The sequence below is a fragment of the Myotis nattereri genome (genome assembly GCF_964212035.1).
Source record: "Myotis nattereri genome assembly, chromosome: X".
NCBI classification, from domain to species: domain Eukaryota; kingdom Metazoa; phylum Chordata; class Mammalia; order Chiroptera; family Vespertilionidae; genus Myotis; species Myotis nattereri.
In genome coordinates this window covers 1,575,178-1,646,024 of record NC_138078.1, presented here as the reverse complement: position 1 = coordinate 1,646,024, position 70,847 = coordinate 1,575,178, and the positions used below count along the sequence as shown (strand labels likewise).

At 45.9% G+C, this 70,847-nt stretch overlaps 10 protein-coding genes across 10 annotated transcripts; all 10 read right to left on the bottom strand.

Moving 5' to 3' along the window:
* Positions 1–1,172: 1,172 nt before the first annotated feature.
* LOC308511074 (protein p13 MTCP-1-like) lies at positions 1,173–1,511 on the bottom strand (the record flags this gene model as incomplete). The annotated part of the gene is made up of 1 exon (XM_081081085.1): positions 1,173–1,511. The coding sequence occupies one exon, from the start codon at positions 1,509–1,511 to the stop codon at positions 1,173–1,175; it is 339 nt and encodes a 112-aa protein (XP_080937211.1).
* Positions 1,512–9,640: 8,129 nt separating this feature from the next.
* On the bottom strand, positions 9,641–9,979 carry LOC308511073 (protein p13 MTCP-1-like; the record flags this gene model as incomplete). Its single annotated transcript, XM_081081084.1, has 1 exon — positions 9,641–9,979. One exon carries the CDS (start codon positions 9,977–9,979, stop codon positions 9,641–9,643), a length of 339 nt encoding a protein of 112 aa, XP_080937210.1.
* Positions 9,980–18,656: 8,677 nt separating this feature from the next.
* LOC308511072 (T-cell leukemia/lymphoma protein 1A-like) lies at positions 18,657–18,995 on the bottom strand (the record flags this gene model as incomplete). Its single annotated transcript, XM_081081083.1, has 1 exon — positions 18,657–18,995. One exon carries the CDS (start codon positions 18,993–18,995, stop codon positions 18,657–18,659), a length of 339 nt encoding a protein of 112 aa, XP_080937209.1.
* Positions 18,996–23,169: 4,174 nt separating this feature from the next.
* Positions 23,170–23,508, bottom strand: LOC308511071 (protein p13 MTCP-1-like; the record flags this gene model as incomplete). Its single annotated transcript, XM_081081082.1, has 1 exon — positions 23,170–23,508. The coding sequence occupies one exon, from the start codon at positions 23,506–23,508 to the stop codon at positions 23,170–23,172; it is 339 nt and encodes a 112-aa protein (XP_080937208.1).
* A 5,242-nt stretch (positions 23,509–28,750) lies between these two features.
* Positions 28,751–29,089, bottom strand: LOC308511070 (protein p13 MTCP-1-like; the record flags this gene model as incomplete). The annotated part of the gene is made up of 1 exon (XM_081081081.1): positions 28,751–29,089. The coding sequence occupies one exon, from the start codon at positions 29,087–29,089 to the stop codon at positions 28,751–28,753; it is 339 nt and encodes a 112-aa protein (XP_080937207.1).
* Positions 29,090–37,209: 8,120 nt separating this feature from the next.
* Positions 37,210–37,548, bottom strand: LOC308511069 (protein p13 MTCP-1-like; the record flags this gene model as incomplete). Its single annotated transcript, XM_081081080.1, has 1 exon — positions 37,210–37,548. One exon carries the CDS (start codon positions 37,546–37,548, stop codon positions 37,210–37,212), a length of 339 nt encoding a protein of 112 aa, XP_080937206.1.
* An 8,673-nt stretch (positions 37,549–46,221) lies between these two features.
* LOC308511068 (T-cell leukemia/lymphoma protein 1A-like) lies at positions 46,222–46,560 on the bottom strand (the record flags this gene model as incomplete). The annotated part of the gene is made up of 1 exon (XM_081081079.1): positions 46,222–46,560. One exon carries the CDS (start codon positions 46,558–46,560, stop codon positions 46,222–46,224), a length of 339 nt encoding a protein of 112 aa, XP_080937205.1.
* A 4,200-nt stretch (positions 46,561–50,760) lies between these two features.
* LOC308511067 (protein p13 MTCP-1-like) lies at positions 50,761–51,099 on the bottom strand (the record flags this gene model as incomplete). Its single annotated transcript, XM_081081078.1, has 1 exon — positions 50,761–51,099. The coding sequence occupies one exon, from the start codon at positions 51,097–51,099 to the stop codon at positions 50,761–50,763; it is 339 nt and encodes a 112-aa protein (XP_080937204.1).
* A 4,981-nt stretch (positions 51,100–56,080) lies between these two features.
* Positions 56,081–56,419, bottom strand: LOC308511066 (protein p13 MTCP-1-like; the record flags this gene model as incomplete). The annotated part of the gene is made up of 1 exon (XM_081081077.1): positions 56,081–56,419. The coding sequence occupies one exon, from the start codon at positions 56,417–56,419 to the stop codon at positions 56,081–56,083; it is 339 nt and encodes a 112-aa protein (XP_080937203.1).
* An 8,099-nt stretch (positions 56,420–64,518) lies between these two features.
* On the bottom strand, positions 64,519–64,857 carry LOC308511065 (protein p13 MTCP-1-like; the record flags this gene model as incomplete). The annotated part of the gene is made up of 1 exon (XM_081081076.1): positions 64,519–64,857. One exon carries the CDS (start codon positions 64,855–64,857, stop codon positions 64,519–64,521), a length of 339 nt encoding a protein of 112 aa, XP_080937202.1.
* Positions 64,858–70,847: the final 5,990 nt, after the last annotated feature.

Genomic DNA, 70,847 nt, shown 5'->3' with positions numbered 1-70,847 from the left:
AAATTATTTCCAGTGATGTCTTCGAACCTTGCCTACCGGGTCTGGGCTAATATTTTCAAGCTTAAGGCCTTTTTCTTTGTCTTTCTCTGTTTAATATATTTTCACTATAGGCCCGGTGCACGAATTCATGCACCAGTGTGGTGCCTCAGCCTGACCTGCGGGGATCGGCTGAAACCGGCTCTATGACATCCCCCGAGGGGTCCCAGATTATGAGAGGCCACAGGCCAGGCCAAATGACCCCACTGGTGCACCATTAGGTCTGGTGCGGGACATGGGAGGTTGGGCAGCTGGGGAGGGACCATGGAAGAGCTCCAGGGTGTGTCCAGCCCGTCAGTCCCGATCAGCCCGGCCCCAGGAGGAAGCTGATGAACCAGTCTGAAAGTCTTGTCCCTGGTGTTCAATGATTGTCATAGTGAGCAGTTCAGCAAACTTAGTATATCATTTGCATAATATACTTTGATTGGTTGAATAGATGACCAGTTTACTGGACACTTAGCATATTAGGCTTTTATTATATAAGATTTATTTCATACAGGAAGGGAGAAAGAAACATAAATGATGAGAGAGAACAATACATCGGGTGCCTCCTGCATGCCCACAACCAGAGCATGTGCCCTTGACCAGAATCGAACCTGGGACCTTCCAGATTCCACAGTCCAACCCACTCTTCACTGAGCCAAACAAGCTAGGGCTCATTGTTTAATTGTTGTCTGTGCCCTGACGAGGAATCGGACTGTGACCTCCGAGTTCATAGGTCGTCCCTCAACCACTGAGAAACACCAGCTTGGCTCAAAATGCTTTTATTGATTTGAGAGAGAGGGAGAGAGACAGAGTGAGACAGAGATACAAAGAGACAGAGAGAGAGAGAAAGAAGGAGGAGGAGGAGAACGAGGAGGTGGAGGAGGAGGACAAGGAGAAGTAGGAGGAGGAGGAGAAGAAGAAGAACAACAACAACAACAAGGAGAACAACAAGAACAAGAATTAAGAGAGAGAGAGAGAGAGAGAGAGAGAGAGAGAGAGAGAGAGAGATATCAATGTGCTCCCAGACTCAGTGGGTGGCAGATAGAATAACAGAGCTTATTTAAAAGGTGAACAGAACTATACACGTTCCACCAGCGGGGAAGCAAGACTGGGGCTCAGGTTGACAAGAGTCAGGGACCCCATCACATGTCCTAAGAGTCGTCCATCAGCTCAAGGATCATTTCCTCCTTGTCATCCTTCATCACATGGAGCACGATGCGCCAGAATCGGTCCATGGAGTCCAGGTACATGCTGTGAAGGTGGATCGTCCAGTAGGAAGGCATGGTGCTCGAAGTCAGAGGGCTGGTGGGGAGTCTGTTATGCTCACTGGGGTAGTCGACCTGGCACAACTGTACTAGAAGGTGACCTTCTGTGTCTATGACGTGATGCAGCCATGTGCGCTGGTTCTGGTCCTCATAAACCGAGGGCCCACGAATACTCAGGTAGATGGGGTGGGAGGTGAGTTGCAAGATCAATGGGAGCTCGGCCATGACCCCTCCGTGGTCCACAGAGCAACAGCCACAGCTTCTCAGAGCCTCTCGCTACTTCGGTCCTGGTATCGAAAAACAGGAGAGGGTGTCTCCAACCGCATTTTACCTCACCTTTTATCTTTATGGTTTTTACGGTTGTGTTTGGTTTCTTTTGCAAATTTATAAATCTCAACTTTTCTTTCATTTTTAGCTTTAGATCTTTCTTCTAGAACAAACTTTATTAAACGTACTTAATGTAAAATATGACTCTGTGAAGGTAACATGGTCCTATAAAATTTTAAAACCATTTTTTCAATGATAGTTGACATAGAACATTAGGTTCATTTCAGGGGTACTCTCCAATGATTAGACCAGGGGTGGGTAAACTTTTTGACTCGAGGGCCACAATGGGTTTTTAAACTGGACCGGAGTGCCAGAACAAAAGCATGGATGGAGTGTTTGTGTGAACTAATATAAATTCAAAGTAAACATCATTACATAAAAAGGTATGGTCATTGTTTTTTTTTGAGTTTTATTCATTTCAAAAGGGCCGGATCCAGCCCACGGGCTGCAGTTTGTCCACGGCTGGATTAGACATTATATAATGGACTAAGAAATCATGCAGTTAATCTCATACACATCTGACTTCACACACAGTTATAATATTACAAGAGGCTCAGTGTGCAAAAATCTGTGCACTCTGTGGGGTACCTCAGCCAACCAAGTGGCCTCTCCCACTCGGGGACCCCTTGAGGGATGTCCAACTTACGGCTTAGGCCCGCTTTAGTGCTGCCATTGAGGCTCCCACCAACCCCTGTGCTCGGCAGCTGTGAGCCTGGCTTTTGGCTGAGCTGCGCTCCCCCTGTGGGAGTGCACTGACCATCGTTGGACAGCTCCTGCCATGAGTATCTGCCACCGGTGTTCAGTGCGTGTCATAGCGTCCAGTCGTTCTGCCGTTTTGTCAATTTGCATATTAGCCTTTAATTATATAGGATTGACTCAATGCTCTACTTTACTGTGCCATGACTATTCTTTCTTTTTTTATATAGTTTTCCTGATTTCAGAGAGAAAGGGAGAGGGAGAGAAAGAAATATCAATGATAACAGAGAATCACTGATTGGTTGCCTCCTGCATGCCCCCTACTGGGGATCAAGATTGTAAACTGGGCATGTGCCATGACTGGGAATTGATCGACATTTCCTGGTTCCTAGGTTTATGCTAAACAAATGAGCCATGCCATCTGGGGTCTTTTCTCTTCTTTTCTTTTCTTTTCTTTTCTTTTCTTTTCTTTTCTTTTCTTTTCTTTCCTTTTCTTTTCTTTCAATTCCATTTCTTTTCACCTCTGTTCTCCTTTTCTTAATTAAAACTTTGTAGTTGTTTCAACATTTTTTTTGTCCTGTCAACACCACTTTCTTTCTGATCATTTCAGAGGGTACTCACAAACCATAGAACAAGCCACCCCATGAAAATAATATGCAAATAATATGCTTTACCTTTAACAACTGGCAGTGGAACAAAGCTAACGTCTGTGTCCAGGTGGTCTTCTTAACAGCGGTCTTGCTTCTCAAGTACTGGTGAGAGAGGCAAGACCAAAATATTCAGGGACAGACAGATACCTGGGATAGCTGATCAGGAAATCAGGAAGCAAAGTGACAGGTGAAACAGCAAGTAGGATTCCTGAGGTCTCGTAACATCACTTATAGAATGGTCCCTTCCTTCCCAAACCTCAGTCATGCTCTTGGCAATAGCTGTATGGTTTTGCTGCTAAACTCACTTCAGTCCACAAAGTCCAAATTCCTCCCTCAGATCAGACTCCATCCCCAATCCTTCCTCCCCCACCTCCCATCAGTCTTTTTCTCGCCTGTTCTTTTCTCTCTGAAGGCAATGCACCGTTCTTCACTCCTTTCCTCCGTGACAAGTCTCTACTTCCCCCTGTCACCAGCAGAAGAGAGAAAATGGCCATGATACATGTGTTCCAGGGAGTCCATGTACCAGGAATGTGTCCAGAAAAACAAGGTACACCTGACTCACACCCCAGAAACCAGTCCCGTAATACAGGTGGTGTTGAGGAAAGAAAAAGGTTTATTCAGGAGCCAGCAACTTGAGAAGATGGGCGAAGCTCGTCCCAAAACCCATCTGCACATCTCTGTGTAGGCAGAAGCTTTTATAAGGAGAGAGAGTCCAAACAGACCAAAGAGGTTATGGGACGGGGCTTGAGAAGTTCTTTACATGCCCACAGGACAGTCAAATCCAATAAGGATGATGCAAGTGGTCAAGTGTCGGTCCAGTGTGCGTCATCCTAGACTTTGTCCTCTTGGTTCTAAGGTTGAAGGTCATCAAATCTCCCAGAACTGGGAAGGTCAGAGTTCATATCTTCTAAAATTAGTTCCTAGGATTCTTATACAAACATGCTCGTTACCTACAAGCTTCATTATTAGTCAGAGTCTGCATTTTTAGCAACAATGTGGAAAGAATGGTGAGGTGACTTCTAATTCCCATGAATTACTGTGACATGAATGCTGAGATGCTTTGCTTTTCTGCAAGTTGTTTCCACCCTTTGAAAAAGTCAAATAGGCCCTAGCCATTTTGGCTCAGTGTACATGGTGTCAGACATCGAACTGAAGGGTCCCGGGTTTGATTCCCGGTCAAGGGCACATGCCCAAGTTGTGGGTTTGATCCCCAGTGAGGGACTTGCAGGAGACGGTCGATCCATGATTGTTTCATCATGGACGTTTCTAACTCTCTCCCTCTCCCTTCCTCTCTGAAATCAATAAAAATATACTTGAAAAAAAAAAGGCAGACGCTCTATCTACTGAGCCAAACCAGTTCAGGCCCTATGTCCGCTTTAATGAGTATCCACCTGGTATGTTAAACCAAAAAAATAATAAACTATTTTAATACAATGTGCATGTCATCTAAATGCAATGATTGCTAATATTTTTTAAAAGATTTTACTGACTCAGAGAGGAAGGGAAAGAGAGAGGGAGAGAGAGAAACATCCATTATGAGAGAGAATCACGGATCGGCCATCTCCCCCACGCCCCCTAATGGCGATGGGATCGCAACCTGGGCATGTGCCCTTGACCCGGAATCAGACCATGTCCTCTTGGTTGATTGGTCAATGATCAACCTCTGAGCCCCGCCAGCCTGGCCCGATGTGTAAAATTTTGAATATGAGAAACACACCTTAGAAACCCATCCCACATGCTCCCCAATCCTCAGCCTTAAAGGTCTCAATTTGCATTTGCAAACACTTTCCAGCAAGAGGAGAATTTAATCAGCAGTCAGTGATCTCTTTAATGCAACCATGGATGCCCTGAAATTGATTTCTGTGGATCCCTCCAGCTTCATCTCCAACCACCCCTCTCTGGTGCGATGCTAGATGAATTTTATGATCGCTGGCCTTTGTTTGGGGCTGTTAAGTGCTAAACACAATTAAAAACCCAAATGCACACATAGCTAGTTTCTAAAGCAACACACAGTGCCGGTTCGAGCATTCAGGAGATGAGCCCTTGCATCCCTTGTAATTACTCAAAGGAAAAAGATGATCAGCATAAAACACCCGTAATCCCCCAAACATTCTTTATTTTTTTCTAGAGGGTAGTATCGGTTGACGATCCTCAGGACATCAACCAATGAGAACGCTGGTCATTGAAATGAAAACTATTTCCAGTGATGTCTTTGAGCCTTGTCTACTGGGGCCGGGCTAATATTTTCAGGCTTAAGATCTTTTTCTTTGTCTTTCTCTGTTTAATATATTTTTACTAGAGGCCAAATGCACGAATTTGTGCACCAGTGTGGTGCCTCGACTTGGCCAGAGGCGATTGGGCCGAAACCACCTCTCTGACATCCCCCGAAGGTTCCCAGTTTATGAGAGGGCAGAGGCCAGGCCAAGGCACCCCACCAGTGCACCATTAGGTCTGCTGAGGGACACGGGAGGTTGACCAGCTGGGGAGGAACCATGGGAGGCCTCCAGGGAGTGTTCAGCATGTCTCACTCAGTCCCAATCAGCGAGATCCCAGCAGTGAGCTGACCTCCCAGTCTGAATGTCTTGTCCCGGGTGGTCAATGCATGACATAGTGAGCAGTTGAGCAACCTTGGTACATCATTTGCATATTATGCTTTGATTGATTGAACAGATCACCGGTCAACTGGACACTTAGAAAAAGAGGCTTTTATTATATAGGATTGATTTCATACAGGAAGGGAGAGAGAAACATCAGTGATGAGAAAGAATCATACATCGGTTGCCTCCTGCACGCCCCCTACTTGGATCGAGCCCACAACCAGAGCGTGTGCCCTTGACTTTCAGAGTCCACAGTCCAGCCCTCTATCCAATGAGCCAAACAAGCTAGGGCTCATTGGTTAATTCTTGTGAATGCCCTGACCAGGCATCGAACCATGACCTCTGGTTTCTTTGGTCATCCCTAAACCACTTAGAAACACCAGCTTGGCTGAAAATGCTTTTATTGATATGAGAGAGAGGGAGAGAGACAGAGAGAGATAGAGAGACAAAGAGACAGGGAATGAGAGAGAGAGAAAAGAGAAGAAGAAGAAGGAAGAAGAAGAAGAAGAAGAAGAAGAAGAAGAAGAAGAAGAAGAAGAAGAAGAACAACAACAACAACAACAACAACAATGAAAACAACAGGAAGAACAAGAACAGGAAGAACAAGAACAAGAAAAAACAGAGAGAGAGAGAGAGAGAGCGAGAGAGAGAGAGAGAGAGAGAGAGAGAGAGAGAGAGAGAGAGATCAATGTGCCCTTGCACCTAGGGGGTGGCAATTAGAACAACAGAGCATATTAAAAAGCTGAACAGATCTATACATGTCCCACCAGCGGGCCCGAAGGACTTGGGCTCAGGTTGACAAGTGCCAGGGACCCTATCACGTGTCTTTCGAGTCTTCCCTCAACTCAAGGATCATTTCCTCCACGCCATTCTCCTTTACATGGTGCACCATGCGCCAGAACCGGCACAGGCAGTCCAGGTACTGGCTGTCAAGATGGAGCTTCTACAGCAAAGGCATGGGGCTCGAGGTCAGCGAGCTGGTGGTGAGTGCGATATGCCCACTGGGGATATCTTCCGGGCTCAACTGTACTTGCAGGACACCTCCTGTGTCCATAACGAGATGCAGCCATGTGCGCTGGTTCTTGTCCTCATACAACAAGGGCCCACGGATCCTCAGGCAGATGGGGTGCGAGGTGAGTTGCACCTTCGATGGGAGCTCGGCCATGACCCCTCCGTGGTCCAAAGAGCAACAGCCACAGCCTCTCTGAGCCTCTCTCTACTTCAGTCCTGGCATCGAAAGACAAGGGATGGGGTCTCCAAACGCATTTTACCTCGGCTTTTATCTTTATGGTTTTCATGGTTCTGTTTGTGGTTGCCTTTGGTTTATTTTGCAAATTTATAAATCTCAACTTTTCTTTCTTTTAACTTTTAGAGCTCAGTAAAGAGAGGCCAAACAGAGCAAAGAGTTCAGGGGGCAAGGCTTGAGAAGTTCTCTCCATGTCGACAGGCACATTCCAATCTGATAAGGATGTTGCAAGTTGTCAGGTGACTGCAGTGTGCGTCATCCAAGACTTTGTCCTCCTGGTTCTAAGGTTGAAGGTCAGCAAATCTCAAAGAACTGGGAAGGTCTTGTAAAATTCGTTCCTAGGATTCTTATACAAACATGCTGTTTACCTACAAGCTTCATCATTAGTCAGAGTCTGCATTTACAGGAACAATGTATAAAGAATGGTGAGGTGAGTTGTAATTCCCACTGTGACATGAATGCTGAGATGCCTCGTTCTTCTTCAAGGCATTTCCACCCTTTAAATGTCAAATTGGGCCTAGCCAGGTTGGCTCAGTGGATAGACTGTCGGCCTGAGAACTGAAGGGTCCCGGGGTTTGATTCCTAGGCAAGGTTACATGCCCATGTTGTGGGCTCAATCCCCAGTAAGGGACTTACCGGAGGAAGCAGATCTATGTTTCTCTCATCATGAATGTTTGTAAGTCTCTCCCTCTCCATTCCTTTCTGAAGGAAAAATAAAATAAAAAACAACACCCAGCTCAATGACCTGGACTGAGGCATACTCTTCCCCAATTAGCATGGAAAGATGAACGGGGCCCTAAGGAAATGTCAGACCTCTGCCTGTTTGCATTTAGGAGAAGCAAATAAACAAGAAATTAAAAAAGTGGAGAAAAAGAACCCATAATTCAAATGTCACCCTCATACTGCCCTTGAAGCAATCGAGCCCAAAGGGGACACGAGACAGAGTGTCTGCAGTGCGACACATGACAGATTTTGAGGCGTGGGCTCTTTTATTAAAAAATATATATTTTTGTATTGATTTTAGAGAGGAAGGGAGAGAGAGATAGAAGCATCAGTGATGATGAGAGAGAATCATGGACCGGCTGCCTCCTGCACGCCCCCCACAGGGGTGGAGCCCACAACCCGAAAATATGCCCTTGACTGGAATCGAACCCGGGACCCTTACGTCCGCAGGCCGAGGCTCTATCCACTGAGCCAAAGGAGCACGGGTGCGAGGTTAGTCTTTAAATGACTACACACCTGGTATGTTAAACCAAAAAAATAATAAACTATTTCAAAATAATGTGCATGCCATCTGAATGCAACAATTGCTAATATTTTTTTAAAAGATTTTATTGATTCAGACATAATGGGAAATCGAGAGGGAGAGAAACATCCATGATGAGAGAGAATCATGGTTTTACTGTCTACCTCTGTGTGCATTTGGGTTTTCAATTGTGTTTAACACTAAGCAGCCCCAAACAAAGCCCCGCAATCATAAAATTCATCTATCATCCCACCAATGAGAGGAGGCTGGAGGGGGAGCGGGAGGGATCCAGGAAATCAATTTCAGGACATCCAAGGTTGCATTAAAGAGAATCCCAGATAGGCCGCCTCCCATACTCCCCCTACTGGCGATCGGGCCGGAAACCTGGGCCTCTAATAAAAATATATTAAACAGGGGAAAAAAAAGAAAAAAGTCCTTAAGGCTGAAAATATTAGCCCAGCCCCGGTAGACAAGGCTTGAAGACATCACTGGAAATAGTTTTCATTTCAATGACCAGCGTTCTCATTGTTTGATCTCCTGAGGTTCGACCACTGATACTACCCTCTCCAAAAAAAGAACAAATGTTTGGGGGAATTCGTGCACCAGTGTGGTGATTCAGCCTGGCCTGCGGGAATCAGTCAAAACTGTCTCTCTGACATCCCCCGAGGGGTCCCAGATTATGAGAGGGCACAGGCCAGGCCAAGGCACCCTCCTGTTGCCCAATTCGGTCTGGTGAGGGACACGGAAGGTTTGCCAGCTGGGGAGGGACCATGGAAGGGCTCCAGGGTGTGTCCAGCATGTCTCACTCAGTCACGATGAGCCAGACCCCAGCAGCAAGCAGACCTATCAGTCTGAATGTGTTGTCCCTGATGGTCAGTGCCTGTCATAGCGAGCAGTTGAGCAACCCTAGTGCATATTATGGTTTGATTGGTTGAACAGATGACCCGTTGACTGGACACTTAGCATATTGGTCTTTTATTATATAGGATTGATTTCATACAGGAAGGGAGCGAGAAACATCAATGACGAGTGAGAATCATACATCGGGTGCCTCCTCAACACCGCCTACTAGGGATGGAGCGCACAACCTGAGTATATGCCCAAGACCAGAATCGAACCTGGGACCTTCCAGAGTCCACAGTCCAACCCTCTATCCACTGAGCCAAACAAGCTAGGGCTCATTGGTTAATTCTTGTCTGTGCCCTGACCAGGAACCAACCGCGATCTCCAGGTTCATAGTTTGTCCCTCAACCAGTGACAAACCCCAGCTTGGCTCAAAATGGTTTTATTGATTTGAGAGATTGGGAGAGAGACAGAGAGACAAGAGATAGAGAGAGTGAGAGAAAGTAGAAGAAGAAAAATAGAAGAAGAAGAAGAAGAAAAGAAGAAGAACAAGAACAACAATAAGAACAAGAAAGAGAGAGAGAGAGAAAGAGAGAGAGAGAGAGATATCAATGTACCCTCACACATAGGGGGTGGCAGGTAGAACAATAGAGCTTATTAAAAAGGTGAACAGAACTATACACGTCCCTCCAGCGGGTCAGCAAGACTGGGGCTCAGGTTGACAAGAGCCAGGGACCCCATCACATGTCCTAAGAGTCTTCCATCAGCTCAAGGATCATTTCCTCCACGTCATCCTCCTTGATGTGGTGCACAATGCGCCAGAATCGGTCCACGGAGTCCAGGTACCTGTTGTGAAGGTGGATCGTCCACCACAAAGGCATGTTGTTCGAGGTCAGGGGGCTGGTGGGGAGTCGGTTAGGCTCACTGGGGTAGTCGACCTGGCACAAGTGTACTTGAAGGTGACCTTCTGTGTCCGTTAAGATATGCAGCCATGTGCGCTGGTTCTCGTCCTCATAAACCGAGGTCCCACGAATACTCAGGTACATGGGGTGCGAGATGAGGTGCACGATTGATGGGAGCTCGGCCATGACCCCTCCGTAGTCCACAGAGCAACAGCCACAGCTTCTCAGAGCCTCTCGCTACTTCGGTCCTGGTATCCAAAGACAGGGGATGGGGTCTCCAAACACATTTTATCTCAGCTTCTATCTTTATGGTTTTTATGGTTGTGTTTGTGGTTGCCTTTGGTTTATTTTGCAAATTTATAAATCTCAACTTATCTTTCTTTTCAGTTTTAGATCTCTCTTCTCGAACAACCTCTACAAAACATACTTAAGGAAAAATATGACTCTATGAAGGTAACATGGTCCTATGGAATTTTAAAAACATTTTTTAAATGACAATTAACATACCATCTTAGGTTCATTTCAGGGGTACACCCCAATGATTAGACATTATATAATGAACGAAGAAATCATGGAATTAATCCCATACCCATCTGACACCATACAGAGTATGGTACTAGAGTATCAGTGCACAAAATTTATGCACTCAGGGGGGTCGCTTAGTCAACCCTTCAGCCTCTCCCAGTCCAGGACCCCTTGAGGGATGTACAGCTGACAGTTTAGGCCCGCTATAGTGCTGCCATGGAGGCTCCCACCACCACTCTGTGCTCGGCACCTGTGAGCCTGGCTTTTGGATGAATGGTGCTCCCTCTGTGGGAGTGCACCGACCACCAGTGGACAGCTCTTCTCATGAGCATCTGCCCCCGGTCGTCAGTGCATGTCATAGCGACCAGTCATTCCGCTGTTTGGTCAATTTGCATATAGGCTTTTTATTATATATGATTGCGTAGACTCAATGCTCTACTTCACTGTGCCATGATTATTCTTTGGTCTTTTACATATAGTTTTACTGATTTCAGAGAGAAAGGGAGAGGGAGAGAAAGAAAGATCAATGATGACAGGGAATCACAGATTGGGTGCCTCCTGCATGCCCCCTACTGGGGATCAAGACTGTAACCCGGGCATGTGCCATGACTGGGAATCAAATCCACATCTCCACGTCCTTGGTTTAAGCTAAAAAACTGAGCCATTCCATCCAGGCTCTTTCCTTTCCTTTCCTTTCCTTTCCTTTCCTTTCCTTTCCTTTCCTATTCTTTCTTTTCCTTTCCTTTTCTTTTTTTCTTCATTAAAACTTTGTATTTGGTTCAAGATTGCTTTTTGTCCTGACTACACCACCTTCTTTCTGATCATCTAAGAGGCAACTCACAAACCATAGAACAAACCACCCCATGCAAATAATATGGAAATAATACGCTTCACATTTAACAGCTGGCAGAGGAACAAAGCTAACGTCTGCGTCCAGGTGGGCTTCTTAACAGCGGTCTTGCTTCTCAAGTACTGGTAAGAGAGGCAACACCAAAATATTCAGAGAAAGACAGATACCTGGGATAGCTGATCATGCAAACACAAAGCAATGTGAGAGGTGAAACAGCAAGTAGGATTCCCGAGGTCTCATAACATCACTTATAGAATGATCGCTCCCTTCCCCAAACCTCAGCCATGCTCTTGGCAAGAGCTGTATGGTTTTGTTGCTAAACTAACTGCAGTCCACAAAGCCAAATTCCTCCCTAAGATCAGACTCCATCCCCAATCCTTCCTCCTCCTTCTCCCATCCATCTTTTTCTTACCTGTTCTTCTTGCTCTGAAGGCAAAACACCGTTCTTTGCTCCTTTCCTCTGTGACTGGTCTCTGCTTCCACCTGTCACCTGCAGAAGAAAAAAACATGACCATGATACACATATTCCCAGAAGTCCATGTGTCCAGGAATGTGTCCAGAAAAAACAAGGTTCCCCTGACTCACACCCCAGAAACCAGTCCCTGGAGCCAGATGGTGGTGTGGGAGTAAAGAGGTTTATTCAGGTGCTGGCAACCTGAGAAGATAGGGGAAGCTTGTCCCCAAACCCATCTGCAAATCTCAGTGTAAGCAGAGGCTTTTATAAGGAGAGAGAGGCAAAACAGAACAATGTAGTCAGGAGGCGGGGCTTGAAAAGTTCTCTATGTGACCACAGGCACAGTCCAATATGATAAGGATCTTGCAAGTGGTCACGTGTCGGTCCAGTGTGCGTCATCCTAGATTTCGTCCTCCTGGTTCTAAGGTTGAAGGTCAGGAAATCTCAAAGAACTGGGAAGGTCAGAGTTCATGTCTTTTAAAATTAGTTCCTAGGATTCTTATACAAACAGGCTGTTTATCTACAAGCTTCATTATTAGTCAGAGTCTGCATTTACAGGAACAATGTGGAAAGAATGGGTAGGTGAGTTGTAATTCCCATGAATTATGTGAATTCATGTAATTACTGTGACATGAATGCTGAGATACTTCGTTCTTCTTCAAGGCGTTTCCACCCTTTGAAAAAGTCAAATAGGCCCTAGCTGCTTTAGCTCAGTGGATAGAGTGTCGTCCTGTGAACTGAAGGGTCCCAGGTTTGATTCCCAGTCAAGGTCACATCCCCAGGTTGTAGGCTTGATCCTTAGTGAGGGACTTGCAGGAGGCAGCCAAACCATGATTCTCTCATCATGGATGTTTTTAACTCTCTTCCTCTCCCTTCCTCTCTGAAATCAATAAAAATATATATTTTTTACAAAGGCGGGCCCTCTATCCCCTGAGCCAAACCAGCTCGGGTGCTAGGTCGTCTTTAAATGACATCTGGTGTTTTAAAACAAAAAAAAATAATAAACTATTTTAGAACAATGGGCATTTTATTTGAATGCAACACATGCTTCATAATTTTTTAAATGTTTTTATTGACTCAGAGAGGAAGGAATAGCGAGAGGGAGAGCACCATCCATGATGAGAGAGAATCACGGATCAGCCGCCTCCCACACACTCCGCTCTGGGGATTGAGCCCGCATCCGGGGCATGGGACCATGACCAGGAATCGAACTGTGACCTCCTGGTTGATAGGTCGACACTCAGCCACTGAACCAAGCCGGCTGAGCCCGAAGTGCAATATTTTGAATTTGAGAAACACACCTTAGAAACAGATCCCTCACGCTCCCCAGTCTTCAGCCTTAAAGGTCTCAATGTGCATTTGCCAACACTTTCTTGCAAGAGCAGAATTTATTTTTTTAAAAAATATATTCTATTGATTTTTTAAAGAAAGGAAGGGAGAGGGAGAGAGAGTTAGAAACATCGATGAGAGAGAAACATCGATCAGCTGCCTCCTGCACACCCCTTACTGTGGATGAGCCCACACCCAAGGCACATGCCCTTGACTGGAATCGAACCTGGGACCATTCAGTCTGCAGGCCGACGCTCTGTCCACTGAGCCAAACTGGTTAGGGCCTCCAATAGTATAAGTTAATCAGCTGTCAGTGATCTCTTTAATGCAAACATGGATGTCCTGAAATTGACTTCTGTTTCTCCCTCCAGCTCCCTCTCCAGCCGCCTCTTTCTGGTGCAATGCAAGATGAATTTTATGATCACTTGGCTTTGTTTGGGGCTGTTTAGTGCTAAACACAATTAAAAAACACAAATGCACCCAGAGCTAGGCTCTAAAGCCACACAGAGGGTCGTTTCGAGACTTCAGGAGACCAGCCCTGGCATCCCTCGTAATTCCTCAAAGGAAAGAGATGATCAGCATAAAACACCCCTAATCCACCAAAAATTCGTTCTTTTTTTGGAGAGGGTAGTATCAGTTGACGAACCTCAGGAGATCAAACTATGAGAGCGCTGCTCATTGAAATGAAAACTATTTCCAGTGATATCTTGGAGCCTTGTCTACCTGGGGTGGGCTAATATTTTCATTCTTAAGGTCTTTTTCTTTGTCTTTCTCTGTTTAATATATTTTTACTAGAGGCCCGGTGCACGAATTCGTGCACCAGTGTGGTGCCTCGGCCTGGCCTGTGGGGTTCAGCCGAAACTGGCTCTCTGACATCCCCCGAGGGGTCCCAGATTACGAGAGGCCACAGGTCAGGCCAAGGGACGACACTGGTGCACCATTACATCTGGGAGGGACACGGGAGGTTGGCCAGCTGGAGAGGGACCATGGGAGGACTCCAGGGCATTTCAAGCCCATCTCACTAGTCCCGAACAGCCAGAACACAGCAGAAGCTGACCTACCAGTCCGAATGTCTTGTCCCTGGTGGTCAATGCATGTCATAGTGACCAGTTGAGCAAACTTAGTATTTCATTTTCATATTATGCTTTGATTGGTTGAACAGAGGACTGGTCGACTGGACACTTAGCATATTAGACTTTTATTATATAGGATTGATTTCATACAGGAAGGGAGTGAGATACATCAATGATGAGAGAGAATCATATATCGGGTGCCTCCTGCACGCCCCCTACTGGGGATCGAGTCCACAACCAGAGCACGTGCCCTTTACCAGAACCGAACCTGGGACTTTCCAGAGTCCACCGTCCAACCTCCTATCCACAGAACCAAACAAGCTAGGGCTCATTGGTTAATTCTTGTCTGTGACCTCACCAGGAATCGAACTGTGACCTCCAGGTTCATAGGTCATTCCTCAACCACTGAGAAACACCAGCTTGGCTCAAAATGCTTTTATTGATTTAAGAGAGAGGGAGAGAGACAGAGAGACAAGGAGACAGAAGAGAGAGAGGGAGAAAGGAGGAGGAGGAGGAGGAGGAGGAGGAGGAGGAGGAGGAGGAGAAGGAGAAGGAGAAGGAAAAGAAGAACAAGAAGAGAGAGAGAGAGAGAGAGAGAGAGAGAGAGAGAGAGAGAGAGACATCAATGTGCCCTCACAGGCAGGAGGTGGCAGATAGAACACCAGAGCTTATTAAAAAGGTGAACAGAACTATACACGTCCCACGGACCCCCGCAGATGTCCTACGAGTCATCCATCAGCTCAAGGACCATTTCCTCCAGGTCATCCACCTTGACATGGTGCACGATGCTCCAGAACCGGCCCATGGAGTCCAGGTACTGGCTGCCAACGTGGAGCGTCCACATCGAAGGCATGGTGCTCGAGGTCAGCGGGCTGGTGCTGAGTGCGATATACCCACTAGGGATGTCGTTCTGCCACAACCGGACTTGCAGTTCACCTTCTAGGTCCATGACGAGATGCAGCCATGTGTGCTGCTTCTAGTCCTCATACACCTATTGCCCACGGATCCTCAGGCAGATGGGGTGCGAGGTGAGGTGCAGGATGATCGATGGGAGCTCAGCCATGACCCCTCCGTGGTCCAAGGAGCAACAGCCACAGCTTCTCAGAGCCTCTGGCTACTTTGGTCCTGGCATCGAAAGACAGGGATTGGTGTCTCCAAACGCATTTTACCTCGGCTTTTATCTTTATGATTTTTACAGTTGTGTTTGTGGATGCCTTTAGTTTATTTTGCATATTTATAAATCTCAATTTTTCTTTCTTTTTAGCTTTAGATCTCTCTCCTAGAACAAACTGTACAAAACGTACTTAATAGAAAATATGTCTCTATGAATGTAACATGGTCCTATGGAATTTTAAAACCATTTTTTAAATGACAGTTAACAAAGAACCTTAGGTTCTCCTCAGGGGTACACCCCAATGATTAGACATTATATAATGGACTAATAAATCGTGCAATTAATTTCATATCCATCTGACACTATACACAGTTATTATAACATTACTAGAGGCTCAGTGCATAAAATTTATGCAATCAGGGGGGTCCCTCAGCCTGAGGGTCCTTCACCCTCTCCCAGTCCGGGACCCCTAGAGGGATGTCCAACTGCCAACTTAGGCCTGCTTTAGTGCTTCCTTGGAGGCTCCAACTAACCCCCTGTGCTCGGCAGCTGTGAGCCTGACTTTGGCTGAGCGGTGCTCCCCCTGTGGGAGTGCACTGACCACCGGTGGACAGCTCCTGCCATGGGCATCTGCCCCCAGTGGTCAGTACGTGCAATAGAGACCAGTCATTCTGCTCTTTGGTAGATTTGCATATTAGCCATTTATTATATTGATTGACTCAATGCTCTACTTTCCTGTGCCATGACTATTCTTTCATTTTTTTCATATAGTTTTACTGATTTCAGAGAGGAAGGGAGAGGGACAGAAAGAGAAAGATCAATGATGACGGAGAATTACGGATGGGTTGCCTCCTGCATGCCCCCTACTGGGAATCAAGACTGTAACCTGGGCATGTGCCATGACTGCAAATCGAATCGACACCTCTGGTTCCTAGGTTTAACATAAACAACTGAGCCATGCCAGCCAGGCTCTTTTATCTTCATTTCTTTTCTTTCCTTTTTATTTCTTTTCTTTTTATTTCTTTTCTTTTCTTTATTTCTTAATTAAAACTTTGCAGTTGGTTCAACATTTCTTTTTGTCCTGACTACACCACCTTCTTTCTGATCATCTCAGAGGGAACTCACAAACGATAGAGCAACCCACCACGTGCAAGTAATTTGAAAATAATATGCTTTACCTTTAAGAGCTGGCAGAGAAAAGCTAACCTTAGCGTCTAGGTGGGCTTTTTAACAGCGGTCTTGCTTCTCAGGTGCTGTTGAGAGAGGCAAGACCAAAATATTCAGAGACAGACAGATACCTGGGATACCTGATCGGGAAAACAGTAGGCAAAGAGACTGGTGAAACAGCAAGTAGGATTACTGAGGTCTCATAACATCACATATAGAATGATCTCTCCCTTCCCCAAACCTCAGACATTCTCTTGGCAAGAGCTGTATGGTTTTGCTGCTAAACTCACTTCTATCCACAAAGTTCAAATTCCTCCCTCAGATCAGACTCCTTCCCCAATCCTTCCTCCTCCTCCTCTCATCCATCTTTGTCTTACCTGTTCTTGCTAATATGTTTGAAATTATTTTATTGACTCAGAGAGGAAGGGAAAGAGATAGGGAATGAAACATCCATGATGAGAGAGAATCACGAATGGGCCGCCTCCCCCACGGCCCCCTACTGGCAATTGGACGGCAACCTGGCCATGTGCCCTTGACCGGGAATTGAACCATGACCTCCTGTTTATAGGTCGATGATCAACCTCTTAGCCATGCCGGCTTGGTCCGATGTGCAGTATTTGAACATGAGAAACACACCTTAGAAACCCATCCCTCATGCTCCCCAATCCTCAGCCTTAAAGGTCTCAATATGCATTTGCAATCACTTTCCTGCAAGAGGAGAATTTAATCAGCAGTCAGTCATCTCTTTAATGCAACCATGGATGCCCTGAAATTGATTTCTGGGGATCCCTCCATCTCCCTCTCTAGCCACCTCTCTCTGGTGCGAGGCTAGATGAATTTTATGATCGCTTGGCTTTGTTTAGTGCTCTTTACTGCTAAACACAACTAAAAATCCAAATGCATCCAGAGCTAGATGCTAAAGCCATACACAGAGCCAGCTCAAGCCTTCAGGAGACGAGCCCTGGCATCCCTAGTAATTTCTCAAAGGAAAGAGATGATCAGCATAAAACACCCGTAATCCCCCAAACTTTCGTTTCTTTTTTGGAGAGAATAGTATTGGTTGACAATCCTCAGGAGATCAAACAACGAGAATGCTGGTCATTGAAACGAAAACTTTCCAGTGATGTCTTCAAGCCTTGTCTACCGGAGCTGGGCTAATATTTTCAGGCTTAAGGCCTTTTCTTTGTCTCTCTCTGTTTAACATATTTTCACTAGAGGCCCAGTACAGGAATTCGTGCACAAGTGCCCTGCCTAGGCCTGGCCTGCGGGGACCCAGGCAAAACCACCTCTCTGACATCCCCCGAGGGGTCGCAAATCACGAGAGAGCACACACCGGGCCAAGGGACCCCACAGGTGCATGATGGGCGCCGGGGGCGGGGGATGTGCGAGGTTGGCCAGAAGGGGCTGGATCATAGAAGGGTCCAGAGCATGTCCAACCAGTCTCACTCTGTCCCGATCCGCCAGACCCCAGCAGCAAGCTGACCTACCAGTCTCAATGTCTCGTCACTGGTGGTCAATTCATGTCACAGTGAGCAGTTGAGCAACCTTAGTATATCATTTCCATATTATGCTTTGATTGGTTGAACAGATGAACAGTCGACTGGACACTTAGCATATTAGGCTTTTATTATATAGGATTGATTTCATACAGGAAAGGAGCAAGAAACATCAACGATGAGTGAGAATCATACATTGGGTGCTTCCTTCACGCCTCCTACTGGGGATTGAGGCCAAAACCTTAGCATATACCCTTGACCAGAATCTAACCTGTGACCTTCCAGAGTCCACAGTCCAATCCTGTATTCACTGAGACAAACAAGCTAGGACTCATTGGTTAATTATTCTGTGTGCCCTGACCAGGAATCAAACTGTGAGCTCCGGGTTCATAGGTCGTCTCTCAACCACTGAGAAAAACTAGCTTGGCTCAAAATGCTTTTATTGATCTGAGAGAGAGGGAGAGAGACAGAGAGAGACAGAGAGACAAAGAGACACAGAGTGAGAGAAAGAAATGAGGACAAGAAGAAGATGAAGAAGAAGGAGAAGAAGAAGAAGAAGAAGAAGAAGAAGAAGAAGAAGAAGAAGAAGAAGAAGAAGAAGAAAAAGAAAAAGGGGGACCGAGAGAAAGAGAGAGAGAGAGAGAGAGAGAGAGAGAGAGAGAGAGAGAGAGAGACACAGAGAGACAGAGAGAGACAGAGAGAGAGAGAGAGACATCAATTTGCCCTCGCACCCAGGGGGTGGCAGATAGAACAACAGAGCTTAGTAAAAAGGTGAACAGAACTATACACATCCCACCTGCAGGCCAGTAGGACTGGGGCTCAGGTTGAGAAGAGCCAGGGACCCCATCATGTGTCCTACGAGTCGTCCATCAGCTCAAGGATCAATTCCTCCGTGTCATCCTCCTTGACGTGGTGCACGATGCGCCAGAACCGGTCCATGGAGTCCCGGTACTGGTTGCCAAGGTGGAGCGTCCACATCCAAGGCATGCTGCTCGAGGTCTGCGGGTTGGCGGTGAGTGCGATATACAAACTGGGGATGTCGTCCTGCCACAACCGTACTTGCAGGACACCTCCTGAGTCCATGACGAGATGCAGCCATGTGCGATGGTGCTCGTCCTCATACACCGATTGCCCACGGATACTCAGGTACATGGGGTGCGAGGTGAGGTGCACCACCGACGGGAGCTTGGCCATGACCCCTCCGTGGTCCAAGGAGCAACAGCCACACCTTCTCAGGGCCTGCCACTACTTCTGTCCTAGTATCGAAAGACAGGGGATGGGGTCTCCAAATGCATTTTACCTCGGCTTTTATCTGTATCATTTTTACCGTTGTGTTTGTGGTAGCCTTTGGTTCAAATTTATAAATCTCAACTTTTCTTTCTTTTTCAGCTTTAGATCTTTCTTCTAGAACAAAGTGTACTGAATGTACTGAATGTAAAACATGATTCTATGAAGGTAACTTGGTCCTATGGAATTTTAAAACATTTTTTAAATGACAGTTGACATAGAACGTTAGGTTCATTTCGGGGGTACACCCCAATGATTAGACATTATATAATGGACTAAGAAACCATGCAATTAATCTCATACCCATACGACACCATACACAGTTATTATAATATTACTAGAGTCTCAGTGCACAAAATTTATTCACTCAGGAGTGTCCCTCAGCCAGCCCTATGTACTCTCACAGTCTAGGATCCCTTACGGTTTGTCCAACTGATGTCTTAGGCCTACTTTAATGCATTGACTCAGTGCTCTACTTTACTGTGCCATTACTTTTCTTTCATTTTTTTTTTCCATATAGTTTTACTGCTTTCAGAGAGGAAGGGAGAGGGAGAGGAAGAGAAAGATCAATGATGACAGAGAATCAAGGATTGGTTGCCTCCTGCATACCCCTTACTGGGGATCAAGTCTGTAACCCCGGAATGTGCCATGACTGGGAATCAAATCGATGTCTCGTGGTTCCTAGGTTTAAGCTAAACAACTCAGCCATGCCAGCCCGGCTCTATTTATTTCTTTTCTTTTTTTCTTAATTAAACTTTGTAGTTGGTTCAACTATTCTTTTTGTCCTGACAACACTACCTTCTTTCTGATCATCTCAGACGGAACTCACTAACCATAGAACAACCCACCCCGTGCAAATACTATGCTTTACCTTTAACAGCTGGCAGATGAACAAAGCTAACATCTGCGTCCAGGTGGGCGTCTTAACAGCCGTGTTGCTTCCCAAGTGCTGGTGAGAGAGACAAGACTAAAATATTCAGGGACAGAAAGATACCTGAAATAGCTGATCGGGCAAACAGGAAGCAAGTGACTCATGAAACAGCAAGGCAGATTCCTGAGGTCTCATAACATCACATATAGAATGATCTCTCCTGTCCCCAAACCTTAGCCATGCTCTTGGCAAGAGCTGTATGGTTTGGCTGCTAAACTCACTTCAGTCCACAGTGTCCAAACTCCTCCCTCAGATCAGACACCATCACCAGTCCTTTCTCCTCCTCCTCTCATCCACCTTTTACTTACCTGTTCTTCTTGCTCTGGAGGCAAAGCACCCTTCTTTGCTCCTTTTCTCTGTGACCAGTCTCTGCTTCCCCGTGTCACCTGCAGAAGAAAGAACATGACCATGATACATATATTCCCAGGAGTCCATGTACCAGGAATGTGTCCAGAAAAACAAGTTACCACTGACTCACACCCCAGAATCCAGTCCCGGGAGACAGGTGGTCGTCAAGAAGGAACGAGGTTTATTCAGGTGTCAGCAACCTTAGAAGATGGGGGAAGCTCGTCCCAAAACTCATCTGCACATCTCAGTGCAGTCAGAGGCTTTTATAAGGAGTGAGAGGCCAAGCAGAGCAAAGAGGTCAGGGAGCGGGGCTTGAGAAGTTCTCTATGTGTAGACAGGCACAGTCCAATTTGATAAGGATCTTGCAAGTTGTCAGGTGACAGTCCAGTGTGCGTCATCCTAGGCTTTGTTCTCCTGGTTCTAAGGTTGAAGGTCATCAAATCTCCCAGAACTGGGAAGGTCAGAGTTTATAACTTCTAAAAGTAGTTCCTAGGATTCTTATACAAACATGCTGTTTACCAACAAGCTTCATTATTAGTCAGAGTCTGCATTTACAAGAACAATGTGGAAAAAATGGGGAGGTGAGTTGTAATTCTCACTGTGACATGAATGCTGTGATGCTTAATCCTTCTTCAATGCATTTCCACCCTTTAAAAATGTCAAAGAAGGCCTAACCAGTTTTCTCAGTGGGTAGAGTGTCGGCCTGCAAACTGAAGGGTCCCAGGTTTGATTCCCGGTCAAGGGAACATGCCCACCTTGTGGGCTTGATCCCCAATGAGGGACATGCAGGAGGCGGCCGATCCATGATTCTCTCATCATGGATGTTTCTAACTCTCTCCCTCTCCATTCCTCTCTGGAAAAAAAAATTAAAAACAACTCCCAGCTCAATGACCTGGACTGAGATAGACTCTTCCCAATTAGGAAGGAAAGATGAATGGGGCCCTAAGGTAATGTCAGTCATGTGCCTGTTTGCATTTAGGAGAAGAAAATAAAATAATAAAATAAAATAAGGGAGAAAAAAAAATTCAAATGTCACCCTCATACTGTCCTCGAAGGAATTGAGCCCAAAGAGGTCACGAGACAGAGTGTCTGCAGTGCGACACATGACAGATCCCAAGGCATGGGCTCTTTTGTAAAAAAACATATATATATTTTATTGATTTTAGAGAGGAAGGGAGAGAGATATAGAAACATCATGATGATGAGAGAGAATCATGGACTGGCTGCCTCCTGCACACCCCCCCCTGGGGATCAAGCCTGCAACCTGGCCATGTGCCCTTGACTGGAATCAAACCCGTTACACTTCAGTCTGTAGGCCATCGCTCTATCAACTGAGCAATACCAGCACGGGCGCTGGGTAGTCATTAAATGACTACCCACCTGGTATGTTAAGCCAAAAAAATAATAAACTACTTTAAAACAATGTGCATGCCATCTGAATGCAACAATTACAATATTTTTTTAAATGATTTAATTGACTCAGAAAGGAAGGGATATTGAGAGTTGCCTTGGCCAGGCCTGCCGGGATCGGCCGAAACTGGCTCTCTGACCTCTCCAGAGTGGTCCCAGATTATGAGTGGGCACAGACCAGGCCAAGGCACCCACCTGTGACCCATTAGGTCTCGGGAGGGACACGGGAGGTTGACCAGCTGTGGAGGGACCATGGGAGAGCTCCAGGGTGTGTCCCGCATGTCTCGCTCAGTCCCGATCAGCCAGACCCAAGGAGCAAGCTGACCTACCAGTCTGAATGTCTTGTCCCTGGTGGTCAATGCATGTCATAGCGAGCAGTTGAGCAATCTAAGTATATCATTTACATATTATGCTTTGATTGGTTGAACAGATGACCGGTCGACAGGACACTTAGCATATTAGGCTTTTATTATATAGGATTGAATTCAAACAGGAAGGGAGCAAGAAATATCAATGATGAGAGAGAATCATACATCGGGTGCCTGCTGCACTCCCCCTACTGGGGATTGAGCCCACAACCAGAGCATGTGCTCTTGACCAGAATCGAACCTGGGACCTTCCAGAGTTACAGTCCAACCCTCTATCCACTGAGCCAACCTTAGTATATCATTTGCATACTATGCTGTAATTGGTTGAACAGATGACTGTTTGACGAGACAATTAGCATATTAGTCTTTTATTATATAGGACTGATTTCATACAGGAAGGGAGCGAGAACCATCAATGATGAGAGAGAATCATACATCGGGCGCCTCCTGCACACCCCTTACTGGGCATGGAGCCCAAAACCAGAGCATGTGCCCTTGAACAGTCCAACCTTCTATCCACTGAGCCTAACAATCTAGGGCTCATTGGTTAATTCTTGTCTGTGCCCTGACCAGGAATCGAACCATGACCTCCGGGTTAATAGGTTGTCCCTCAACTACTGAGAAACACCAGCCGTGCTCAAAATGCTTTTGTTGATTTGAGAGAGAGGGAGAGAGACAGACAGAGAGAGAAAAGAGGAGGAGGAGGAGGAGGTGGAGGAGGAGGAGGAGGAGGAGGAGAAAGAGGAGGAGGAGGAGCAGGAGAAAAATAAGAAGAAGTTGAAGAAGAAGATAAAGAACAAGAAAAACAAGAAGAAGAACAAGAACAATAATAAGAAGAACAAGAAGAAAGAGAGAGAGAGATAGAGAGAGACAAAGAGAGATATCAGTGTGCCCTCTCACCCAGGGCGTGGCAGATAGAACAACAGAGCTTATTAAAAAGGTGAACAGAGCAATACACGTCCCAACGGCAGGCCAGCAGGACTGGGACCCAGGTTGACAAGAGCCAGGGACCCCATCACATGTCCTACGAGTTTTCTCGCAGCTCAAGGATCATTTCCTCCATGCCATACTCCTTGACGTGGTGCACGATGCGCCAGAATCGGTACATGGGGTCCATGTACTGGCCTACAGGGAGGAGCCTCCACATCCAAGGCATGGTGATCGAGGTCAGCGGGCTGGTGTTGAGTGAGATATCCTCACTGGGGATGTATACCTGGCGCAACCGTATTTGCAGGACACCTTCTGTGTTCATGACGAGATGCAGCCACGTGCGCTGGTCCTCATCCTCATAAACCGCATGCCCACGGATCCTCAGGAAGATGGGGTGCGAGGTGAGGTGCACCTTTGACGGGAGCTCGGCCATGACCTCTCCGTGGTCCAAGGAACAACTGACACAGCTTCTCAGACCCTCTCACTACTTCGGTCCTGGTATCGAAAGACAGGGGATGGGGTCTCGAAACGCATTTTACCTCAGCTTTTATCTTTATGGTTTTTGTGGTTGTGTTTGTAGTTGCCTTTGGTTTATTTTGCAAACTTATAAATCTCAACTCTTGTTTCTTTTGAGGTTTAGATCTCTCTGCTAGAATAAACTGTACAAAACGTACGTGAAGTAAAATTTGACTCCGTGAAGGTAACACAGTCCAATAGATTATTTAAAACACTTTTTAGCCGAAACCGGTTTGGCTCAGTGGATAGAGCGTCGGCCTGCGGACTGAAGGGTCCCAGGTTCGATTCCGGTCAAGGGCATGTACCTGGGTTGCGGGCACATCCCCAGTGGGAGATGTGCAGGAGGCAGCTGATCGATGTTTCTCTCTCATCGATGTTTCTAACTCTCTATCTCTCTCCCTTCCTCTCTGTGAAAAATCAATAAAATATATTTAAAAAAAAAAAAAACACTTTTTATATGAGTTGACATACAACCTTAGGTTCATTTCAGAGTTACACCCCAATTATTTCACATTATATAATGGACTAAGAAACAATGCAATTAATCTCATGCGCATCTGACACCATACAGAGTAAAATATTAGTAGAGACTCAGTGCACAAAATTCATGCACTTGTGGGGGGTCCCTGAGTCTGGTCTCCCAGTCCGGAACTCCTTGAAGGATGTCCAACTGACAACTTAGGCCCGCTTGAGTGCTGCTGTGTAGGCTCCCACCAACCCCTGTGCTCGGCAACTGTGAGTCCTGCTTTGGCTGAGCGGTGCTCCTCCTGTGGGAGTGCACTGACCACCAGTGGAGAGCTCCTGACATAGCATCTGCCCCCAATGCTCAGTGTGTGTCAAAGCAACCAGCTGTTCTGACATTTGGTCAATTTGCATATTAGCCTTTTATTATATAGGATTGCATTGATTCAATGACCTACTTTACTGTGCCATGACTATTCTTTCATTTTTTTTCATATAGTTTTACTGATTTCCGAGAGGAAGGGAGAGGGAGAGAAAGAGAAAAATGATCAATGATGACAGAGAATCACGGATGGGTTGCCTCCTGCACACCTCCTACTGGGGATCAAGTCTGTAACCCGGGCATGTGCCTGGAAAGGGAATCAAACTGAGATCTCCTGGTTCCTCGGTTGAAGCTAAACACCTAATCCATGCTGACCTGGCTCTTAGTTTTCTTGTCTTTTTTTCTCTTCTTAATTAAAACTTTGTTGTTGGATCTACTTTTCTTTTTGTGCTGACACCACCACCTTCTTACTGATCATCTCAGAAGGAACTCACAAACCATAGAACAACCCACCCATGCTAGTAATATGCAAATAATATGCTCTACATTTAACAGCTGGCAGAGGAACAAAGCTTACGTCTGCATCCAGGTGGGCTTATCAACAGCGGTCTTGTTTCTCAAGTGCTGGTGAGAGAGGCAAGACGAAAATATTCATGGACAGACAGATACCTGGAATAGCTGATCAGGCATACAGGAAGCAAAGAGACAGGTGAAACAGAAAGGATGATTCCTGAGGTCCCATAGCCTCACATATAGAATGATCTCTCACTTCCCCAAACCTCAGCCATGCTCTTGGCAAGAGCTGTATGGTTTTGCTGCTAAACTCACTTCAGTCCACAAAGTCCAAATTGCTCCCTCAGTTCAGACTCCATCTCCAATCCTTCCAGTTCCTCCTCCTCCTCCTCCCATACATCTTTTTCTTACTTGTTCTTCTTGCTGTGAAGGCAATCCACCGTTCTTCTCTCTTTTCCTCTGAGAAGACTCTGCTTTGCCCTGTCACCTGCAGAAGAAAGAAAATGGCCATGATACACCTTTTCCAAGGAGTCCATGTATCAGGAATGTGTCCAGAAAAAACAAGGTTCCCCTGACTCACACCCCAGAAACCAGTCCTGTGAGAAATGTGGTGGTGAGGAAGGAGAGGTTTATTCAGGTGCCAGCAACCTGAGAAGATGGGGGAAGCTCGTCCCAAAACTCATCTGCACATCTCAGTGCAAGCAGAGGCTTTTATAAGGATGGAGAGGCCAAACAGAGCAAAGAGGTCAGGGGGCGGGGCTTGAGAAATTCTCTACGTGCCCACAGGCACAATCCAATCTGATAAGGATCTTGCAAGTGGTCAGGTGACGGTCCAGTGTGCATCATCCTACTCTTTGTCGTCCTTGTTTTAAGGTTGAAGGACATCAAATCTCCCAGAACAGGGAAGGTCAGAGTTTATATCTTCTAAAAACAGTTCCTAGGATTCTTATACAACATGTTGTTTATCTACAAGCTTCATTATTAGTCAGAGTCTGAATTTACACGAACAATGTGGAAAGAATCGTGAGGTGAGTTGTAATTCCCATGAATTACATGAATTCATGTGATTAATGTGACATGAATTCTGAGTGGCTTTGTTTTCTTCAAGGCGTTTCCACCCTTTGAAGAAATCAAATTGTCCCTGGCCGGTTTGGCTCAGTGGATAGAGTGTCAGACTTTAACTGAAGTGTCCCGGTTTTGATTCCCATTCAAGGTGACATCCCCATGTTGTGGGCTTGAACCCCAGGGAGGGATGTGCAGGAGGCAGCTGATCCATGATTCTCTCATCATGGATGTTTCTAACTCTCTCCCTCTCCTTTCTTCTCTGAAAAAATAAAATAAAATAATAAACAACTTCCAGCTCAATGACCTGGACTGAGGCAAACTCTTCCCAATTAGGAAGGAAAGATGAATGGGGTTCTAAGGAAATGTCAGACATCTGCCTGTTGGCTTTTAGGTGAAAAAATAAAACAATAAAATAAAATAAAATAAAAAAATAAAATAAAATATGGGAGAAAAAAAACATAATACAAATGTTACCCTCATACTGCTCTCGAAGGAATCGAGCCCAAAGTGGTCACGAGTCTGAGTGTCTGCATTGAGACATATGACAGATCTCAATGTGTGGGCTCTTTTATAAAGAAATATATTTTTTCATTATTTATTTTAGAGAGGAAGGGAGAGGGAGATAGAAACATCAGTATGATGAGTGAGAATCATGGACTGGCTACCTCTTGCAAGCCCCCCCTCGGTATCGAGCCCACAACCCAGGCATGTGCCCTTGACTGGAATCGAACCTGGGACCCTTCTGTCTACAGGCTGATGCTCCATCCACTGAGCCAAACCAGCTCAGGCCCTATGTCATCTTTAAATGACTACCGCCCTAGTATGTTAAACCAAAAAAAAAAATAATAAACTATTTTAAAGCAATGTGCATGTAATCTGAATTATAAGAATTGTGAATATTTTTTAAAATGATTTTATTGACTAAGAGTGAAAGGGAGAGGGATGGAAAGAGAGAAACATCCATAATGAGAGAGAAACAAGGATCAGCCGCCTCCCACACGCCCCCTACTCAGATTGAGCCCGCAACTTGGGCTTGTGCCCTTGACCAGGAATCGAACCATGACGTCCTGGTTGATAGGTCCATGCTCAACCACTGAGCCACGCCAGCTGGGCTGGAAGTGCAATATTTTGAATATGAGAAAAGCAACTGGTATACACGACCTTCACGTAACCCAGTCCTAAGCTTTAAAGAGCTCAATGTGCATTTGCAAACACCTTCCTGCAAGAGGAGAATTTAATCAGCAGTCCCTGATCTCTTTAATGCAACCATGGATGTCCTGAAATTGACTTCTGGGGCTCCCTCCAGCTCGCTCTCCAGCCGCCTCTCTCTGGTGTGGTGCTAGATGAATTTTATGATCACTGGTCTTTGTTTGGGGCTGTTTAGTGCTAAACACAACTAAAAACCCAAATGCATCCAGAGCTAGATTTTAAAGCCATACACAGAGCCGGCTCGAGCCTTTAGGAGTCGATACCTGGCATCCCTCATAATTTCCCAAAGGAAAGAAATGATCAGCATAAAACACCGGTAATCCCAAAAACATTCGTTCTGTTTTTGGAGAGGGTAGTATGGATTGAAGAACCTCAGGAGATCAAATAATGAGAACGCTGGTCATTGAAATGAAAATTATTTCCAGTGATGTCTTCGAACCTTGCCTACCGGGTCTGGGCTAATATTTTCAAGCTTAAGGCCTTTTTCTTTGTCTTTCTCTGTTTAATATATTTTCACTATAGGCCCGGTGCACGAATTCATGCACCAGTGTGGTGCCTCAGCCTGACCTGCGGGGATCGGCTGAAACCGGCTCTATGACATCCCCCGAGGGGTCCCAGATTATGAGAGGCCACAGGCCAGGCCAAATGACCCCACTGGTGCACCATTAGGTCTGGTGCGGGACATGGGAGGTTGGGCAGCTAGGGAGGGACCATGGAAGAGCTCCAGGGTGTGTCCAGCCCGTCAGTCCCGATCAGCCCGGCCCCAGGAGGAAGCTGATGAACCAGTCTGAAAGTCTTGTCCCTGGTGTTCAATGATTGTCATAGTGAGCAGTTCAGCAAACTTAGTATATCATTTGCATAATATACTTTGATTGGTTGAATAGATGACCAGTTTACTGGACACTTAGCATATTAGGCTTTTATTATATAAGATTTATTTCATACAGGAAGGGAGAAAGAAACATAAATGATGAGAGAGAACAATACATCGGGTGCCTCCTGCATGCCCACAACCAGAGCATGTGCCCTTGACCAGAATCGAACCTGGGACCTTCCAGATTCCACAGTCCAACCCACTCTTCACTAAGCCAAACAAGCTAGGGCTCATTGTTTAATTGTTGTCTGTGCCCTGACGAGGAATCGGACTGTGACCTCCGAGTTCATAGGTCGTCCCACAACCACTGAGAAACACCAGCTTGGCTCAAAATGCTTTTATTGATTTGAGAGAGAGGGAGAGAGACAGAGTGAGACAGAGATACAAAGAGACAGAGAGAGAGAGAAAGAAGGAGGAGGAGGAGGAGGAGAACGAGGAGGTGGAGGAGGAGGACGAGGAGAAGTAGGAGGAGGAGGAGAAGAAGAAGAAGAACAACAACAACAAGGAGAACAACAAGAACAAGAATTAAGAGAGAGAGAGAGAGAGAGAGAGAGAGAGAGAGAGAGAGAGATATCAATGTGCTCCCAGACTCAGTGGGTGACAGATAGAATAACAGAGCTTATTTAAAAGGTGAACAGAACTATACACGTTCCACCAGCGGGGAAGCAAGACTGGGGCTCAGGTTGACAAGAGTCAGGGACCCCATCACATGTCCTAAGAGTCGTCCATCAGCTCAAGGATCATTTCCTCCTTGTCATCCTTCATCACATGGAGCACGATGCGCCAGAATCGGTCCATGGAGTCCAGGTACATGCTGTGAAGGTGGATCGTCCAGTAGGAAGGCATGGTGCTCGAAGTCAGAGGGCTGGTGGGGAGTCTGTTATGCTCACTGGGGTAGTCGACCTGGCACAACTGTACTAGAAGGTGACCTTCTGTGTCTATGACGTGATGCAGCCATGTGCGCTGGTTCTGGTCCTCATAAACCGAGGGCCCACGAATACTCAGGTAGATGGGGTGGGAGGTGAGTTGCAAGATCAATGGGAGCTCGGCCATGACCCCTCCGTGGTCCACAGAGCAACAGCCACAGCTTCTCAGAGCCTCTCGCTACTTCGGTTCTGGTATCGAAAAACAGGAGAGGGTGTCTCCAACCGCATTTTACCTCACCTTTTATCTTTATGGTTTTTACGGTTGTGTTTGGTTTCTTTTGCAAATTTATAAATCTCAACTTTTCTTTCATTTTTAGCTTTAGATCTTTCTTCTAGAACAAACTTTATTGAACGTACTTAATGTAAAATATGACTCTGTGAAGGTAACATGGTCCTATAAAATTTTAAAACCATTTTTTCAATGATAGTTGACATAGAACATTAGGTTCATTTCAGGGGTACTCTCCAATGATTAGACCAGGGGTGGGTAAACTTTTTGACTCGAGGGCCACAATGGGTTTTTAAACTGGACCGGAGTGCCAGAACAAAAGCATGGATGGAGTGTTTGTGTGAACTAATATAAATTCAAAGTAAACATCATTACATAAAAAGGTATGGTCATTGTTTTTTTTTAGTTTTATTCATTTCAAAAGGGCCGGATCCAGCCCACGGGCTGCAGTTTGTCCACGGCTGGATTAGACATTATATAATGGTCTAAGAAATCATGCAGTTAATCTCATACACATCTGACTTCACACACAGTTATAATATTACAAGAGGCTCAGTGTGCAAAAATCTGTGCACTCTGTGGGGTACCTCAGCCAACCAAGTGGCCTCTCCCACTCGGGGACCCCTTGAGGGATGTCCAACTTACGGCTTAGGCCCGCTTTAGTGCTGCCATTGAGGCTCCCACCAACCCCTGTGCTCGGCAGCTGTGAGCCTGGCTTTTGGCTGAGCTGCGCTCCCCCTGTGGGAGTGCACTGACCATCGTTGGACAGCTCCTGCCATGAGTATCTGCCACCGGTGTTCAGTGCGTGTCATAGCGTCCAGTCGTTCTGCCGTTTTGTCAATTTGCATATTAGCCTTTAATTATATAGGATTGACTCAATGCTCTACTTTACTGTGCCATGACTATTCTTTCTTTTTTTATATAGTTTTCCTGATTTCAGAGAGAAAGGGAGAGGGAGAGAAAGAAATATCAATGATAACAGAGAATCACTGATTGGTTGCCTCCTGCATGCCCCCTACTGGGGATCAAGATTGTAAACTGGGCATGTGCCATGACTGGGAATTGATCGACATTTCCTGGTTCCTAGGTTTATGCTAAACAAATGAGCCATGCCAGCTGGGGTCTTTTCTTTTCTTTTCTTTTCTTTTCTTTTCTTTTCTTTTCTTTTCTTTTCTTTCCTTTTCTTTTCTTTCAATTCCATTTCTTTTCACCTCTGTTCTCCTTTTCTTAATTAAAACTTTGTAGTTGTTTCAACATTTTTTTTGTCCTGTCAACACCACTTTCTTTCTGATCATTTCAGAGGGTACTCACAAACCATAGAACAAGCCACCCCATGAAAATAATATGCAAATAATATGCTTTACCTTTAACAACTGGCAGTGGAAAAAAGCTAACGTCTGTGTCCAGGTGGTCTTCTTAACAGCGGTCTTGCTTCTCAAGTACTGATGAGAGAGGCAAGACCAAAATATTCAGGGACAGACAGATACCTGGGATAGCTGATCAGGAAATCAGGAAGCAAAGTGACAGGTGAAACAGCAAGTAGGATTCCTGAGGTCTCGTAACATCACTTATAGAATGATCCCTTCCTTCCCAAACCTCAGTCATGCTCTTGGCAATAGCTGTATGGTTTTGCTGCTAAACTCACTTCAGTCCACAAAGTCCAAATTCCTCCCTCAGATCAGACTCCATCCCCAATCCTTCCTCCCCCACCTCCCATCAGTCTTTTTCTCGCCTGTTCTTTTCTCTCTGAAGGCAATGCACCGTTCTTCACTCCTTTCCTTTGTGACAAGTCTCTACTTCCCCCTGTCACCAGCAGAAGAAAGAAAATGGCCATGATACATGTGTTCCAGGGAGTCCATGTACCAGGAATGTGTCCAGAAAAACAAGGTACACCTGACTCACACCCCAGAAACCAGTCCCGTAATACAGGTGGTGTTGAGGAAAGAAAGAGGTTTATTCAGGAGCCAGCAACTTGAGAAGATGGGCGAAGCTCGTCCCAAAACCCATCTGCACATCTCTGTGTAGGCAGAAGCTTTTATAAGGAGAGAGAGTCCAAACAGACCAAAGAGGTTATGGGACGGGGCTTGAGAAGTTCTTTACATGCCCACAGGACAGTCAAATCCAATAAGGATGATGCAAGTGGTCAAGTGTCGGTCCAGTGTGCGTCATCCTAGACTTTGTCCTCTTGGTTCTAAGGTTGAAGGTCATCAAATCTCCCAGAACTGGGAAGGTCAGAGTTCATATCTTCTAAAATTAGTTCCTAGGATTCTTATACAAACATGCTCGTTACCTACAAGCTTCATTATTAGTCAGAGTCTGCATTTTTAGCAACAATGTGGAAAGAATGGTGAGGTGACTTCTAATTCCCATGAATTACTGTGACATGAATGCTGAGATGCTTTGCTTTTCTGCAAGTTGTTTCCACCCTTTGAAAACGTCAAATAGGCCCTAGCCATTTTGGCTCAGTGTACATGGTGTCAGACATCGAACTGAAGGGTCCTGGGTTTGATTCCCGGTCAAGGGCACATGCCCAAGTTGTGGGTTTGATCCCCAGTGAGGGACTTGCAGGAGACGGTCGATCCATGATTGTTTCATCATGGATGTTTCTAACTCTCTCCCTCTCCCTTCCTCTCTGAAATCAATAAAAATATACCTGAAAAAAAAAGGCAGATGCTCTATCTACTGAGCCAAACCAGTTCAGGCCCTATGTCCGCTTTAATGAGTATCCACCTGGTATGTTAAACCAAAAAAATAATAAACTATTTTAATACAATGTGCATGTCATCTAAATGCAATGATTGCTAATATTTTTTAAAAGATTTTACTGACTCAGAGAGGAAGGGAAAGAGAGAGGGAGAGAGAGAAACATCCATTATGAGAGAGAATCACGGATCGGCCATCTCCCCCACGCCCCCTAATGGCGATGGGATCGCAACCTGGGCATGTGCCCTTGACCCGGAATCAGACCATGTCCTCTTGGTTGATTGGTCAATGATCAACCTCTGAGCCCCGCCAGCCTGGCCCGATGTGTAAAATTTTGAATATGAGAAACACACCTTAGAAACCCATCCCACATGCTCCCCAATCCTCAGCCTTAAAGGTCTCAATTTGCATTTGCAAACACTTTCCAGCAAGAGGAGAATTTAATCAGCAGTCAGTGATCTCTTTAATGCAACCATGGATGCCCTGAAATTGATTTCTGTGGATCCCTCCAGCTTCATCTCCAACCACCCCTCTCTGGTGCGATGCTAGATGAATTTTATGATCGCTGGCCTTTGTTTGGGGCTGTTAAGTGCTAAACACAATTAAAAACCCAAATGCACACATAGCTAGTTTCTAAAGCAACACAGAGTGCCGGTTCGAGCATTCAGGAGATGAGCCCTTGCATCCCTTGTAATTACTCAAAGGAAAAAGATGATCAGCATAAAACACCCGTAATCCCCCAAACATTCTTTATTTTTTTCTAGAGGGTAGTATCGGTTGACGATCCTCAGGACATCAACCAATGAGAACGCTGGTCATTGAAATGAAAACTATTTCCAGTGATGTCTTTGAGCCTTGTCTACTGGGGCCGGGCTAATATTTTCAGGCTTAAGATCTTTTTCTTTGTCTTTCTCTGTTTAATATATTTTTACTAGAGGCCAAATGCACGAATTTGTGCACCAGTGTGGTGCCTCGACTTGGCCAGAGGCGATTGGGCCGAAACCACCTCTCTGACATCCCCCGAAGGTTCCCAGTTTATGAGAGGGCAGAGGCCAGGCCAAGGCACCCCACCAGTGCACCATTAGGTCTGCTGAGGGACACGGGAGGTTGACCAGCTGGGGAGGAACCATGGGAGGCCTCCAGGGAGTGTTCAGCATGTCTCACTCAGTCCCAATCAGCGAGATCCCAGCAGTGAGCTGACCTCCCAGTCTGAATGTCTTGTCCCGGGTGGTCAATGCATGACATAGTGAGCAGTTGAGCAACCTTGGTACATCATTTGCATATTATGCTTTGATTGATTGAACAGATCACCGGTCAACTGGACACTTAGAAAAAGAGGCTTTTATTATATAGGATTGATTTCATACAGGAAGGGAGAGAGAAACATCAGTGATGAGAAAGAATCATACATCGGTTGCCTCCTGCACGCCCCCTACTTGGATCGAGCCCACAACCAGAGCGTGTGCCCTTGACTTTCAGAGTCCACAGTCCAGCCCTCTATCCAATGAGCCAAACAAGCTAGGGCTCATTGGTTAATTCTTGTGAATGCCCTGACCAGGCATCGAACCATGACCTCTGGTTTCTTTGGTCATCCCTAAACCACTTAGAAACACCAGCTTGGCTGAAAATGCTTTTATTGATATGAGAGAGAGGGAGAGAGACAGAGAGAGATAGAGAGACAAAGAGACAGGGAATGAGAGAGAGAGAAAAGAGAAGAAGAAGAAGGAAGAAGAAGAAGAAGAAGAAGAAGAAGAAGAAGAAGAAGAAGAAGAAGAAGAACAACAACAACAACAACAACAACAACAATGAAAACAACAGGAAGAACAAGAACAGGAAGAACAAGAACAAGAAAAAACAGAGAGAGAGAGAGAGAGAGAGAGCGAGAGAGAGAGAGAGAGAGAGAGAGAGAGAGAGAGAGATCAATGTGCCCTTGCACCTAGGGGGTGGCAATTAGAACAACAGAGCATATTAAAAAGCTGAACAGATCTATACATGTCCCACCAGCGGGCCCGAAGGACTTGGGCTCAGGTTGACAAGTGCCAGGGACCCTATCACGTGTCTTTCGAGTCTTCCCTCAACTCAAGGATCATTTCCTCCACGCCATTCTCCTTTACATGGTGCACCATGCGCCAGAACCGGCACAGGCAGTCCAGGTACTGGCTGTCAAGATGGAGCTTCTACAGCAAAGGCATGGGGCTCGAGGTCAGCGAGCTGGTGGTGAGTGCGATATGCCCACTGGGGATATCTTCCTGGCTCAACTGTACTTGCAGGACACCTCCTGTGTCCATAACGAGATGCAGCCATGTGCGCTGGTTCTTGTCCTCATACAACAAGGGCCCACGGATCCTCAGGCAGATGGGGTGCGAGGTGAGTTGCACCTTCGATGGGAGCTCGGCCATGACCCCTCCGTGGTCCAAAGAGCAACAGCCACAGCTTCTCTGAGCCTCTCTCTACTTCAGTCCTGGCATCGAAAGACAAGGGATGGGGTCTCCAAACGCATTTTACCTCGGCTTTTATCTTTATGGTTTTCATGGTTCTGTTTGTGGTTGCCTTTGGTTTATTTTGCAAATTTATAAATCTCAACTTTTCTTTCTTTTAACTTTTAGAGCTCAGTAAAGAGAGGCCAAACAGAGCAAAGAGTTCAGGGGGCAAGGCTTGAGAAGTTCTCTCCATGTCGACAGGCACATTCCAATCTGATAAGGATGTTGCAAGTTGTCAGGTGACTGCAGTGTGCGTCATCCAAGACTTTGTCCTCCTGGTTCTAAGGTTGAAGGTCAGCAAATCTCAAAGAACTGGGAAGGTCTTGTAAAATTCGTTCCTAGGATTCTTATACAAACATGCTGTTTACCTACAAGCTTCATCATTAGTCAGAGTCTGCATTTACAGGAACAATGTATAAAGAATGGTGAGGTGAGTTGTAATTCCCACTGTGACATGAATGCTGAGATGCCTCGTTCTTCTTCAAGGCATTTCCACCCTTTAAATGTCAAATTGGGCCTAGCCAGGTTGGCTCAGTGGATAGACTGTCGGCCTGAGAACTGAAGGGTCCCGGGGTTTGATTCCTAGGCAAGGTTACATGCCCATGTTGTGGGCTCAATCCCCAGTAAGGGACTTACCGGAGGAAGCAGATCTATGTTTCTCTCATCATGAATGTTTGTAAGTCTCTCCCTCTCCATTCCTTTCTGAAGGAAAAATAAAATAAAAAACAACACCCAGCTCAATGACCTGGACTGAGGCATACTCTTCCCCAATTAGCATGGAAAGATGAACGGGGCCCTAAGGAAATGTCAGACCTCTGCCTGTTTGCATTTAGGAGAAGCAAATAAACAAGAAATTAAAAAAGTGGAGAAAAAGAACCCATAATTCAAATGTCACCCTCATACTGCCCTTGAAGCAATCGAGCCCAAAGGGGACACGAGACAGAGTGTGTGCAGTGCGACACATGACAGATTTTGAGGCGTAGGCTCTTTTATTAAAAAATATATATTTTTGTATTGATTTTAGAGAGGAAGGGAGAGAGAGATAGAAGCATCAGTGATGATGAGAGAGAATCATGGACCGGCTGCCTCCTGCACGCCCCCCACAGGGGTGGAGCCCACAACCCGAAAATATGCCCTTGACTGGAATCGAACCCGGGACCCTTACGTCCGCAGGCCGAGGCTCTATCCACTGAGCCAAAGGAGCACGGGTGCGAGGTTAGTCTTTAAATGACTACACACCTGGTATGTTAAACCAAAAAAATAATAAACTATTTCAAAATAATGTGCATGCCATCTGAATGCAACAATTGCTAATATTTTTTAAAAAGATTTTATTGATTCAGACATAATGGGAAATCGAGAGGGAGAGAAACATCCATGATGAGAGAGAATCATGGTTTTAGTGTCTACCTCTGTGTGCATTTGGGTTTTCAATTGTGTTTAACACTAAGCAGCCCCAAACAAAGCCCCGCAATCATAAAATTCATCTATCATCCCACCAATGAGAGGAGGCTGGAGGGGGAGCGGGAGGGATCCAGGAAATCAATTTCAGGACATCCAAGGTTGCATTAAAGAGAATCCCAGATAGGCCGCCTCCCATACTCCCCCTACTGGCGATCGGGCCGGAAACCTGGGCCTCTAATAAAAATATATTAAACAGGGGAAAAAAAAGAAAAAAGTCCTTAAGGCTGAAAATATTAGCCCAGCCCCGGTAGACAAGGCTTGAAGACATCACTGGAAATAGTTTTCATTTCAATGACCAGCGTTCTCATTGTTTGATCTCCTGAGGTTCGACCACTGATACTACCCTCTCCAAAAAAAGAACAAATGTTTGGGGGAATTCGTGCACCAGTGTGGTGATTGAGCCTGGCCTGCGGGAATCAGTCAAAACTGTCTCTCTGACATCCCCCGAGGGGTCCCAGATTATGAGAGGGCACAGGCCAGGCCAAGGCACCCTCCTGTTGCCCAATTCGGTCTGGTGAGGGACACGGAAGGTTTGCCAGCTGGGGAGGGACCATGGAAGGGCTCCAGGGTGTGTCCAGCATGTCTCACTCAGTCACGATGAGCCAGACCCCAGCAGCAAGCAGACCTATCAGTCTGAATGTGTTGTCCCTGATGGTCAGTGCCTGTCATAGCGAGCAGTTGAGCAACCCTAGTGCATATTATGGTTTGATTGGTTGAACAGATGACCCGTTGACTGGACACTTAGCATATTGGGCTTTTATTATATAGGATTGATTTCATACAGGAAGGGAGCGAGAAACATCAATGATGAGTGAGAATCATACATCGGGTGCCTCCTCAACACCGCCTACTAGGGATGGAGCGCACAACCTGAGTATATGCCCAAGACCAGAATCGAACCTGGGACCTTCCAGAGTCCACAGTCCAACCCTCTATCCACTGAGCCAAACAAGCTAGGGCTCATTGGTTAATTCTTGTCTGTGCCCTGACCAGGAACCAACCGCGATCTCCAGGTTCATAGTTTGTCCCTCAACCAGTGACAAACCCCAGCTTGGCTCAAAATGGTTTTATTGATTTGAGAGATTGGGAGAGAGACAGAGAGACAAGAGATAGAGAGAGTGAGAGAAAGTAGAAGAAGAAAAATAGAAGAAGAAGAAGAAAAGAAGAAGAACAAGAACAACAATAAGAACAAGAAAGAGAGAGAGAGAGAAAGAGAGAGAGAGAGAGATATCAATGTACCCTCACACATAGGGGGTGGCAGGTAGAACAATAGAGCTTATTAAAAAGGTGAACAGAACTATACACGTCCCTCCAGCGGGTCAGCAAGACTGGGGCTCAGGTTGACAAGAGCCAGGGACCCCATCACATGTCCTAAGAGTCTTCCATCAGCTCAAGGATCATTTCCTCCACGTCATCCTCCTTGATGTGGTGCACAATGCGCCAGAATCGGTCCACGGAGTCCAGGTACCTGTTGTGAAGGTGGATCGTCCACCACAAAGGCATGTTGTTCGAGGTCAGGGGGCTGGTGGGGAGTCGGTTAGGCTCACTGGGGTAGTCGACCTGGCACAAGTGTACTTGAAGGTGACCTTCTGTGTCCGTTAAGATATGCAACCATGTGCGCTGGTTCTCGTCCTCATAAACCGAGGTCCCACGAATACTCAGGTACATGGGGTGCGAGATGAGGTGCACGATTGATGGGAGCTCGGCCATGACCCCTCCGTAGTCCACAGAGCAACAGCCACAGCTTCTCAGAGCCTCTCGCTACTTCGGTCCTGGTATCCAAAGACAGGGGATGGGGTCTCCAAACACATTTTATCTCAGCTTCTATCTTTATGGTTTTTATGGTTGTGTTTGTGGTTGCCTTTGGTTTATTTTGCAAATTTATAAATCTCAACTTATCTTTCTTTTCAGTTTTAGATCTCTCTTCTCGAACAACCTCTACAAAACATACTTAAGGAAAAATATGACTCTATGAAGGTAACATGGTCCTATGGAATTTTAAAAACATTTTTTAAATGACAATTAACATACCATCTTAGGTTCATTTCAGGGGTACACCCCAATGATTAGACATTATATAATGAACGAAGAAATCATGGAATTAATCCCATACCCATCTGACACCATACAGAGTATGGTACTAGAGTCTCAGTGCACAAAATTTATGCACTCAGGGGGGTCGCTTAGTCAACCCTTCAGCCTCTCCCAGTCCAGGACCCCTTGAGGGATGTACAGCTGACAGTTTAGGCCCGCTATAGTGCTGCCATGGAGGCTCCCACCACCACTCTGTGCTCGGCACCTGTGAGCCTGGCTTTTGGATGAATGGTGCTCCCTCTGTGGGAGTGCACCGACCACCAGTGGACAGCTCTTCTCATGAGCATCTGCCCCCGGTCGTCAGTGCATGTCATAGCGACCAGTCATTCCGCTGTTTGGTCAATTTGCATATAGGCTTTTTATTATATATGATTGCGTAGACTCAATGCTCTACTTCACTGTGCCATGATTATTCTTTGGTCTTTTACATATAGTTTTACTGATTTCAGAGAGAAAGGGAGAGGGAGAGAAAGAAAGATCAATGATGACAGGGAATCACAGATTGGGTGCCTCCTGCATGCCCCCTACTGGGGATCAAGACTGTAACCCGGGCATGTGCCATGACTGGGAATCAAATCCACATCTCCACGTCCTTGGTTTAAGCTAAAAAACTGAGCCATTCCATCCAGGCTCTTTCCTTTCCTTTCCTTTCCTTTCCTTTCCTTTCCTTTCCTTTCCTTTCCTTTCCTATTCTTTCTTTTCCTTTCCTTTTCTTTTTTTCTTCATTAAAACTTTGTAGTTGGTTCAAGATTGCTTTTTGTCCTGACTACACCACCTTCTTTCTGATCATCTAAGAGGCAACTCACAAACCATAGAACAAACCACCCCATGCAAATAATATGGAAATAATACGCTTCACATTTAACAGCTGGCAGAGGAACAAAGCTAACGTCTGCGTCCAGGTGGGCTTCTTAACAGCTGTCTTGCTTCTCAAGTACTGGTAAGAGAGGCAACACCAAAATATTCAGAGAAAGACAGATACCTGGGATAGCTGATCATGCAAACACAAAGCAATGTGAGAGGTGAAACAGCAAGTAGGATTCCCGAGGTCTCATAACATCACTTATAGAATGATCGCTCCCTTCCCCAAACCTCAGCCATGCTCTTGGCAAGAGCTGTATGGTTTTGTTGCTAAACTAACTGCAGTCCACAAAGCCAAATTCCTCCCTAAGATCAGACTCCATCCCCAATCCTTCCTCCTCCTTCTCCCATCCATCTTTTTCTTACCTGTTCTTCTTGCTCTGAAGGCAAAACACCGTTCTTTGCTCCTTTCCTCTGTGACTGGTCTCTGCTTCCACCTGTCACCTGCAGAAGAAAAAAACATGACCATGATACACATATTCCCAGAAGTCCATGTGTCCAGGAATGTGTCCAGAAAAAACAAGGTTCCCCTGACTCACACCCCAGAAACCAGTCCCTGGAGCCAGATGGTGGTGTGGGAGTAAAGAGGTTTATTCAGGTGCTGGCAACCTGAGAAGATAGGGGAAGCTTGTCCCCAAACCCATCTGCAAATCTCAGTGTAAGCAGAGGCTTTTATAAGGAGAGAGAGGCAAAACAGAACAATGTAGTCAGGAGGCGGGGCTTGAAAAGTTCTCTATGTGACCACAGGCACAGTCCAATATGATAAGGATCTTGCAAGTGGTCACGTGTCGGTCCAGTGTGCGTCATCCTAGATTTCGTCCTCCTGGTTCTAAGGTTGAAGGTCAGGAAATCTCAAAGAACTGGGAAGGTCAGAGTTCATGTCTTTTAAAATTAGTTCCTAGGATTCTTATACAAACAGGCTGTTTATCTACAAGCTTCATTATTAGTCAGAGTCTGCATTTACAGGAACAATGTGGAAAGAATGGGTAGGTGAGTTGTAATTCCCATGAATTATGTGAATTCATGTAATTACTGTGACATGAATGCTGAGATACTTCGTTCTTCTTCAAGGCGTTTCCACCCTTTGAAAAAGTCAAATAGGCCCTAGCTGCTTTAGCTCAGTGGATAGAGTGTCGTCCTGTGAACTGAAGGGTCCCAGGTTTGATTCCCAGTCAAGGTCACATCCCCAGGTTGTGGGCTTGATCCTTAGTGAGGGACTTGCAGGAGGCAGCCAAACCATGATTCTCTCATCATGGATGTTTTTAACTCTCTTCCTCTCCCTTCCTCTCTGAAATCAATAAAAATATATATTTTTTACAAAGGCGGGCCCTCTATCCCCTGAGCCAAACCAGCTCGGGTGCTAGGTCGTCTTTAAATGACATCTGGTGTTTTAAAACAAAAAAAATAATAAACTATTTTAGAACAATGGGCATTTTATTTGAATGCAACACATGCTTCATAATTTTTTAAATGTTTTTATTGACTCAGAGAGGAAGGAATAGCGAGAGGGAGAGCACCATCCATGATGAGAGAGAATCACGGATCAGCCGCCTCCCACACACTCCGCTCTGGGGATTGAGCCCGCATCCGGGGCATGGAACCATGACCAGGAATCGAACTGTGACCTCCTGGTTGATAGGTCGACACTCAGCCACTGAACCAAGCTGGCTGAGCCCGAAGTGCAATATTTTGAATTTGAGAAACACACCTTAGAAACAGATCCCTCACGCTCCCCAGTCTTCAGCCTTAAAGGTCTCAATGTGCATTTGCCAACACTTTCTTGCAAGAGCAGAATTTATTTTTTTAAAAAATATATTCTATTGATTTTTTAAAGAAAGGAAGGGAGAGGGAGAGAGAGTTAGAAACATCGATGAGAGAGAAACATCGATCAGCTGCCTCCTGCACACCCCTTACTGTGGATAAGCCCACACCCAAGGCACATGCCCTTGACTGGAATCGAACCTGGGACCATTCAGTCTGCAGGCCGACGCTCTGTCCACTGAGCCAAACTGGTTAGGGCCTCCAATAGTATAAGTTAATCAGCTGTCAGTGATCTCTTTAATGCAAACATGGATGTCCTGAAATTGACTTCTGTTTCTCCCTCCAGCTCCCTCTCCAGCCGCCTCTTTCTGGTGCAATGCAAGATGAATTTTATGATCACTTGGCTTTGTTTGGGGCTGTTTAGTGCTAAACACAATTAAAAAACCCAAATGCACCCAGAGCTAGGCTCTAAAGCCACACAGAGGGTCGTTTCGAGACTTCAGGAGACCAGCCCTGGCATCCCTCGTAATTCCTCAAAGGAAAGAGATGATCAGCATAAAACACCCCTAATCCACCAAAAATTCGTTCTTTTTTTGGAGAGGGTAGTATCGGTTGACGAACCTCAGGAGATCAAACTATGAGAGCGCTGCTCATTGAAATGAAAACTATTTCCAGTGATATCTTGGAGCCTTGTCTACCTGGGGTGGGCTAATATTTTCATTCTTAAGGTCTTTTTCTTTGTCTTTCTCTGTTTAATATATTTTTACTAGAGACACGGTGCACGAATTCGTGCACCAGTGTGGTGCCTCGGCCTGGCCTGTGGGGTTCAGCCGAAACTGGCTCTCTGACATCCCCCGAGGGGTCCCAGATTACGAGAGGCCACAGGTCAGGCCAAGGGACGACACTGGTGCACCATTACATCTGGGAGGGACACGGGAGGTTGGCCAGCTGGAGAGGGACCATGGGAGGACTCCAGGGCATTTCAAGCCCATCTCACTAGTCCCGAACAGCCGGAACCCAGCAGAAGCTGACCTACCAGTCCGAATGTCTTGTCCCTGGTGGTCAATGCATGTCATAGTGACCAGTTGAGCAAACTTAGTATTTCATTTTCATATTATGCTTTGATTGGTTGAACAGAGGACTGGTCGACTGGACACTTAGCATATTAGACTTTTATTATATAGGATTGATTTCATACAGGAAGGGAGTGAGATACATCAATGATGAGAGAGAATCATATATCGGGTGCCTCCTGCACGCCCCCTACTGGGGATCGAGTCCACAACCAGAGCACGTGCCCTTTACCAGAACCGAACCTGGGACTTTCCAGAGTCCACCGTCCAACCTCCTATCCACAGAACCAAACAAGCTAGGGCTCATTGGTTAATTCTTGTCTGTGACCTCACCAGGAATCGAACTGTGACCTCCAGGTTCATAGGTCATTCCTCAACCACTGAGAAACACCAGCTTGGCTCAAAATGCTTTTATTGATTTAAGAGAGAGGGAGAGAGACAGAGAGACAAGGAGACAGAAGAGAGAGAGGGAGAAAGGAGGAGGAGGAGGAGGAGGAGGAGGAGGAGGAGGAGGAGGAGGAGGAGAAGGAGAAGGAGAAGGAAAAGAAGAACAAGAAGAGAGAGAGAGAGAGAGAGAGAGAGAGAGAGAGAGAGAGAGAGAGACATCAATGTGCCCTCACAGGCAGGAGGTGGCAGATAGAACACCAGAGCTTATTAAAAAGGTGAACAGAACTATACACGTCCCACGGACCCCAGCAGATGTCCTACGAGTCATCCATCAGCTCAAGGACCATTTCCTCCAGGTCATCCACCTTGACATGGTGCACGATGCTCCAGAACCGGCCCATGGAGTCCAGGTACTGGCTGCCAACGTGGAGCGTCCACATCGAAGGCATGGTGCTCGAGGTCAGCGGGCTGGTGCTGAGTGCGATATACCCACTAGGGATGTCGTTCTGCCACAACCGGACTTGCAGTTCACCTTCTAGGTCCATGACGAGATGCAGCCATGTGTGCTGGTTCTCGTCCTCATACACCTATTGCCCACGGATCCTCAGGCAGATGGGGTGCGAGGTGAGGTGCCGGATGATCGATGGGAGCTCAGCCATGACCCCTCCGTGGTCCAAGGAGCAACAGCCACACCTTCTCAGAGCCTCTGGCTACTTTGGTCCTGGCATCGAAAGACAGGGATTGGTGTCTCCAAACGCATTTTACCTCGGCTTTTATCTTTATGATTTTTACAGTTGTGTTTGTGGATGCCTTTAGTTTATTTTGCATATTTATAAATCTCAATTTTTCTTTCTTTTTAGCTTTAGATCTCTCTCCTAGAACAAACTGTACAAAACGTACTTAATAGAAAATATGTCTCTATGAATGTAACATGGTCCTATGGAATTTTAAAACCATTTTTTAAATGACAGTTAACAAAGAACCTTAGGTTCTCCTCAGGGGTACACCCCAATGATTAGACATTATATAATGGACTAATAAATCGTGCAATTAATTTCATATCCATCTGACACTATACACAGTTATTATAACATTACTAGAGGCTCAGTGCATAAAATTTATGCAATCAGGGGATTCCCTCAGCCTGAGGGTCCTTCACCCTCTCCCAGTCCGGGACCCCTAGAGGGATGTCCAACTGCCAACTTAGGCCTGCTTTAGTGCTTCCTTGGAGGCTCCAACTAACCCCCTGTGCTCGGCAGCTGTGAGCCTGACTTTGGCTGAGCGGTGCTCCCCCTGTGGGAGTGCACTGACCACCAGTGGACAGCTCCTGCCATGGGCATCTGCCCCCAGTGGTCAGTACGTGCAATAGAGACCAGTCATTCTGCTCTTTGGTAGATTTGCATATTAGCCATTTATTATATTGATTGACTCAATGCTCTACTTTACTGTGCCATGACTATTCTTTCATTTTTTTCATATAGTTTTACTGATTTCAGAGAGGAAGGGAGAGGGACAGAAAGAGAAAGATCAATGATGACGGAGAATTACGGATGGGTTGCCTCCTGCATGCCCCCTACTGGGAATCAAGACTGTAACCTGGGCATGTGCCATGACTGCAAATCGAATCGACACCTCTGGTTCCTAGGTTTAACATAAACAACTGAGCCATGCCAGCCAGGCTCTTTTATCTTCATTTCTTTTCTTTCCTTTTTATTTCTTTTCTTTTCTTTTTATTTCTTTTCTTTTCTTTATTTCTTAATTAAAACTTTGCAGTTGGTTCAACATTTCTTTTTGTCCTGACTACACCACCTTCTTTCTGATCATCTCAGAGGGAACTCACAAACGATAGAGCAACCCACCACGTGCAAGTAATATGAAAATAATATGCTTTACCTTTAAGAGCTGGCAGAGAAAAGCTAACCTTAGCGTCTAGGTGGGCTTTTTAACAGCGGTCTTGCTTCTCAGGTGCTGTTGAGAGAGGCAAGACCAAAATATTCAGAGACAGACAGATACCTGGGATACCTGATCGGGAAAACAGTAGGCAAAGAGACTGGTGAAACAGCAAGTAGGATTACTGAGGTCTCATAACATCACATATAGAATGATCTCTCCCTTCCCCAAACCTCAGACATTCTCTTGGCAAGAGCTGTATGGTTTTGCTGCTAAACTCACTTCTATCCACAAAGTTCAAATTCCTCCCTCAGATCAGACTCCTTCCCCAATCCTTCCTCCTCCTCCTCCCATCCATCTTTGTCTTACCTGTTCTTGCTAATATGTTTGAAATTATTTTATTGACTCAGAGAGGAAGGGAAAGAGATAGGGAATGAAACATCCATGATGAGAGAGAATCACGAATGGGCCGCCTCCCCCACGGCCCCCTACTGGCAATTGGACGGCAACCTGGCCATGTGCCCTTGACCGGGAATCGAACCATGACCTCCTGTTTATAGGTCGATGATCAACCTCTTAGCCATGCCGGCTTGGTCCGATGTGCAGTATTTGAACATGAGAAACACACCTTAGAAACCCATCCCTCATGCTCCCCAATCCTCAGCCTTAAAGGTCTCAATATGCATTTGCAATCACTTTCCTGCAAGAGGAGAATTTAATCAGCAGTCAGTCATCTCTTTAATGCAACCATGGATGCCCTGAAATTGATTTCTGGGGATCCCTCCATCTCCCTCTCTAGCCACCTCTCTCTGGTGCGAGGCTAGATGAATTTTATGATCGCTTGGCTTTGTTTAGTGCTCTTTACTGCTAAACACAACTAAAAATCCAAATGCATCCAGAGCTAGATGCTAAAGCCATACACAGAGCCAGCTCAAGCCTTCAGGAGACGAGCCCTGGCATCCCTAGTAATTTCTCAAAGGAAAGAGATGATCAGCATAAAACACCCGTAATCCCCCAAACTTTCGTTTCTTTTTTGGAGAGAATAGTATTGGTTGACAATCCTCAGGAGATCAAACAACGAGAATGCTGGTCATTGAAACGAAAACTTTCCAGTGATGTCTTCAAGCCTTGTCTACCGGAGCTGGGCTAATATTTTCAGGCTTAAGGCCTTTTCTTTGTCTCTCTCTGTTTAATATATTTTCACTAGAGGCCCAGTACAGGAATTCGTGCACAAGTGCCCTGCCTAGGCCTGGCCTGCGGGGACCCAGGCAAAACCACCTCTCTGACATCCCCCGAGGGGTCGCAAATCACGAGAGAGCACACACCGGGCCAAGGGACCCCACAGGTGCATGATGGGCGCCGGGGGGGGGGGATGTGCGAGGTTGGCCAGAAGGGGCTGGATCATAGAAGGGTCCAGAGCATGTCCAGCCAGTCTCACTCTGTCCCGATCCGCCAGACCCCAGCAGCAAGCTGACCTACCAGTCTCAATGTCTCGTCACTGGTGGTCAATTCATGTCACAGTGAGCAGTTGAGCAACCTTAGTATATTATTTGCATATTATGCTTTGATTGGTTGAACAGATGAACAGTCGACTGGACACTTAGCATATTAGGCTTTTATTATATAGGATTGATTTCATACAGGAAAGGAGCAAGAAACATCAACGATGAGTGAGAATCATACATTGGGTGCTTCCTGCACGCCTCCTACTGGGGATCGAGGCCAAAACCTTAGCATGTACCCTTGACCAGAATCTAACCTGTGACCTTCCAGAGTCCAGAGTCCAATCCTGTATTCACTGAGCCAAACAAGCTAGGACTCATTGGTTAATTATTCTCTGTGCCCTGACCAGGAATCAAACTGTGAGCTCCGGGTTCATAGGTCGTCTCTCAACCACTGAGAAAAACTAGCTTGGCTCAAAATGCTTTTATTGATCTGAGAGAGAGGGAGAGAGACAGAGAGAGACAGAGAGACAAAGAGACACAGAGTGAGAGAAAGAAATGAGGACAAGAAGAAGAAGATGAAGAAGAAGAAGAAGAAGAAGAAGAAGAAGAAGAAGAAGAAGAAGAAGAAGAAGAAAAAGAAGAAGAAGAAGAAAGACCGAGAGAGAGAGAGAGAGAGAGAGAGAGAGAGAGAGAGAGAGAGACAGAGAGAGACAGAGAGAGAGAGAGAGACATCAATTTGCCCTCGCACCCAGGGGGTGGCAGATACAACAACAGTGCTTAGTAAAAAGGTGAACAGAACTATACACTTCCCACCGGCAAGCCAGTAGGACTGGGGCTCAGGTTGAGAAGAGCCAGGGACCCCATCATGTGTCCTATGAGTCGTCCATCAGCTCAAGGATCAATTCCTCCGTGTCATCCTCCTTGACGTGGTGCACGATGCGCCAGAACCGGCCCATGGAGTCCCGGTACTGGTTGCCAAGGTGGAGCGTCCACATCCAAGGCATGCTGCTCGAGGTCTGCGGGTTGGCGGTGAGTGCGATATACAAACTGGGGATGTCGTCCTGCCACAACCGTACTTGGAGGACACCTCCTGAGTCCATGACGAGATGCAGCCATGTGCGATGGTGCTCGTCCTCATACACCGATTGCCCACGGATACTCAGGTACATGGGGTGCGAGGTGAGGTGCACCACCGACGGGAGCTTGGTCATGACCCCTCCGTGGTCCAAGGAGCAACAGCCACACCTTCTCAGGGCCTGCCACTACTTCTGTCCTAGTATCGAAAGACAGGGGATGGGGTCTCCAAATGCATTTTACCTCGGCTTTTATCTTTATCATTTTTACCGTTGTGTTTGTGGTAGCCTTTGGTTCAAATTTATAAATCTCAACTTTTCTTTCTTTTTCAGCTTTAGATCTTTCTTCTAGAACAAAGTGTACTGAATGTACTGAATGTAAAACATGATTCTATGAAGGTAACTTGGTCCTATGGAATTTTAAAACATTTTTTAAATGACAGTTTACATAGAACGTTAGGTTCATTTCGGGGGTACACCCCAATGATTAGACATTATATAATGGACTAAGAAACCATGCAATTAATCTCATACCCATACGACACCATACACAGTTATTATAATATTACTAGAGTCTCAGTGCACAAAATTTATTCACTCAGGAGTGTCCCTCAGCCAGCCCTATGTACTCTCACAGTCTAGGATCCCTTACGGTTTGTCCAACTGATGGCTTAGGCCTACTTTAATGCATTGACTCAGTGCTCTACTTTACTGTGCCGTAGCTATTCTTTCGTTTTTTTTTCATATAGTTTTACTGCTTTCAGAGAGGAAGGGAGAGGGAGAGGAAGAGAAAGATCAATGATGACAGAGAATCAAGGATTGGTTGCCTCCTGCATGCCCCCTACTGGGGATCAAGTCTGTAACCCCGGAATGTGCCATGACTGGGAATCAAATCGACATCTCGTGGTTCCTGGGTTTAAGCTAAACAACTTAGCCCTGCCAGTCCAGCTCTTTTTATTTCTTTTCTTTTTTTCTTAATTAAACTTTGTAGTTGGTTCAACTATTCTTTTTGTCCTGACAACACCACGTTCTTTCTGATCATCTCAGATGGCACTCACTAACCATAGAACAACCCACCCCGTGCAAATACTATGCTTTACCTTTAACAGCTGGCAGAGGAACAAAGCTAACATCTGCGTCCAGGTGGGCGTCTTAACAGCCGTGTTGCTTCCCAAGTGCTGGTGAGAGAGACAAGACTAAAATATTCAGGGACAGAAAGATACCTGAAATAGCTGATCGGGAAAACAAGAAGCAAGTGACTCATGAAACAGCAAGGCAGATTCCTGAGGTCTCATAACATCACATATAGAATGATCTCTCCTGTCCCCAAACCTTAGCCATGCTCTTGGCAAGAGCTGTATGGTTTGGCTGCTAAACTCACTTCAGTCCACAGTGTCCAAACTCCTCCCTCAGATCAGACACCATCCCCAGTCCATTCTCCTCCTCCTCTCATCCACCTTTTACTTACCTGTTCTTCTTGCTCTGGAGGCAAAGCACCCTTCTTTGCTCCTTTTCTCTGTGACTGGTCTCTGCTTCCTCGTGTCACCTGCAGAAGAAAGAACATAACCATGATACATATATTCCCAGGAGTCCATGTACCAGGAATGTGTCCAGAAAAACAAGTTACCACTGACTCACACCCCAGAATCCAGTCCCGGGAGACAGGTGGTCGTCAAGAAGGAAAGAGGTTTATTCAGGTGTCAGCAACCTTAGAAGATGGGGGAAGCTCGTCCCAAAACTCATCTGCACATCTCAGTGCAGTCAGAGGCTTTTATAAGGAGGGAGAGGCCAAGCAGAGCAAAGAGGTCAGGGAGCGGGGCTTGAGAAGTTCTCTACGTGTCGACAGGCACAGTCCAATTTGATAAGGATCTTGCAAGTTGTCAGGTGACAGTCCAGTGTGCGTCATCCTAGGCTTTGTTCTCCTGGTTCTAAGGTTGAAGGTCATCAAATCTCCCAGAACTGGGAAGGTCAGAGTTTATAACTTCTAAAAGTAGTTCCTAGGATTCTTATACAAACACGCTGTTTACCTACAAGCTTCATTATTAGTCAGAGTCTGCATTTACAAGAACAATGTGGAAAGAATGGGGAGGTGAGTTGTAATTCTCACTGTGACATGAATGCTGTGATGCTTAATCCTTCTTCAATGCATTTCCACCCTTTAAAAATGTCAAAGAAGGCCTAGCCAGTTTTCTCAGTGGGTAGAGTGTCGGCCTGCAAACTGAAGGGTCCCGGGTTTGATTCCTGGTCAAGGGAACATGCCCACTTTGTGGGCTTGATCCCCAATGAGGGACATGCAGGAGGCGGCCGATCCATGATTCTCTCATCATGGATGTTTCTAACTCTCTCCCTCTCCATTCCTCTCTGGAAAAAAAAAAATTAAAAACAACTCCCAGCTCAATGACCTGGACTGAGATAGACTCTTCCCAATTAGGAAGGGAAGATGAATGGGGCCCTAAGGTAATGTCAGTCATGTGCCTGTTTGCATTTAGGAGAAGAAAATAAAATAATAAAATAAAATAAGGGAGAAAAAAAAATTCAAATGTCACCCTCATACTGTCCTCGAAGGAATTGAGCCCAAAGAGGTCACGAGACAGAGTGTCTGCAGTGCGACACATGACAGATCCCAAGGCATGGGCTCTTTTGTAAAAAAACATATATATATTTTATTGATTTTAGAGAGGAAGGGAGAGAGATATAGAAACATCATGATGATGAGAGAGAATCATGGACTGGCTGCCTCCTGCACACCCCCCACTGGGGATCAAGCCTGCAACCTGGCCATGTGCCCTTGACTGGAATCAAACCCGTTATACTTCAGTCTGTAGGCCGTCGCTCTATCAACTGAGCAATACCAGCACGGGCGCTGGGTAGTCATTAAATGACTACCCACCTGGTATGTTAAGCCAAAAAAATAATAAACTACTTTAAAACAATGTGCATGCCATCTGAATGCAACAATTGCTAATATTTCTTAAAATGATTTTATTAACTCAGAGAGTAAGGGATATTGAGAGGTGCCTTGGCCAGGCCTGCCGGGATCAGCCGAAACTGGCTCTCTGACCTCTCCAGAGTGGTCCCAGATTATGAGTGGGCACAGACCAGGCCAAGGCACCCACCTGTGACCCATTAGGTCTCGGGAGGGACACGGGAGGTTGACCAGCTGTGGAGGGACCATGGGAGAGCTCCAGGGTGTGTCCCACATGTCTCGCTCAGTCCTGATCAGCCAGACCCAAGCAGCAAGCTGACCTACCAGTCTGAATGTCTTGTCCCTGGTGGTCAATGCATGTCATAGCGAGCAGTTGAGCAATCTAAGTATATCATTTACATATTATGCTTTGATTGGTTGAACAGATGACCGGTCGACAGGACACTTAGCATATTAGGCTTTTATTATATAGGATTGAATTCAAACAGGAAGGGAGCAAGAAATATCAATGATGAGAGAGAATCATACATCGGGTGCCTCCTGCACTCCCCCTACTGGGGATTGAGCCCACAACCAGAGCATGTGCTCTTGACCAGAATCGAACCTGGGACCTTCCAGAGTTACAGTCCAACCCTCTATCCACTGAGCCAACCTTAGTATATCATTTGCATACTATGCTGTAATTGGTTGAACAGATGACTGTTTGACGAGACAATTAGCATATTACTCTTTTATTATATAGGACTGATTTCATACAGGAAGGGAGCGAGAAACATCAATGATGAGAGAGAATCATACATCGGGCGCCTCCTGCACACCCCCTACTGGGGATGGAGCCCAAAACCAGAGCAAGTGCCCTTGAACAGTCCAACCTTCTATCCACTGAGCCTAACAATCTAGGGCTCATTGGTTTATTCTTGTCTGTGCCCTGACCAGGAATCGAACCATGACCTCCGGGTTAATAGGTTGTCCCTCAACTACTGAGAAACACCAGCTTGGCTCAAAATGCTTTTGTTGATTTGAGAGAGAGGGAGAGAGACAGACAGAGAGAGAAAAGAGGAGGAGGAGGAGGAGGTGGAGGAGGAGGAGGAGGAGGAGGAGGAGGAGGAGGAGGAGGAGGAGAAAGAGGAGGAGGAGGAGCAGGAGAAAAATAAGAAGAAGTTGAAGAAGAAGATAAAGAACAAGAAAAACAAGAAGAACAAGAACAATAATAAGAAGAACAAGAAGAAAGAGAGAGAGATAGAGAGAGAGAGAGAGAGACAGAGGAGATATCAGTGTGCCCTCTCACCCAGGGCGTGGCAGATAGAACAACAGAGCTTATTAAAAAGGTGAACAGAACTATACACGTCCCACCGGCAGGACAGCAGGACTTGGGCTCAGGTTGACAAGAGCCAGGGACCCCATCACATGTCCTACGAGTTTTCTCGCAGCTCAAGGATCATTTCCTCCACGCCATTCTCCTTGACGTGGTGCACGATGCGCCAGAACCGGTACATGGGGTCCATGTACTGGCCTACAGGGAGGAGCCTCCACATCCAAGGCATGGTGATCGAGGTCAGCGGGCTGGTGTTGAGTGAGATATCCCCACTGGGTATGTATACCTGGCGCAACCGTATTTGCAGGACACCTTCTGTGTTCAGGACGAGATGCAGCCACGTGCGCTGGTCCTCGTCCTCATAAACCGCGTGCCCACGGATCCTCAGGAAGATGGGGTGCGAGGTGAGGTGCACCTTCGACGGGAGCTCGGCCATGACCTCTCCGTGGTCCAAGGAACAACTGGCACAGCTTCTCAGACCCTCTCACTACTTCGGTACTGGCATCGAAAGACAGGGAATGGTGTCTCCAAACGCATTTTACCTCAGCTTTTATCTTTATGGTTTTTGTAGTTGTGTTTGTAGTTGCCTTTGGTTTATTTTGCAAACTTATAAATCTCAACTCTTGTTTCTTTTGAGGTTTAGATCTCTCTGCTAGAATAAACTGTACAAAACGTACTTGAAGTAAAATTTGACTCCGTGAAGGTAACACAGTCCAATAGATTATTTAAAACACTTTTTATATGAGTTGACATACAGCCTTAGGTTCATTTCAGAGTTACACCCCAATTATTTCACATTATATAATGGACTAAGAAACAATGCAATTAATCTCATGCGCATCTGACACCATACAGAGTAAAATATTAGTAGAGACTCAGTGCACAAAATTCATGCACTTGTGGGGGTCCCTGAGTCTGGTCTCCCAGTCCGGAACTCCTTGAAGGATGTCCAACTGACAACTTAGGCCCGCTTGAGTGCTGCTGTGTAGGCTCCCACCAACCCCTGTGCTCGGCAACTGTGAGTCCTGCTTTGGCTGAGCGGTGCTCCTCCTGTGGGAGTGCACTGACCACCAGTGGAGAGCTCCTGACATAGCATCTGCCCCCAATGCTCAGTGTGTGTCAAAGCAACCAGCTGTTCTGACATTTGGTCAATTTCCATATTAGCCTTTTATTATATAGGATTGCATTGATTCAATGACCTACTTTACTGTGCCATGACTATTCTTTCATTTTTTTCATATAGTTTTACTGATTTCCGAGAGGAAGGGAGAGGGAGAGAAAGAGGAAAATGATCAATGATGACAGAGAATCACGGATTGGTTGCCTCCTGCACACCTCCTACTGGGGATCAAGTCTGTAACCCGGGCATGTGCCTGGAAAGGGAATCAAACTGAGATCTCCTGGTTCCTCGGTTGAAGCTAAACACCTAATCCATGCTGACCAGGCTCTTAGTTTTCTTGTCTTTTTTTCTTTTCTTAATTAAAACTTTGTTGTTGGATCTACTTTTCTTTTTGTGCTGACACCACCACCTTCTTACTGATCATCTCAGAGGGAACTCACAAACCATAGAACAACCCACCCATGCTAGTAATATGCAAACAATATGCTTTACATTTAACAGCTGGCCGAGGAACAAAGGTTACGTCTGCATCCAGGTGGGCTTATCAACAGCGGTCTTGCTTCTCAAGTGCTGGTGAGAGAGGCAAGACCAAAATATTCATGGACAGACAGACACCTGGAATAGCTGATTAGGCATACAGGAAGCAAAGAGACAGGTGAAACAGAAAGGAGGATTCCTGAGGTCCCATAGCCTCACATATAGAATGATCTCTCACTTCCCCAAACCTCAGCCATGCTCTTGGCAAGAGCTGTATGGTTTTGCTGCTAAACTCACTTCAGTCCACAAAGTCCAAATTGCTCCCTCAGTTCAGACTCCATCCCCAATCCTTCCAGTTCCTCCTCCTCCTCCTCCCATACATCTTTTTCTTACTTGTTCTTCTTGCTGTGAAGGCAATCCACCGTTCTTCTCTCTTTTCCTCTGAGAAGACTCTGCTTTGCCCTGTCACCTGCAGAAGAAAGAAAATGGCCATGATACACCTTTTCCAAGGAGTCCATGTATCAGGAATGTGTCCAGAAAAAACAAGGTTCCCCTGACTCACACCCCAGAAACCAGTCCTGTGAGAAATGTGGTGGTGAGGAAGGAGAGGTTTATTCAGGTGCCAGCAACCTGAGAAGATGGGGGAAGCTCGTCCCAAAACTCATCTGCACATCTCAGTGCAAGCAGAGGCTTTTATAAGGATGGAGAGGCCAAACAGAGCAAAGAGGTCAGGGGGCGGGGCTTGAGAAATTCTCTACGTGCCCACAGGCACAATCCAATCTGATAAGGATCTTGCAAGTGGTCAGGTGACGGTCCAGTGTGCATCATCCTACTCTTTGTCGTCCTTGTTTTAAGGTTGAAGGACATCAAATCTCCCAGAACTGGGAAGGTCAGAGTTTATATCTTCTAAAAACAGTTCCTAGGATTCTTATACAACATGTTGTTTATCTACAAGCTTCATTATTAGTCAGAGTCTGAATTTACACGAACAATGTGGAAAGAATCGTGAGGTGAGTTGTAATTCCCATGAATTACATGAATTCATGTGATTAATGTGACATGAATTCTGAGTGGCTTTGTTTTCTTCAAGGCGTTTCCACCCTTTGAAGAAATCAAATTGTCCCTGGCCGGTTTGGCTCAGTGGATAGAGTGTCAGACTTTAACTGAAGTGTCCCGGTTTTGATTCCCATTCAAGGTGACATCCCCATGTTGTGGGCTTGAACCCCAGGGAGGGATGTGCAGGAGGCAGCTGATCCATGATTCTCTCATCATGGATGTTTCTAACTCTCTCCCTCTCCTTTCTTCTCTGAAAAAATAAAATAAAATAATAAACAACTTCCAGCTCAATGACCTGGACTGAGGCAAACTCTTCCCAATTAGGAAGGAAAGATGAATGGGGTTCTAAGGAAATGTCAGACATCTGCCTGTTGGCTTTTAGGTGAAAAAATAAAACAATAAAATAAAATAAAATAAAAAAATAAAATAAAATATGGGAGAAAAAAAACATAATACAAATGTTACCCTCATACTGCTCTCGAAGGAATCGAGCCCAAAGTGGTCACGAGTCTGAGTGTCTGCATTGAGACATATGACAGATCTCAATGTGTGGGCTCTTTTATAAAGAAATATATTTTTTCATTATTTATTTTAGAGAGGAAGGGAGAGGGAGATAGAAACATCAGTATGATGAGTGAGAATCATGGACTGGCTACCTCTTGCAAGCCCCCCCTCGGTATCGAGCCCACAACCCAGGCATGTGCCCTTGACTGGAATCGAACCTGGGACCCTTCTGTCTACAGGCTGATGCTCCATCCACTGAGCCAAACCAGCTCAGGCCCTATGTCATCTTTAAATGACTACCGCCCTAGTATGTTAAACCAAAAAAAAATAATAAACTATTTTAAAGCAATGTGCATGTAATCTGAATTATAAGAATTGTGAATATTTTTTAAAATGATTTTATTGACTAAGAGTGAAAGGGAGAGGGATGGAAAGAGAGAAACATCCATAATGAGAGAGAAACAAGGATCAGCCGCCTCCCACACGCCACCTACTCAGATTGAGCCCGCAACTTGGGCTTGTGCCCTTGACCAGGAATCGAACCATGACGTCCTGGTTGATAGGTCCATGCTCAACCACTGAGCCACGCCAGCTGGGCTGGAAGTGCAATATTTTGAATATGAGAAAAGCAACTGGTATACACGACCTTCACGTAACCCAGTCCTAAGCTTTAAAGAGCTCAATGTGCATTTGCAAACACCTTCCTGCAAGAGGAGAATTTAATCAGCAGTCCCTGATCTCTTTAATGCAACCATGGATGTCCTGAAATTGACTTCTGGGGCTCCCTCCAGCTCGCTCTCCAGCCGCCTCTCTCTGGTGTGGTGCTAGATGAATTTTATGATCACTGGGCTTTGTTTGGGGCTGTTTAGTGCTAAACACAACTAAAAACCCAAATGCATCCAGAGCTAGATTTTAAAGCCATACACAGAGCCGGCTCGAGCCTTTAGGAGTCGATACCTGGCATCCCTCATAATTTCCCAAAGGAAAGAAATGATCAGCATAAAACACCGGTAATCCCAAAAACATTCGTTCTGTTTTTGGAGAGGGTAGTATGGATTGAAGAACCTCAGGAGATCAAATAATGAGAACGCTGGTCATTGAAATGAAAATTATTTCCAGTGATGTCTTCGAACCTTGCCTACCGGGTCTGGGCTAATATTTTCAAGCTTAAGGCCTTTTTCTTTGTCTTTCTCTGTTTAATATATTTTCACTATAGGCCCGGTGCACGAATTCATGCACCAGTGTGGTGCCTCAGCCTGACCTGCGGGGATCGGCTGAAACCGGCTCAATGACATCCCCCGAGGGGTCCCAGATTATGAGAGGCCACAGGCCAGGCCAAATGACCCCACTGGTGCACCATTAGGTCTGGTGCGGGACATGGGAGGTTGGGCAGCTAGGGAGGGACCATGGAAGAGCTCCAGGGTGTGTCCAGCCCGTCAGTCCTGATCAGCCCGGCCCCAGGAGGAAGCTGATGAACCAGTCTGAAAGTCTTGTCCCTGGTGTTCAATGATTGTCATAGTGAGCAGTTCAGCAAACTTAGTATATCATTTGCATAATATACTTTGATTGGTTGAATAGATGACCAGTTGACTGGACACTTAGCATATTAGGCTTTTATTATATAAGATTTATTTCATACAGGAAGGGAGAAAGAAACATAAACGATGAGAGAGAACAATACATCAGGTGCCTCCTGCACACCCACAACCAGAGCATGTGCCCTTGACCAGAATCGAACCTGGGACCTTCCAGATTCCACAGTGCAACCCACTCTTCACTGAGCCAAACAAGCTACGGCTCATTGTTTAATTCTTGTCTGTGCCCTGACGAGGAATCGGACTGTGACCTCCGGGTTCATAGGTCGTCCCTCAACCACTGAGAAACACCAGCTTGGCTCAAAATGCTTTTGTTGATTTGAGAGAGAGGGAGAGAGACAGAGATACAAAGAGACAGAGAGAGAGAGAAAGAAGGAGGAGGAGGAGGAGGAGAACGAGGAGGTGGAGGAGGAGGACGAGGAGAAGTAGGAGGAGGAGGAGAAGAAGAAGAAGAACAACAACAACAAGGAGAACAACAAGAACAAGAATTAAGAGAGAGAGAGAGAGAGAGAGAGAGAGAGATATCAATGTGCTCCCAGACTCAGTGGGTGACAGATAGAATAACAGAGCTTATTTAAAAGGTGAACAGAACTATACACGTTCCACCAGCGGGGAAGCAAGACTGGGGCTCAGGTTGACAAGAGTCAGGGACCCCATCACATGTCCTAAGAGTCGTCCATCAGCTCAAGGATCATTTCCTCCTTGTCATCCTTCATCACATGGAGCACGATGCGCCAGAATCGGTCCATGGAGTCCAGGTACATGCTGTGAAGGTGGATCGTCCAGTAGGAAGGCATGGTGCTCGAAGTCAGAGGGCTGGTGGGGAGTCTGTTATGCTCACTTGGGTAGTCGACCTGGCACAACTGTACTAGAAGGTGACCTTCTGTGTCTATGACGTGATGCAGCCATGTGCGCTGGTTCTGGTCCTCATAAACCGAGGGCCCACGAATACTCAGGTAGATGGGGTGGGAGGTGAGTTGCAAGATCAATGGGAGCTCGGCCATGACCCCTCCGTGGTCCACAGAGCAACAGCCACAGCTTCTCAGAGCCTCTCGCTACTTCGGTTCTGGTATCGAAAAACAGGAGAGGGTGTCTCCAACCGCATTTTACCTCACCTTTTATCTTTATGGTTTTTACGGTTGTGTTTGGTTTCTTTTGCAAATTTATAAATCTCAACTTTTCTTTCATTTTTAGCTTTAGATCTTTCTTCTAGAACAAACTTTATTAAACGTACTTAATGTAAAATATGACTCTGTGAAGGTAACATGGTCCTATAAAATTTTAAAACCATTTTTTCAATGATAGTTGACATAGAACATTAGGTTCATTTCAGGGGTACTCTCCAATGATTAGACCAGGGGTGGGTAAACTTTTTGACTCGAGGGCCACAATGGGTTTTTAAACTGGACCGGAGTGCCAGAACAAAAGCATGGATGGAGTGTTTGTGTGAACTAATATAAATTCAAAGTAAACATCATTACATAAAAAGGTATGGTCATTGTTTTTTTTTTTAGTTTTATTCATTTCAAAAGGGCCGGATCCAGCCCACGGGCTGCAGTTTGTCCACGGCTGGATTAGACATTATATAATGGACTAAGAAATCATGCAGTTAATCTCATACACATCTGACTTCACACACAGTTATAATATTACAAGAGGCTCAGTGTGCAAAAATCTGTGCACTCTGTGGGGTACCTCAGCCAACCAAGTGGCCTCTCCCACTCGGGGACCCCTTGAGGGATGTCCAACTTACGGCTTAGGCCCGCTTTAGTGCTGCCATTGAGGCTCCCACCAACCCCTGTGCTCGGCAGCTGTGAGCCTGGCTTTTGGCTGAGCTGCGTTCCCCCTGTGGGAGTGCACTGACCATCGTTGGACAGCTCCTGCCATGAGTATCTGCCACCGGTGTTCAGTGCGTGTCATAGCGTCCAGTCGTTCTGCCGTTTTGTCAATTTGCATATTAGCCTTTAATTATATAGGATTGACTCAATGCTCTACTTTACTGTGCCATGACTATTCTTTCTTTTTTTATATAGTTTTCCTGATTTCAGAGAGAAAGGGAGAGGGAGAGAAAGAAATATCAATGATAACAGAGAATCACTGATTGGTTGCCTCCTGCATGCCCCCTACTGGGGATCAAGATTGTAAACTGGGCATGTGCCATGACTGGGAATTGATCTACATTTCCTGGTTCCTAGGTTTATGCTAAACAAATGAGCCATGCCAGCTGGGGTCTTTTCTTTTCTTTTCTTTTCTTTTCTTTTCTTTTCTTTTCTTTTCTTTTCTTTCCTTTTCTTTTCTTTCAATTCCATTTCTTTTCACCTCTGTTCTCCTTTTCTTAATTAAAACTTTGTAGTTGTTTCAACATTTTTTTTGTCCTGTCAACACCACTTTCTTTCTGATCATTTCAGAGGGTACTCACAAACCATAGAACAAGCCACCCCATGAAAATAATATGCAAATAATATGCTTTACCTTTAACAACTGGCAGTGGAAAAAAGCTAACGTCTGTGTCCAGGTGGTCTTCTTAACAGCGGTCTTGCTTCTCAAGTACTGGTGAGAGAGGCAAGACCAAAATATTCAGGGACAGACAGATACCTGGGATAGCTGATCAGGAAATCAGGAAGCAAAGTGACAGGTGAAACAGCAAGTAGGATTCCTGAGGTCTCGTAACATCACTTATAGAATGATCCCTTCCTTCCCAAACCTCAGTCATGCTCTTGGCAATAGCTGTATGGTTTTGCTGCTAAACTCACTTCAGTCCACAAAGTCCAAATTCCTCCCTCAGATCAGACTCCATCCCCAATCCTTCCTCCCCCACCTCCCATCAGTCTTTTTCTCGCCTGTTCTTTTCTCTCTGAAGGCAATGCACCGTTCTTCACTCCTTTCCTCCGTGACAAGTCTCTACTTCCCCCTGTCACCAGCAGAAGAAAGAAAATGGCCATGATACATGTGTTCCAGGGAGTCCATGTACCAGGAATGTGTCCAGAAAAACAAGGTACACCTGACTCACACCCCAGAAACCAGTCCCGTAATACAGGTGGTGTTGAGGAAAGAAAGAGGTTTATTCAGGAGCCAGCAACTTGAGAAGATGGGCGAAGCTCGTCCCAAAACCCATCTGCACATCTCTGTGTAGGCAGAAGCTTTTATAAGGAGAGAGAGTCCAAACAGACCAAAGAGGTTATGGGACGGGGCTTGAGAAGTTCTTTACATGCCCACAGGACAGTCAAATCCAATAAGGATGATGCAAGTGGTCAAGTGTCGGTCCAGTGTGCGTCATCCTAGACTTTGTCCTCTTGGTTCTAAGGTTGAAGGTCATCAAATCTCCCAGAACTGGGAAGGTCAGAGTTCATATCTTCTAAAATTAGTTCCTAGGATTCTTATACAAACATGCTCGTTACCTACAAGCTTCATTATTAGTCAGAGTCTGCATTTTTAGCAACAATGTGGAAAGAATGGTGAGGTGACTTCTAATTCCCATGAATTACTGTGACATGAATGCTGAGATGCTTTGCTTTTCTGCAAGTTGTTTCCACCCTTTGAAAAAGTCAAATAGGCCCTAGCCATTTTGGCTCAGTGTACATGGTGTCAGACATCGAACTGAAGGGTCCCGGGTTTGATTCCCGGTCAAGGGCACATGCCCAAGTTGTGGGTTTGATCCCCAGTGAGGGACTTGCAGGAGACGGTCGATCCATGATTGTTTCATCATGGATGTTTCTAACTCTCTCCCTCTCCCTTCCTCTCTGAAATCAATAAAAATATACTTGAAAAAAAAAAAGGCAGACGCTCTATCTACTGAGCCAAACCAGTTCAGGCCCTATGTCCGCTTTAATGAGTTTCCACCTGGTATGTTAAACCAAAAAAATAATAAACTATTTTAATACAATGTGCATGTCATCTAAATGCAATGATTGCTAATATTTTTTAAAAGATTTTACTGACTCAGAGAGGAAGGGAAAGAGAGAGGGAGAGAGAGAAACATCCATTATGAGAGAGAATCACGGATCGGCCATCTCCCCCACGCCCCCTAATGGCGATGGGATCGCAACCTGGGCATGTGCCCTTGACCCGGAATCAGACCATGTCCTCTTGGTTGATTGGTCAATGATCAACCTCTGAGCCCCGCCAGCCTGGCCCGATGTGTAAAATTTTTAATATGAGAAACACACCTTAGAAACCCATCCCACATGCTCCCCAAGCCTCAGCCTTAAAGGTCTCAATTTGCATTTGCAAACACTTTCCAGCAAGAGGAGAATTTAATCAGCAGTCAGTGATCTCTTTAATGCAACCATGGATGCCCTGAAATTGATTTCTGTGGATCCCTCCAGCTTCATCTCCAACCACCCCTCTCTGGTGCGATGCTAGATGAATTTTATGATCGCTGGCCTTTGTTTGGGGCTGTTAAGTGCTAAACACAATTAAAAACCCAAATGCACACATAGCTAGTTTCTAAAGCAACACACAGTGCCGGTTCGAGCATTCAGGAGATGAGCCCTTGCATCCCTTGTAATTACTCAAAGGAAAAAGATGATCAGCATAAAACACCCGTAATCCCCCAAACATTCTTTATTTTTTTCTAGAGGGTAGTATCGGTTGACGATCCTCAGGACATCAACCAATGAGAACGCTGGTCATTGAAATGAAAACTATTTCCAGTGATGTCTTTGAGCCTTGTCTACTGGGGCCGGGCTAATATTTTCAGGCTTAAGATCTTTTTCTTTGTCTTTCTCTGTTTAATATATTTTTACTAGAGGCCAAATGCACGAATTTGTGCACCAGTGTGGTGCCTCGACTTGGCCAGAGGCGATTGGGCCGAAACCACCTCTCTGACATCCCCCGAAGGTTCCCAGTTTATGAGAGGGCAGAGGCCAGGCCAAGGCACCCCACCAGTGCACCATTAGGTCTGCTGAGGGACACGGGAGGTTGACCAGCTGGGGAGGAACCATGGGAGGCTTCCAGGGAGTGTTCAGCATGTCTCACTCAGTCCCAATCAGCGAGATCCCAGCAGTGAGCTGACCTCCCAGTCTGAATGTCTTGTCCCGGGTGGTCAATGCATGACATAGTGAGCAGTTGAGCAACCTTGGTACATCATTTGCATATTATGCTTTGATTGATTGAACAGATCACCGGTCAACTGGACACTTAGAAAAAGAGGCTTTTATTATATAGGATTGATTTCATACAGGAAGGGAGAGAGAAACATCAGTGATGAGAAAGAATCATACATCGGTTGCCTCCTGCACGCCCCCTACTTGGATCGAGCCCACAACCAGAGCGTGTGCCCTTGACTTTCAGAGTCCACAGTCCAGCCCTCTATCCAATGAGCCAAACAAGCTAGGGCTCATTGGTTAATTCTTGTGAATGCCCTGACCAGGCATCGAACCATGACCTCTGGTTTCTTTGGTCATCCCTAAACCACTTAGAAACACCAGCTTGGCTGAAAATGCTTTTATTGATATGAGAGAGAGGGAGAGAGACAGAGAGAGATAGAGAGACAAAGAGACAGGGAATGAGAGAGAGAGAAAAGAGAAGAAGAAGAAGGAAGAAGAAGAAGAAGAAGAAGAAGAAGAAGAAGAAGAAGAACAACAACAACAACAACAACAACAACAACAATGAAAACAACAGGAAGAACAAGAACAGGAAGAACAAGAACAAGAAAAAACAGAGAGAGAGAGAGAGAGAGAGAGAGAGAGAGAGAGAGAGAGAGAGATCAATGTGCCCTTGCACCTAGGGGGTGGCAATTAGAACAACAGAGCATATTAAAAAGCTGAACAGATCTATACATGTCCCACCAGCGGGCCCGAAGGACTTGGGCTCAGGTTGACAAGTGCCAGGGACCCTATCAGGTGTCTTTCGAGTCTTCCCTCAACTCAAGGATCATTTCCTCCACGCCATTCTCCTTTACATCGTGCACCATGCGCCAGAACCGGCACAGGCAGTCCAGGTACTGGCTGTCAAGATGGAGCTTCTACAGCAAAGGCATGGGGCTCGAGGTCAGCGAGCTGGTGGTGAGTGCGATATGCCCACTGGGGATATCTTCCTGGCTCAACTGTACTTGCAGGACACCTCCTGTGTCCATAACGAGATGCAGCCATGTGCGCTGGTTCTTGTCCTCATACAACAAGGGCCCACGGATCCTCAGGCAGATGGGGTGCGAGGTGAGTTGCACCTTCGATGGGAGCTCGGCCATGACCCCTCCGTGGTCCAAAGAGCAACAGCCACAGCTTCTCTGAGCCTCTCTCTACTTCAGTCCTGGCATCGAAAGACAAGGGATGGGGTCTCCAAACGCATTTTACCTCGGCTTTTATCTTTATGGTTTTCATGGTTGTGTTTGTGGTTGCCTTTGGTTTATTTTGCAAATTTATAAATCTCAACTTTTCTTTCTTTTAACTTTTAGAGCTCGGTAAAGAGAGGCCAAACAGAGCAAAGAGTTCAGGGGGCAAGGCTTGAGAAGTTCTCTCCATGTCGACAGGCACATTCCAATCTGATAAGGATGTTGCAAGTTGTCAGGTGACTGCAGTGTGCGTCATCCAAGACTTTGTCCTCCTGGTTCTAAGGTTGAAGGTCAGCAAATCTCAAAGAACTGGGAAGGTCTTGTAAAATTCGTTCCTAGGATTCTTATACAAACATGCTGTTTACCTACAAGCTTCATCATTAGTCAGAGTCTGCATTTACAGGAACAATGTATAAAGAATGGTGAGGTCAGTTGTAATTCCCACTGTGACATGAATGCTGAGATGCCTCGTTCTTCTTCAAGGCATTTCCACCCTTTAAATGTCAAATTGGGCCTAGCCTGGTTGGCTCAGTGGATAGACTGTCGGCCTGAGAACTGAAGGGTCCCGGGGTTTGATTCCTAGGCAAGGTTACATGCCCATGTTGTGGGCTCAATCCCCAGTAAGGGACTTACCGGAGGAAGCAGATCTATGTTTCTCTCATCATGAATGTTTGTAAGTCTCTCCCTCTCCATTCCTTTCTGAAGGAAAAATAAAATAAAAAACAACACCCAGCTCAATGACCTGGACTGAGGCATACTCTTCCCCAATTAGCATGGAAAGATGAACGGGGCCCTAAGGAAATGTCAGACCTCTGCCTGTTTGCATTTAGGAGAAGCAAATAAACAAGAAATTAAAAAAGTGGAGAAAAAGAACCCATAATTCAAATGTCACCCTCATACTGCCCTTGAAGCAATCGAGCCCAAAGGGGACACGAGACAGAGTGTCTGCAGTGCGACACATGACAGATTTTGAGGCGTAAGCTCTTTTATTAAAAAATATATATATTTGTATTGATTTTAGAGAGAAAGGGAGAGAGAGATAGAAGCATCAGTGATGATGAGAGAGAATCATGGACCGGCTGCCTCCTGCACGCCCCCCACAGGGGTGGAGCCCACAACCCGAAAATATGCCCTTGACTGGAATCGAACCCGGGACCCTTACGACCGCAGGCCAAGGCTCTATCCACTGAGCCAAAGGAGCACGGGTGCGAGGTTAGTCTTTAAATGACTACACACCTGGTATGTTAAACCAAAAAAATAATAAACTATTTCAAAATAATGTGCATGCCATCTGAATGCAACAATTGCTAATATTTTTTTAAAAGATTTTATTGATTCAGACATAATGGGAAATCGAGAGGGAGAGAAACATCCATGATGAGAGAGAATCATGGTTTTAGTGTCTACCTCTGTGTGCATTTGGGTTTTCAATTGTGTTTAACACTAAGCAGCCCCAAACAAAGCCCCGCAATCATAAAATTCATCTATCATCCCACCAATGAGAGGAGGCTGGAGGGGGAGCGGGAGGGATCCAGGAAATCAATTTCAGGACATCCAAGGTTGCATTAAAGAGAATCCCAGATAGGCCGCCTCCCATACTCCCCCTACTGGCGATCGGGCCGGAAACCTGGGCCTCTAATAAAAATATATTAAACAGGGGAAAAAAAAGAAAAAAGTCCTTAAGGCTGAAAATATTAGCCCAGCCCCGGTAGACAAGGCTTGAAGACATCACTGGAAATAGTTTTCATTTCAATGACCAGCGTTCTCATTGTTTGATCTCCTGAGGTTCGACCACTGATACTACCCTCTCCAAAAAAAGAACAAATGTTTGGGGGAATTCGTGCACCAGTGTGGTGATTGAGCCTGGCCTGCGGGAATCAGTCAAAACTGTCTCTCTGACATCCCCCGAGGGGTCCCAGATTATGAGAGGGCACAGGCCAGGCCAAGGCACCCTCCTGTTGCCCAATTCGGTCTGGTGAGGGACACGGAAGGTTTGCCAGCTGGGGAGGGACCATGGAAGGGCTCCAGGGTGTGTCCAGCATGTCTCACTCAGTCACGATGAGCCAGACCCCAGCAGCAAGCAGACCTATCAGTCTGAATGTGTTGTCCCTGATGGTCAGTGCCTGTCATAGCGAGCAGTTGAGCAACCCTAGTGCATATTATGGTTTGATTGGTTGAACAGATGACCCGTTGACTGGACACTTAGCATATTGGGCTTTTATTATATAGGATTGATTTCATACAGGAAGGGAGCGAGAAACATCAATGATGAGTGAGAATCATACATCGGGTGCCTCCTCAACACCGCCTACTAGGGATGGAGCGCACAACCTGAGTATATGCCCAAGACCAGAATCGAACCTGGGACCTTCCAGAGTCCACAGTCCAACCCTCTATCCACTGAGCCAAACAAGCTAGGGCTCATTGGTTAATTCTTGTCTGTGCCCTGACCAGGAACCAACCGCGATCTCCAGGTTCATAGTTTGTCCCTCAACCAGTGACAAACCCCAGCTTGGCTCAAAATGGTTTTATTGATTTGAGAGATTGGGAGAGAGACAGAGAGACAAGAGATAGAGAGAGTGAGAGAAAGTAGAAGAAGAAAAATAGAAGAAGAAGAAGAAAAGAAGAAGAACAAGAACAACAATAAGAACAAGAAAGAGAGAGAGAGAGAAAGAGAGAGAGAGAGAGAGATCAATGTACCCTCACACATAGGGGGTGGCAGGTAGAACAATAGAGCTTATTAAAAAGGTGAACAGAACTATACACGTCCCTCCAGCGGGTCAGCAAGACTGGGGCTCAGGTTGACAAGAGCCAGGGACCCCATCACATGTCCTAAGAGTCTTCCATCAGCTCAAGGATCATTTCCTCCACGTCATCCTCCTTGATGTGGTGCACAATGCGCCAGAATCGGTCCACGGAGTCCAGGTACCTGTTGTGAAGGTGGATCGTCCACCACAAAGGCATGTTGTTCGAGGTCAGGGGGCTGGTGGGAAGTCGGTTAGGCTCACTGGGGTAGTCGACCTGGCACAAGTGTACTTGAAGGTGACCTTCTGTGTCCGTTAAGATATGCAACCATGTGCGCTGGTTCTCGTCCTCATAAACCGAGGTCCCACGAATACTCAGGTACATGGGGTGCGAGATGAGGTGCACGATTGATGGGAGCTCGGCCATGACCCCTCCGTAGTCCACAGAGCAACAGCCACAGCTTCTCAGAGCCTCTCGCTACTTCGGTCCTGGTATCCAAAGACAGGGGATGGGGTCTCCAAACACATTTTATCTCAGCTTCTATCTTTATGGTTTTTATGGTTGTGTTTGTGGTTGCCTTTGGTTTATTTTGCAAATTTATAAATCTCAACTTATCTTTCTTTTCAGTTTTAGATCTCTCTTCTCGAACAACCTCTACAAAACATACTTAAGGAAAAATATGACTCTATGAAGGTAACATGGTCCTATGGAATTTTAAAAACATTTTTTAAATGACAATTAACATACCATCTTAGGTTCATTTCAGGGGTACACCCCAATGATTAGACATTATATAATGAACGAAGAAATCATGGAATTAATCCCATACCCATCTGACACCATACAGAGTATGGTACTAGAGTCTCAGTGCACAAAATTTATGCACTCAGGGGGGTCGCTTAGTCAACCCTTCAGCCTCTCCCAGTCCAGGACCCCTTGAGGGATGTACAGCTGACAGTTTAGGCCCGCTATAGTGCTGCCATGGAGGCTCCCACCACCACTCTGTGCTCGGCACCTGTGAGCCTGGCTTTTGGATGAATGGTGCTCCCTCTGTGGGAGTGCACCGACCACCAGTGGACAGCTCTTCTCATGAGCATCTGCCCCCGGTCGTCAGTGCATGTCATAGCGACCAGTCATTCCGCTGTTTGGTCAATTTGCATATAGGCTTTTTATTATATATGATTGCGTAGACTCAATGCTCTACTTCACTGTGCCATGATTATTCTTTGGCCTTTTACATACAGTTTTACTGATTTCAGAGAGAAAGGGAGAGGGAGAGAAAGAAAGATCAATGATGACAGGGAATCACAGATTGGGTGCCTCCTGCATGCCCCCTACTGGGGATCAAGACTGTAACCCGGGCATGTACCATGACTGGGAATCAAATCCACATCTCCACGTCCTTGGTTTAAGCTAAAAAACTGAGCCATTCCATCCAGGCTCTTTCCTTTCCTTTCCTTTCCTTTCCTTTCCTTTCCTTTCCTTTCCTTTCCTTTCCTTTCCTTTCCTTTCCTTTCCTATTCTTTCTTTTCCTTTCCTTTTCTTTTTTTCTTCATTAAAACTTTGTAGTTGGTTCAAGATTGCTTTTTGTCCTGACTACACCACCTTCTTTCTGATCATCTAAGAGGCAACTCACAAACCATAGAACAAACCACCCCATGCAAATAATATGGAAATAATACGCTTCACATTTAACAGCTGGCAGAGGAACAAAGCTAACGTCTGCGTCCAGGTGGGCTTCTTAACAGCTGTCTTGCTTCTCAAGTACTGGTAAGAGAGGCAACACCAAAATATTCAGAGAAAGACAGATACCTGGGATAGCTGATCATGCAAACACAAAGCAATGTGAGAGGTGAAACAGCAAGTAGGATTCCCGAGGTCTCATAACATCACTTATAGAATGATCGCTCCCTTCCCCAAACCTCAGCCATGCTCTTGGCAAGAGCTGTATGGTTTTGTTGCTAAACTAACTGCAGTCCACAAAGCCAAATTCCTCCCTAAGATCAGACTCCATCCCCAATCCTTCCTCCTCCTTCTCCCATCCATCTTTTTCTTACCTGTTCTTCTTGCTCTGAAGGCAAAACACCGTTCTTTGCTCCTTTCCTCTGGGACTGGTCTCTGCTTCCACCTGTCACCTGCAGAAGAAAAAAACATGACCATGATACACATATTCCCAGAAGTCCATGTGTCCAGGAATGTGTCCAGAAAAAACAAGGTTCCCCTGACTCACACCCCAGAAACCAGTCCCTGGAGCCAGATGGTGGTGTGGGAGTAAAGAGGTTTATTCAGGTGCTGGCAACCTGAGAAGATAGGGGAAGCTTGTCCCCAAACCCATCTGCAAATCTCAGTGTAAGCAGAGGCTTTTATAAGGAGAGAGAGGCAAAACAGAACAATGTAGTCAGGAGGCGGGGCTTGAAAAGTTCTCTATGTGACCACAGGCACAGTCCAATATGATAAGGATCTTGCAAGTGGTCACGTGTCGGTCCAGTGTGCGTCATCCTAGATTTCGTCCTCCTGGTTCTAAGGTTGAAGGTCAGGAAATCTCAAAGAACTGGGAAGGTCAGAGTTCATGTCTTTTAAAATTAGTTCCTAGGATTCTTATACAAACAGGCTGTTTATCTACAAGCTTCATTATTAGTCAGAGTCTGCATTTACAGGAACAATGTGGAAAGAATGGGTAGGTGAGTTGTAATTCCCATGAATTATGTGAATTCATGTAATTACTGTGACATGAATGCTGAGATACTTCGTTCTTCTTCAAGGCGTTTCCACCCTTTGAAAAAGTCAAATAGGCCCTAGCTGCTTTAGCTCAGTGGATAGAGTGTCGTCCTGTGAACTGAAGGGTCCCAGGTTTGATTCCCAGTCAAGGTCACATCCCCAGGTTGTGGGCTTGATCCTTAGTGAGGGACTTGCAGGAGGCAGCCAAACCATGATTCTCTCATCATGGATGTTTTTAACTCTCTTCCTCTCCCTTCCTCTCTGAAATCAATAAAAATATATATTTTTTACAAAGGCGGGCCCTCTATCCCCTGAGCCAAACCAGCTCGGGTGCTAGGTCGTCTTTAAATGACATCTGGTGTTTTAAAACAAAAAAATAATAAACTATTTTAGAACAATGGGCATTTTTTTTGAATGCAACACATGCTTCATAATTTTTTAAATGTTTTTATTGACTCAGAGAGGAAGGAATAGCGAGAGGGAGAGCACCATCCATGATGAGAGAGAATCACGGATCAGCCGCCTCCCACACACTCCGCTCTGGGGATTGAGCCCGCATCCGGGGCATGGGACCATGACCAGGAATCGAACTGTGACCTCCTGGTTGATAGGTCGACACTCAGCCACTGAACCAAGCTGGCTGAGCCCGAAGTGCAATATTTTGAATTTGAGAAACACACCTTAGAAACAGATCCCTCACGCTCCCCAGTCTTCAGCCTTAAAGGTCTCAATGTGCATTTGCCAACACTTTCTTGCAAGAGCAGAATTTATTTTTTTAAAAAATATATTCTATTGATTTTTTAAAGAAAGGAAGGGAGAGGGAGAGAGAGTTAGAAACATCGATGAGAGAGAAACATCGATCAGCTGCCTCCTGCACACCCCTTACTGTGGATGAGCCCACACCCAAGGCACATGCCCTTGACTGGAATCGAACCTGGGACCATTCAGTCTGCAGGCCGACGCTCTGTCCACTGAGCCAAACTGGTTAGGGCCTCCAATAGTATAAGTTAATCAGCTGTCAGTGATCTCTTTAATGCAAACATGGATGTCCTGAAATTGACTTCTGTTTCTCCCTCCAGCTCCCTCTCCAGCCGCCTCTTTCTGGTGCAATGCAAGATGAATTTTATGATCACTTGGCTTTGTTTGGGGCTGTTTAGTGCTAAACACAATTAAAAAACCCAAATGCACCCAGAGCTAGGCTCTAAAGCCACACAGAGGGTCGTTTCGAGACTTCAGGAGACCAGCCCTGGCATCCCTCGTAATTCCTCAAAGGAAAGAGATGATCAGCATAAAACACCCCTAATCCACCAAAAATTCGTTCTTTTTTTGGAGAGGGTAGTATCGGTTGACGAACCTCAGGAGATCAAACTATGAGAGCGCTGCTCATTGAAATGAAAACTATTTCCAGTGATATCTTGGAGCCTTGTCTACCTGGGGTGGGCTAATATTTTCATTCTTAAGGTCTTTTTCTTTGTCTTTCTCTGTTTAATATATTTTTACTAGAGACACGGTGCACGAATTCGTGCACCAGTGTGGTGCCTCGGCCTGGCCTGTGGGGTTCAGCCGAAACTGGCTCTCTGACATCCCCCGAGGGGTCCCAGATTACGAGAGGCCACAGGTCAGGCCAAGGGACGACACTGGTGCACCATTACATCTGGGAGGGACACGGGAGGTTGGCCAGCTGGAGAGGGACCATGGGAGGACTCCAGGGCATTTCAAGCCCATCTCACTAGTCCCGAACAGCCAGAACCCAGCAGAAGCTGACCTACCAGTCCGAATGTCTTGTCCCTGGTGGTCAATGCATGTCATAGTGACCAGTTGAGCAAACTTAGTATTTCATTTTCATATTATGCTTTGATTGGTTGAACAGAGGACTGGTCGACTGGACACTTAGCATATTAGACTTTTATTATATAGGATTGATTTCATACAGGAAGGGAGTGAGATACATCAATGATGAGAGAGAATCATATATCGGGTGCCTCCTGCACGCCCCCTACTGGGGATCGAGTCCACAACCAGAGCACGTGCCCTTTACCAGAACCGAACCTGGGACTTTCCAGAGTCCACCGTCCAACCTCCTATCCACAGAACCAAACAAGCTAGGGCTCATTGGTTAATTCTTGTCTGTGACCTCACCAGGAATCGAACTGTGACCTCCAGGTTCATAGGTCATTCCTCAACCACTGAGAAACACCAGCTTGGCTCAAAATGCTTTTATTGATTTAAGAGAGAGGGAGAGAGACAGAGAGACAAGGAGACAGATGAGAGAGAGGGAGAAAGGAGGAGGAGGAGGAGGAGGAGGAGGAGGAGGAGGAGGAGGAGGAGAAGGAGAAGGAAAAGAAGAACAAGAAGAGAGAGAGAGAGAGAGAGAGAGAGAGAGAGAGAGAGAGAGAGACATCAATGTGCCCTCACAGACAGGAGGTGGCAGATAGAACACCAGAGCTTATTAAAAAGGTGAACAGAACTATACACGTCCCATGGACCCCAGCAGATGTTCTACGAGTCATCCATCAGTTCAAGGACCATTTCCTCCAGGTCATCCACCTTGACATGGTGCACGATGCTCCAGAACCGGCCCATGGAGTCCAGGTACTGGCTGCCAAGGTGGAGCGTCCACATCGAAGGCATGGTGCTCGAGGTCAGCGGGCTGGTGCTGAGGGCGATATACCCACTAGGGATGTCGTTCTGCCACAACCGGACTTGCAGTTCACCTTCTAGGTCCATGACGAGATGCAGCCATGTGTGCTGGTTCTCGTCCTCATACACCTATTGCCCACGGATCCTCAGGCAGTTGGGGTGCGAGGTGAGGTGCAGGATGATCGATGGGAGCTCAGCCATGACCCCTCCGTGGTCCAAGGAGCAACAGCCACAGCTTCTCAGAGCCTCTGGCTACTTTGGTCCTGGCATCGAAAGACAGGGAATGGTGTCTCCAAATGCATTTTACCTCGGCTTTTATCTTTATGATTTTTACAGTTGTGTTTGTGGATGCCTTTAGTTTATTTTGCATATTTATAAATCTCAATTTTTCTTTCTTTTTAGCTTTAGATCTCTCTCCTAGAACAAACTGTACAAAACGTACTTAATAGAAAATATGTCTCTATGAATGTAACATGGTCCTATGGAATTTTAAAACCATTTTTTAAATGACAGTTAACAAAGAACCTTAGGTTCTCCTCAGGGGTACACCCCAATGATTAGACATTATATAATGGACTAATAAATCGTGCAATTAATTTCATATCCATCTGACACTATACACAGTTATTATAACATTACTAGAGGCTCAGTGCATAAAATTTATGCAATCAGGGGGGTCCCTCAGCCTGAGGGTCCTTCACCCTCTCCCAGTCCGGGACCCCTAGAGGGATGTCCAACTGCCAACTTAGGCCTGCTTTAGTGCTTCCTTGGAGGCTCCAACTAACCCCCTGTGCTCGGCAGCTGTGAGCCTGACTTTGGCTGAGCGGTGCTCCCCCTGTGGGAGTGCACTGACCACCGGTGGACAGCTCCTGCCATGGGCATCTGCCCCCAGTGGTCAGTACGTGCAATAGAGACCAGTCATTCTGCTCTTTGGTAGATTTGCATATTAGCCATTTATTATATTGATTGACTCAATGCTCTACTTTCCTGTGCCATGACTATTCTTTCATTTTTTTCATATAGTTTTACTGATTTCAGAGAGGAAGGGAGAGGGACAG